General features: G+C 35.7%; 1 protein-coding gene across 7 annotated transcripts; it reads left to right on the top strand.

Moving 5' to 3' along the window:
* The first annotated feature begins 15698 nt into the window (after positions 1 to 15698).
* On the top strand, positions 15699 to 69613 carry DYNC1I2 (dynein cytoplasmic 1 intermediate chain 2). Of its 7 annotated transcripts, none has more exons than XM_024975135.2 (17): positions 15699 to 15843; positions 17290 to 17406; positions 19565 to 19682; positions 29880 to 29970; positions 35337 to 35396; positions 37804 to 37919; positions 48276 to 48371; positions 48593 to 48755; positions 48861 to 48960; positions 49454 to 49579; positions 50475 to 50621; positions 50978 to 51091; positions 51392 to 51525; positions 52430 to 52574; positions 65009 to 65149; positions 66994 to 67119; positions 68977 to 69613. In XM_024975135.2, exons 2-17 carry the CDS (start codon positions 17299 to 17301, stop codon positions 69088 to 69090), a joined length of 1899 nt encoding a protein of 632 aa, XP_024830903.1. In that variant the 5' UTR covers positions 15699 to 15843; positions 17290 to 17298; the 3' UTR covers positions 69091 to 69613.
* The last annotated feature ends 2476 nt before the right edge of the window (positions 69614 to 72089 follow it).

The raw sequence follows: 72089 nt of genomic DNA, 5'->3' as shown, positions 1-72089 counted from the left end.
GCCTGCTGTACATCTCCATCTTCTTCTCAAGGGCAAGATGGGGATGTACAGTGGCTTGTCAAGGCAAACGTTTCACAAACTAAGTCACAATTTTTCCTCTTCTCCTATATTCCCTGCTGCTGCTGCTAAGTTGCTTCAGTCATGTCTGACCCTGTGTGACCCCATAGATGGCAGCCCACTGGGCTCCCCCATCCCTGGGACTCTCCAGGCAAGAACACTGGAGTGGGTTGCCATTTCCTTCTCCAAAGCATGAAAGTGAAAAGTGAAAGTGAAGTCGCTCAGTTGTGTCTCACTCTTAGCGACCCCATGGACTATAGCCTACCAGGCTCCTCCGTCCATGGGATTTTCCAGGCAAGAGTACTGGAGTGGGGTGCCATTACCTTCTCCTCCTATATTCCCTAATAGCATCCAGTTAGCCAAGATACTACCATCTATCAGCAAAGAGATTGCTTTCTCCTCACCTTACGTTTCCTTGTCCTGAGATCTCTTCCAAAGTACCACTCCTGCCCTCTTCCCATCCCTTCCCTTATTCCTCCCTGTAAGAGGAAGAGAGAATTATCTAATTGGTGAGTTTGGGAGAAACAACATTGGGTATAATCAGTTTCCTTCTTCCTCTATTCTTTCTTGTTTCCTTTGGCATCTGTGTACTTAAAGAAAGCATACTCTCAGTTCTCTGATGTGAGCTTTATAGATGCTGTGCCCACTTCCCCAAGGAGACCAGGTGCTGTTCAGGGCTGTCAGTGACTGACTAGGTAAGGCTGCCTAGTTCAAAGGTGAACATTAGCATGTTACAGTGTCCTGTAGCTTTACCAATAATAGGGTGATGTTGTGATCTCCGTCTGCCTGAATTCATCTCTCACCCTCTCTCTCTTAAATGATTCTGCATTTAGGTGGAGAAAAAAGGAAGTTATGGATCTATCTCCATAAAATACAATGCCTTTAAAGACTTCTAGAGTCCTCCATTTCCTTTCCTCCTCTATATCCAATAAGTTCAAAATAAAGGTTGAGACATTGCCCAGCAAGATTCTATTATTATAATTAATTACAAATATGGTACCAGTTAACTCATTTCCACATTGCAGTTTCTTATATAAGTGACAAAATACACATTGTTCTCATTCCTGGAAAACATTGTCCTTGACTAGTGAAAACACACGCATGCACTCCTTGTAGGCACTGTTCTAATCTTTGTTGAGTGTTTTATGACATGTACCTACCCTGAGATGAAGTCAGTAGTTACAAATAGCTGAAATCCAAAACTTAGCATGCAAAGATGTCTACCAGAAACAAGTGTTTATTCTATTATTTGAATTAAAACAGCTTTAACAGGTCATCTGATACACTTCCTATGATACTTTACCCCTCCACCCTGCTTTATCCTTCTCCACCCCTCTTTCTGCTTCAGGAGGCTGAGCTGCCTGGATCACCTCTTGTGCTCTTCGGCTTCTGAGTGGGTTTGGCTAACAGACAGCCCCAGGAAGATTAGAGTGAGAGTGACATCCAGACACATAGTCCCCTAGTGGCTTCTCTGTAAGATACACTTAGCTGCCTGGGTTCCTGGCTAGAAGGTCACTGCTCCTCTCAAGTCAATTCACACCCTGGAACCTTCTCTCCTCTCGGAATTCCGTTGTTCTCCTTTCTCTCATCTTTCAAGCTTCAGGACTAGTGACAGCTCTGCAGCTTTGAGTTCCATGCTGGTTCCTGAGTATCACTCATCGTTCTTCCCTCAGTTCAGTTCAGTTGCTCAATCGTGTCCGACTCTTTGCTACCCCATGGACTGAAGCACGCCAGGATTTTCTGTCCATCGCCAACACCCGGAGCTTGCTCAAACTCATGTCCGTTGAGTCGGTGATGCCATCCAACCATCTCATCCTCTGTCATTTCCTTCTCCTGCCTTCAATCTTTCCCAGCATCAGGATCCTTTCTAATGAGTCAGTTCTTTGCATCAGATGGCCAAAGTATTGGAGTTTCGGCTTCAGCATCAGTCCTTCCAATGAATATTCAGGACTGATTTCAATGATTATTCAGGACTGGTTAGGTTCTTCCCTAACCCCTCATATCTGGGGAAGTTATGGTCCCTTTGGTAAATGCATTCTCCTTGAGTTATTCTAATTTGCATGTGTCATCTCTTAGTCTACTGACTATGCTTTTTGTTCAATAAAAGTAAATTAGTACACAAATTTCTACATTTGATTGCTTTTGTATTCAAATTGTGTTCATAGAATATCACTTTGCTCCTAAACTCATTAAATGAACCAGATTATAATACTGCTCAAAGTTCTCTTGTGTACTATGCCCTGGAATCTTGTTTCTAGCTTATAAATATTTCTCAACTCTATTCCCAGCTATCCCATTGTCCTCTTTCATCTCATCATTTCTCACTTAAATTACTAACTGATCTCCCTGCCTCTGTTCTTGGTTTGCCCACCTGTCCATCTTCAAACAGCTACCAAAGATACGCCTTAAAATTAGAACATGTAACCCCTCTGCTTACAAATGCATCAGTGATTCTGTTACCATCAAGATAAAACTCCCTAGCATTTGTAATGTGGGCCCTGACAGTGGGCAGCTTCCAGATGGCCACTGTGGAACCTGAAGGCAGTAGTTTCCACTTTTGTTTTTAAGCAGTAGAACCTTTTCTTCCTCCAATGAAATTTTCTAATAAAACTCAAAGCCCAATACGGAAAAAGATAAGACCAATGTTTTATCAGCATTGGAGAAGGAAATGGCAACTCACTCCAGTATTCTTGTCTCCAAAATTTTTGCCTGCTTGGACAGAGGAGCCTGGTGGGCTATAGTCCACGGGGTCGCAGAGTTGGACACAACTGAGTGACTAACACTTTATCAGCACAGATTTATTTTATGCAGTCAGCCTTATAACACTCAACATTTACTAATAAAGTTAATCAAAGAGCACACTTTGGATAAAAACATATACTTGAAACTAGGGTGAATGGCTGATAGTTGCTATCTTAGTGATGTAAACATTGAAGAAATTTGAATCAGAGACTTACAGTTTTCCTAAATATTATTACATATTGAATTCTGGGTTCTGTGGGACACAATTTGACAAACACTGTTTCAGCATCAAGTTCTTTCTGCAGGGCTGGAGTTTCTCAGCCTTAACTGTCTAAAAACTGCTAACGATGTGATGTTCTCTGATGTCACACTCCCTTTGTCCTTTGCATATAGGATGTCATGTTTTCTGAGAAAGTTTGGTTCTCCCTGAGTGGTTTTATTTATATCCCCACCCAGTCAATGAAAACTTTTCCCTCTAGGACCATCCAACTCTCCTTTACCGACTCCTCTTCTGGGCCCTGTTGTCTCGCCACACAGAGGCATTCACTCTTAACATCTTGGTGAGTTTCCCTCTAGTTTTTTCCCTGCATAATTGTTTATAAGTGATCGATACCATACTCTATTTACAAACTTATATTTTTATTTTTTCACTTGCCTTTATAACAAAGGATTTTGTGAGTCTTGAACTATTAGAATTGTAAATCTGTAAGGCCCAAAGTGATAAATACCACTATAATATCATTGTAATTCATTCAAAATTCAATGACTATTTCTTGAGCATTCGCCATGGGCTAGGCACAGTTCTCAGCACCAGGGAAGTACTGACGCCAAGCAAGACGGAGGCCTGATCTCCTGCAATTTACTGTCTTTACTTTGGTAACTTGATAGTCTGGAATACACTTGGGAACAGTGAAATCAATGGCACAAATACTGTTCCTTTGATATTGTGCAATTGTTCAGAGAAAAGCTTCTTAGGCAGTAAGTTAAAACAATGAGGGAGATGTTAGTGAGACAGTTATAAAAAACACCCAGTGACAGCTGATGTGATGACCACTGGCCCCAAAGTCCTAGAAGCCAAAAGCTGATCTAACTCCACCTGCTCCTTTATTCCCATTCCAACTTCTCTGAGATGAACTGGCTTCAAGACCAGGGAAACAAAAGGACCATGGGATCCACTGCTCTGTGGCTCTGCCTGAGGTTACCCTTAATGCTGATTCAGTTCTCACTTTGTGTCTTCTAGCAACTGACTCTTTTTTCAGACCATGTGTGACCTAGTCCCTGCCTATCATCCCAACCCTGGGAACCCCTATTTTGTGTCTCCACCCCTGGCCTCTCTCACCAATCTATTAGTTCTCTGAGCCCAGGGATGTTGAGGTTGAACCTTAGCCCTGTTGGTCACTGTGCCTGGATTCCTATTTCCTGCTGCCACATTTCCTGGGCAGTGTGAGGAGCATCTGCCTGAATCTGATGCTAGCTAGAGTCACGCTTGCTGCAGCCTGCCTGCTCAGCACCACAGATGTCTTTCTGCTGCCTCCAGAAAATATTTAGGTAATGGAATCAACAGTGATAGATGTGGGAGGTGAAAGGATGGTTTTGCAGGACTGTGGCTGGAATGACCGAAGGACTTGTGGTTTCCATTCAGTGAGATGGTGAACGAAAAGGAGCAGTCTTGCTGGGAAAGATGACTGGTCAGTTTCAGACGTGCTCAATTTGATGTACCTGTAGATCTCCAGAATACATCCAGTGGGGAGTTGGATGCATGCTTTGGGAGCTTGGGGGATAGTGAGAGATATATACATATGAAGCTCAGCACCTATCAATGACCAAGATTTCTATATTCATGTATAGCTAGAAAGATCACTGAGGAACCCAAAGTTCTTTTCCCATTATACAAATCTGTACATGTTGTTAACCAACAGTTCTGTATAATTAGAAGCTCATTTCTGTGTTAACCACCCCAAAATTTGCCTAAAGTCAGTAAGGTCAAATGTCAAAGAGGGATATTACAGGTCAATGCTTCTAACCTGAAAATTAATCAATCTGGGTCTGGTTTGGGCTTTACATAGGGTTGACGGTTGTTTAACTATATTATTGTTGTTGTTGTCATTCAGTCACTAAGCCATATCTGACTCTTTGCAACCCCATGGACTGCAGCACGCCAGGCTTCCCTGTCCTTCACCATCTCCCTGAGTTTGCTCAAACTCATATCCACTGAGTCAATGGACAATTAGTGATTGTTGTTTTCCACCCTTACATTAGAAAGACAACATATTGAATATGTAGTGATACAAGATTTGGTTCTACCACAAGAAACTGGATCAATAGAAGTTCTGGGGGAGAAAGGTTTCTCCTTACCACGTTTGGGATGGGGGTGTACACTCCTTTAAGGGGGCATTCATAATCCCGTTGCAGTTAATGGAAGTTGCAGGTGTGTATCAAGAGGCAGACAAGCCTTGCTGTCGCTATCAGAAAATGATTCCTTTTGTGTTGATCTCCTAGCTGTGTTTTCATTCTACCTTTTAAAACCATTACACCTAACAGAGTTTTGAGTGCATTATAGGTAACTTTAAGAAGCCGTCATTATCGCCTCTCTCTTAACCACATAATAGGGGGTATAAAAGTGAGAGCACAGTATATACACCACGCTGAGGAGAACAAACTTGCCTGGAATTTTTGAACCCTCAGCCTATTTTCTCTAATGCTCTACGGTGAATCAGTCTTAAGAGCTCCATCATTCACTGGGATATGTACTTCCTGCCAAAGGTTACCAGATTACAAAAGTGTCCTCAGCTCAGAAGGGACTCATAATTCACCATCACCTTATTTTGACACTAAGAGAGAAAATATGTGCATCAAGACAAGTAGAGAAAATAATGGAAAAAAAACCTATATTAAGTTAACAATGCAGCAAACATGCCAAAGGGAAAAATACACACTAGAACAATAATAAGGATAATAGAAAAGTAATGCTGTTAAATTATGAGGAGGGATTTGCTGGTCAGCTCATAAACACTTCCCTGACGGGCAGTTAGTTTCTTAAAGAGCTTCCCTTAGGCAAGAGAGGAAATGGGAAAGTTAAGATAGATCTCAAAGTTGGAAGAAAACAGTTAGTCGTGCAATGTTTCTAAAAGACAAGGTCAGATACATTTCCTGAAGGTGAAGTGGAAATATTTAGAAATATTAAAAACTCAAGTGAATTGGAAGGAATCGTTAACATGAAAAAATTGAGCAGTCTCAAAAAAAAAAAAAAAGATGAGCGGTCTCAAAGCACAAAGGCAGGATGGTGGAAACATCAGAAACACAACCAAAGTGAAATCTTATAGGATCTCTGAATAACATGAGGAAAAAAGAAGAGAGATGCAACATTTATGAGAAGATCCCAGGAAATACGTTCTTAGCCTGCTAAAAAGCTCACAGGAATGTACATATTAAATTTCAGTATATTTCATTTTAGCAGAGTTATAATCAAGCAAGTGACCTTTACAGAAAAATAATAAAAGTATGATTATCAGAAAGTTTTGTATATCACTAATGTGGCTCTTTCTTTTTTACATCATTTCATAAACTTTGTATGATGAGGGTGCATACCACAAGGTGATAAACACTATGGTCGACTACCTGGGGAAGACTGGAGTCCCCTGAATATTTAGTGATACCTGGATCACTGGGTCACACATTTTTAACACTTCCAAATTCCTTCCTCTTCTGATTTGGGTGTTACATCTTTCTGATGGTTTGTAAGTTTAAGTGCAAACGTTTAATATGCTACTCTCTATTTTGCTTCTCTATTGAATATAATCTGGCTACAGTAAATAGGACCCTACTTAAGGTAGAATTTCTTTTCACATTAAATAAATCCATAAAATTCATACAATTTTACAATGTATAATTATACAATGAATTTTTCATATATAAATTTGTGTAATCCTCCCATACCACAATATGGAACATTACCAGCACCCCACAGACCTCACCATTTCCTCTTCAAGGCAATATCCCCATACTCATAGCTGGTATTCTGATTTATATCATAAGATTAGTTTTTCTTGCTTTAAACTTTCATATAAATGAAATCCTGAAAGTATGTTCAATATGTTACTTTTCTAAAATTTTCTATATGTTGGCATACTGAGTTCAAGTGTAACTCTAGATATGAATGTGTTCAACAAATGCAATTTTTATCTATTTTACATTTTCTTATAAGGTTTTAAAATGCAAGCTTCTCAGCTCTCCCCCTAAAATAAAAAAACTCCTTCAGTACTAATGCTTGCCTGATTCCTCCTCAGTCATGCCAATTTAAGAATCAGGAATGGCATGGTGGTTTGAACTAAATAATATCTGGAGTACTGATCTTTTTCTCAGCCATTACAATCTTTTTAATCAACACTGATAATGTTTTGGTTTTTTTTTTAAGTGTTAAAAATGAAATGAAATAAAAACTTGTGTGGGGGTTTTTTGGGAGTTGTTGTCACATGTTACCTTTTTTTTTTTTTTTAATTCAAATGGGCCACAGAACAAAGTCTTCATTTTACCCTAGATATCTAACCCTCTGCTATAGACATTCATTATTACTCACTTCTTATGTGTCCTTGCAAAAATAGCACACACATGGATGTTTCTTTTTTATAAAAATGGATTAATTCTACACAAATTATTCTGTATTTTGTTGTTGTTCAGTTCCTAAGTCATGTCTGACTCTTTGCAGACCCATGGACTGCAGCAAGCCAGGCTTCCCTGTCCTCACCATTTCCCGGAGTTTGCTCAAACTCATGTCCATTGAATTAGTGATACTTTCCAACCATCTCATCCTCTGTTATCCCCTTCTCCTCCTACCCTCAATCTTTCCCAGCATCAGGGTCTTTTCCAGTGAGACAGCTTTTCGCATCAGGTGGCCAAAATATTGGAGCTTCAGCTTCAGCATCAGTCCTTCCAATGAATATTCAGGATTGATTTCCTTTAGGATTGACTGGTTTGATCTCCTTGAGGTCCAAAGGACTCTCAAGAGTCTTCTCCAACACTGCAATTCAAAAGCATCAATTCTTCAGCATTCAGCCTTCTTTATGATCCAACTCTCACATTCATACACGACCACTGGAAAAACCATAGCTTTGACTCTACAAACCTTTGCTGGCAAAGTGATCTCTCTGTTTTTTAATATGCTGTCTAGGTTGGTCGTAGCTTTTCTTCCAAGGAACAAGCATCTTTTAATTTTGTGGCTACAGTCACAGTCTCCAGTTTTTTGGAGCCCAAGAATATAAAAAAATCTGCCACTGTTTCTACTTTTTCCCCATCTATTTGTGGTGAAGTGATGAGACCAGATACTGTGATCTTAAGTTTTTTGAATTTTGAGTTTCAAGTCAGCTTTTTTACTCTCCTCTTTCACCTTCATCAAGAGGCTTTTTAGTTCCTCTTTGCTTTCTGCCACCTTATTTTTTTTTTTACTTTCTTTTTTTTTAAATTTTATTTTATTTTTAAACTTTACAATATTGTATTAATTTTGCCAAATATCGAAATGAATCCGCCACAGGTATACCCGCGTTCCCCATCCTGAACCCTCCTCCCTCCTCCCGCTTTCTGCCATCTTAGAGTGGTATCATCTGCATATCTGAGGTTGTTGATATTTCTCCTGGCAATCTGAATTCCAGCTTGCATTATGTACTCTGCATATAAGTTGAATAAGAATAAGCAGGATGACAATATATAGCCTTGACATATTCTTTTCCCAATTTTGAACCGGTTCGTTGTTCTATGTCCAGTTCTAACTGTTGCTTTCTAATGTGTAGATATGTTTCTCTAGAGACAGCTAAGGTGGTCTGATATTCCTATCTCCTTAAGAATTTTCCACAGTTTGTTGTGATCCACACAAAGAGTTTAGTATAGTCAATGAAGCAGAAGTAGATGTTTTTCTGGAATTCCCTTGCTTTTTCTATGATCCAACAGATGCTGAGAATTTGGTCTCTCATTCCTCTACGTTGTCTAAATCCAGCTTGTACTCAGCTCAAGAACGTGAAATTCTCAGTTCACGTATTGTTGAAGCCTAGCTTGAAAGATTTTGAGCATTATCTTGATAGCATGTGAAATGAGTGCAATTGTGCAGTAGTTTGAGCATTCTTTGGCATTGCCTTTCTTTGGGATTGGAATGAAAACTGACCTTTTCCAGGCTGTGGCTATTGCTGAGTTTTCCAAATTTGCTGACATATTGAATGCAGCATTTTAACGGCATCATCTTTTAGGATTTTAAATAGCTCAGCTGGAATTCTATCATCTCCACTAGTTTTGTTCATAGTAATGCTTCCTAAGGCCCACTTGACTTCACACTCCAGGATTTCTGGCTCTAGGTGAGTGAGCACATCATCATGGTTATCCAGGTTATTAAGACATTTTTTGTATAGTTCTTCTGTGTATTCTTACCACCTCTTCTTAATATCTTCTGCTTTTGTTAGTCCTTGTTATTTCTGTCCTTTATTGTGCCCCTCTTTGGATGAAATGTTCCCTTGGTATCTTTAATTTTCTTGAAGAGATCTCTAGTCTTTCCCATTCTATTGTTTTCCTTTATTTCTTTGCAATGACCACTGAGGAAGGCTTTCTTATCTCTCCTTGCTGTTCTTTGGAACTCGGCATTCAAATGGGTATATCTTTCCTTTGCCTTTGCCTTTAACCTCTCTTCTTTTCTCAGCTATTTGTAGGGGCTCCTCAGACAACCATTTTGCCTTTCTGCATCTCTTTTTCTTTGGGATGGTTTTGGTCACCACCTCCTGAACAATGTCACACACCCCTGTCCATAGTTCTTTAGGCACTCTGTCTACCAGATCTAATCCCTTGAATCCATTCATCACCTCCACTGTATAATCATCAGAGATTTGATTTAGGTCATACCTGAACGGCCTAGTGCTTTTCCCCACTTTCTTCAATGTAAGTCCAAATTTTGCAATAAGGAGCTCATGATCTGAGCCACAGTCAGCTCCAAGTCTTGCTTTTGCTGACGTATAGAGCTGCTCCATCTTCGGCTGCAAAGAATATAATCAATCTGATTTTGGTATTGACCAACTGGTGATGTCCTTGTGTAGAGACATCTCTTGTGTTGTTGGAAGAGGTTGTTGCTAGTGCATTCTCTTGGCAAAACTCTGTTAACCTTTGCCTTGCTTCATTTTGTACTCTAAGGCCAAACTTGACTGTTATTCCAGGGACCTCTTGACATCCTATTTTTGTATTCCAATCCCCTATGATGAAAAGGACATCTCTTTTTTGGTGTTAGTTCTAGAAGTTCTTGTACATCTTCATGGAACCATTCAACTTAAGCTTTTTGGGCATTAGTGTTTGGGGCATAGACTTGGATTACTCTGATGTTGAATGATTTGCCTTGGAAACGAACCAAGATCATTTTGTTATTTTTGAGATTGTACCCAAGCACTGCATTTCAGACTCTTTTGTTGACTATGAGGGCTACTCCATTTCTTCTAAGGGATTCTTGCCCACAGTAGTAGATATAATTGTCATCTGAATTAAATTCACCCTTTCTGTCCATTTTAGTTCACTGATTCCTAAAATGTCAGTGTTCACTCTTGCCCTCTCTTGCTTGGCCATGTTCAATTTACCTTGATTCATGGACTTAACATTTCAGGTTTCTATGCGATATTGTTCTTACAGTATTGGACTTTACTATCACCACCAAACATATCCACAACTGGGTGTGATTTCTGTTTTGGTTCAACCTCTTCATTCTTTTTAGAGCTATTTCTCTACTCTTCCCTAGTAACATATTGGATACCTACCAACCTAAGGGACTCATCTTCTGGTATCATATCTTTTTACCTTTTCATACAGTTCATGGGGTTCTCAAGGCAAGAATACTGAAGTGGTTTGCCTTTTCCTTCACCAATAGACCACGTTTTGTCAGAACTCTCCACCATGACCTGCACATCTTGGGTGGCCCTGCACAGCATGGCTCATAACTTCATTGAGTTACACAAGTCTGTGATCCATGTGATCATTTTGGTTAGCTTTCTGTGATTGTGGTTTTCATTCTAGATAGTCTGTACCTTACTTTATTTTTAGATTTTATTTTTTTATTTTTAAATTAATTTAGTAATTTTAATTGAAGGCTAATTACTTTACAATATTGTGGTGGCTTTTGCCATACATTGACATGAATCAGCCATGGGTTATAACTTACTTTTTTCAATTGTAAATTATAATGAAGGTCATTTGTCATTAGCATATAGAGAACTACCACACTAATCTCAAAAGTTTTATGGTACTGCATTCTAAGGCTATATATACCTTTACTTACTTAATCAGATTTTAGAATTTGAAAAACAGATATGCATCCCTGTTTGGCCAGTGATTCTTTAATCACATTGAGATAGAAATTTCAGGACACTAGGAGATAGAAACTAATTAAAGGGTTTCACACAGTCTCTCTTCCCTATTAAGTGGATGGAAATTACAAACTATATCTAGGTATTTCCCACACCTCTTTCAGCTCAGTGCCTGAAAGCTGGAGTCATCAGTTCCTCCAGCTGACATAGTTCCCTGGGTGAGTAGGGCCAAATAACAGCTGAGGGGTTTCCCATGGTCTTAAGAGAGACCAGACTCCATGAAATAATCTTGGTTACTCTTTCAATGAAAGGAGGAGATATTCTGACCTTTAAAAAAAAGAAGTAATTTCAAGGCTGTAAGTTTTTCCCCTTAGGGAATAAGGCAAGTGTGCTCTCTCTTATCACTTTACTCAACATTGTACCAGAAATTCTAGCCAATGAAATTAGGCAAGAAAAATAAATAAACTATGTGTAAATTGGAAAGAAGTAAAACTATCTCTATTCACAGGTGACATAACCTCATAGTGAACAGAAAATCCTAAAGAATCTACAAAAAAAAGTTGTTAGAGCAAATAAATGAATCCAGCAAAGTTTTAGGATGCAAGATAAACACACAAAGCTCAGCTGTATTTTATACTCTAGCAATGAACAACCCAAAAAGGAAATTACAAATTCAATATATTTACAAGAGCATGAAAAATAATTCAATACTTAAATAAAATTTAACCAAGCAGGCCAAAACTTGTATATTAAAAATCAGAACTAATGAAAGCAAAAAAAAGAAAAATTTATTGAAAGAAATTAAAGAAGGACTAAGATATTCCATGGTCACAGAAGACTTTGAAAGGTCACAGATTGGAAGATACTAAGACAGCAGTACTCTCTGGAGAGTTCTTATTATAAATGAGTGTTGAATTTTGTTAGAAGTTTTTTCTGCATCTACTGTGATGATCATATGGTTTTCATTCTTCAGTTTGTTGATGTGGTGTACATTGATTCACGGATATTGAAAAATCTTTTCATCCTTGGGATAAATTCTGCTTGATTGTGGTGTATGACCCTTTTAGTATATTGTTGGATTCTACTTGCTAGTATTTTGTTGAGAATGTTTACGTCCATGTTTGTCAGTGATATCGGCCTGTAAATTTCTTCCTTTTTGTGTGTGTGTGATATCTTTGTATGGTTTTGGTATCAGGGTGATAGTGGCTTCATAGAGTGAGTTTGGGAGTGTTCGTTCCTCTGGATTTTTTTGGAAAAGTTTCAGAAGGTTAGGCGTTAACTCTCCACTAAATGTTTGAGAGAATTAACCTATGAAGCCATCTGGTCTTCGATTTTTGTTTGTTGGAAGTTTTAAAATTATAGTTTCAATTTCAGTATTTGTGATTGGTCTGTTCATATTTTCTATTTCTTCCTGATTCATTCTTGGAAGAATGGACCTTTCTAGTAATCTGTCCATTTCTTCTAGGTTGTCCATTTTTTTGGCATACAGTTGCTTGTAACAGTCTCTTGCCATCCGTTGAATTTCTGTGGTATCCAGTTAACTTCTCCTTTTTTGTTTCTAGTTGTATTGTTTTGAGCCCCCTCCCTCTTTTTCTTAATGAGTCTGGTTAAAGGTTTTAAAAAGAAAGAATGGCAGTAGTACTCCCTAAAGCAACATACAGATTCAATACAATCGGTCCCCAAAATCCGTTCAGCCTTTTTTTTTTTCAGGAATAAAGAGAACCATCCTAAAATTCATATGGAACTTCAAGGGACTCCAAATAGCTAAAAACAATCTCAAAAAAGAACAGCATTGGAGGTCTCACACTTTCTGATTGCAAAATATACTACCAAGCCACAGTAACAGAATAGTTCCATGACTCCAGAAGTTTCCTTTTGACTCCTTGACAGTTACTCTCTCCAGCCCAACTCAGGCAACCAAACCGTGGGTTGCTTTTTGTCATTGTTTAGGATTCTGCCTTGTCTGCTGCTGCTGCTGCTAAGTCACTTCAGTCGTGACGGACTCTGTGCAATCCCATAGACAGCAGCCCACTAGGCTCCCCTGTCCCTGGGATTCTGCAGGCAAGAACACTGGAATGGGTTGCCATTTCCTTCTCCAATGCATGAAAGTGAAAAGTGAAAGTGAAGTCGCTCAGTCATGTCTGACTCTTCGTGACCCCATGGAGTGCAGCCTACCAGGCTCCTCCATCCATGGGATTTTCCAGGCAAGAGTACTGGAATGGGTTGCTATTTCCTTCTCCATCTGCCTTGTCTCAGTCAGTTCAGTCGCTAGTCATGTCCGACTCTTTGCGACTCCATGAATCGCAGCACGCCAGGCCTCCCTGTCGATCACCAACTCCTGGAGTTCACTCAGATTCACATCCATCGAGTCAGTGATGCCATCCAGCCATCTCATCCTCTGTCGTCCCCTTCTCCTCCTGCCCCCAATCCCTCCCAGCATCAGAGTCTTTTCCAATGAGTCAACTCTTCACACGAGGTGGCCAAAGTACTGAAGTTTCAGCTTTAGCATCATTCCTTCCAAAGAAATCCCAGGCTGATCTCCTTCAGAATGGACTGGTTGGATCTCCTTGCAGTCCAAGGGATTCTCAAGAGTCTTCTCCAGCACCACAGTTCAAAAGCATCAATTCTTCAGCGCTCAGCCTTCTTCACAGTCCAACTCTTGCATCCATATATGACCACAGGAAAAACCATAGCCTTGACTAGACGAACCTTTGTTGGCAAAGTAATGTCTCTGCTTTGGAATATGCTATCTAGGTTGGTCATAACTTTCCTTCCAAGGAGTAAGCGTCTTTTCATTTCATGGCTGCAGTCACCACCTGCAGTGATTTTGGAGCCCAAAAAAATAAAGTCTGACACTGTTTCCACTGTTTCCCCATCTATTTCCCATGAAGTGATGGGACCGGATGCCATGATCTTCGTTTTCTGAATGTTGAGCTTTAAGCCAACTTTTTCACTCTCCACTTTCACTTTCATCAAGAGGCTTTTGAGTTCCTCTTCACTTTCTGCCATAAGGGTGGTGTCATCTGCATATCTGAGGTTATTGATATTTCTCCCGACAGTATTGATTCCAGCTTGTGTTTCTTCCAGTCCAGCATTTTTCATGATGTACTCTGCATATAAGTTAAATAAGCCTTGACATACTCCTTTTCCTATTTGGAACCAGTCTGTTGTTCCATGTCCAGTTCTAACTGTTGCTTCCTGACCTGCATATAGGTTTCTCAAGAGGCAGGTCAGGTAGACTGGTATTCCCATCTCTTTCAGAATTTTCCACAGTTTATTGTGATCCACACAGTCAAAGGCTTTGGCATAGTCAATAAGTCTATGACTATTTGACTTATTTGACAAGTCTGCCTTGTCTAGGGTTTCACAAATATGAGCTCAGTACATAGCCATTTACGTCTGGCTTCTTTCACTCAGCATGATGTTTTCAAGTTTCATTCATGCCATTACGTATATGAGTAGTTCATTCCTCTTGGTTGATGAATAGTATTCTACAGTATGAATATATTACAATTTTATCCATTCATCAGTTAATGGAAATTTTTGTTATTTCCAGGATCGATTTTTTTTTCTTTTTTACAGTTACATTCAGCTGTATCAAATTGTGGATTTCTTTTCATTTATCCTATTTGCAACTAACCAGAATTCTTGAATCTGTGAATTGGTGATTTTCACTAGTTATGGAAAACTGTATTTTCATCTGAAATTGCCTCTACTCTACTCTCTCTCCCCTTCTCATCTAAAATTTCATGAGATGTTTGTTAGACCTACTCCTCCTATCCTCCACGTTTCTAAATCTTTCTTATTATTTTTTTGTCTCTCCATATTGCATCCTGAATAGTTCCTTCAGGAACTATTTGTGTACCTTCTAGTACACAAATTTTCTCTTTTTGACCCGTTCCTAATATTTCTAGGTCCCTGGCTGGAAAAGAGTACATCATATTCTTATTGATCCATTGATTGCAACAGTAATCATTTTATTTGCAGGCTCAAATAGACATTCCATGTGTACAGGAAGAAATTTAAGAGGAAATATAGCAATCAGAGGTTTTACTGTTAATTTTCATAACTGCAATAATCCAGCTAATCAAGTTTACAACCATGATCGCTGGTGAAAACTGAGTAAAGATTTACAAATCTTTATATAATTAAAGACAATTTCTCACATTTTTTGACAGTGAGGTTACACTACATTTTCAAAATTTAGATTTTGTATTACAGATTTTGCTTAAACCTCTATAAGGTATTTTTTAACACCGGTATAAATATTTTAGAAATGTTCACCAAATGTGCAGTGTAATACCTAAGTTCACCACTTTTTAAAATTAGGCCAATGTGGAATCAAATATCTTAAGATAGAACACATACAACATTGTGAGAACTGACCAACCAAGGAGACTACATTAAACAGAACAGCTGGAAGCTTGTCTCTGGAATCTTGAAGGCAGGCCTCAAAGAGGGAACGCTAAAGACTAGGAAACACTACACGTCCCAGCATGCTTTGCGACTACCGTTGACTACTACCCCCAGAGTGCATTGCTCGCCGAATGCCGATTTCCCTCACAGCTGGGGCTTGTAGTTCTCTTTGGAGCCAATCCGGCGAGGGTGGCGTTTTCTTAGCCAGCCCCAGGCTGTTAGGCTTAGTCTTCCAGTCTCTGCAAAGGGGAGACGCTTCGGGTCCCTGCGTGGAGTCTTTGTCTCATCTCTTGGCTACTGCTTTACCCAGGTAAGTGGTAGAGGGGCTACTCCTCCCCGCAGCTGGGGCCTTGCCTTGCTTTCTGGGAGCGCCTTGGCTGGGGCGAAGCCGTTTGTCTCTAAGCTCTCGCCGTAGCAGCCGCCGCCCATCCCTCTTTGTGTGCTGGGGGAAGCCGCGGAACTAGTGGTGGCGGCTGTTGCTGTTGCGGGCGAAGGAGAGGGACGTTACCGGGAAGTTGCTGGCAGGCGGACTCTTCCCCATCCCGCCACCGAACAGGTGGGTGGACGGCCCTTCCGTCTCCTTCTGTCTGCTGTGTCTCGGCCCTAAGGGCGGCTTGGCCTGCTGACAGTGCCGCCCAGCCCAGCCCGGCCCTGGGAAGGAGAGGCGGGGTGAGTCAGGAAGGCCGGGGCCTCGACGAACCCACTCACTTCTCTCTGGACCCTTCGGAGGGGCCCCGAGAAGCCTTGATGCTCGTTCGAGGCCACCTCCCTAAGACGCCCTAGGTGAACCGCGCCCTCTTGGTCCATACCCAGGGGAGAAGTGACTCCTTTTCGCCTTGCTCAACCGGTGTGTGTTAGAAAGTACCCAGACGCGGAGATTGTAGCACAAAATTCCTGAGACTTTATCTTTCTTGGAGTTTTAAGAAAGTGAATGTGTCAGGCTTGGAGGCTCCGGCCTCTCGCAGGATGAGCGATTCTGTCACCTGTATGCAATTATTCAATCAGACTTTGTTGTTGGGCTTTGACTCAAAGTGTGTTAGAGTCGCTCAGTCATGTCCGACTCTTTGCGACCCCAGCATACTTAAAGCGTGTGTGTGTGTGTGTGTTGTATGTTGTGTGTTGTAGAGCCCGCCAGGCTTCTCTGCCCATGGGATTCTCCAGGCAAAAATACTGGAGTGGGTTGCCATTTCCTTTTCCAAAGGGATAGAATCCTGGTCTCATGCATTGCAGGCAGATTTGTTACCGCCTGAGCCACCAGGGAAGCTCTACCTTTAAGTACAATTGATAGTTAGGTATATTTGTGTTTTGCTTCTCCATAGTATTACTATTGCATGGTAGTCTTAGAATTTATAGGAATTTTCTGTCTGGCTGCCTGTTTTATCAGATTTCTAGGAGTGAATGCAAAACCGGTAGCAGATTTGCTGTGTCTTGGCTTTTAATGGCAATCCACGTCCTCTGTTTTAAGAGCCAGAGACTTTGTGTTAAATTTGAGCGTGTGAACATTAAAGAGTTTACTGAGTGCTAATTACTATGCTCAACTGTGAATATTTCCTATATACATCTGTTTATAATGATTTTCAGGTCTCAGCAGTATATATGCTTCTTTTATTTTAAAAGTAGAGTGTACATGTTCTCGTTTGATGACCTTGAATTACATGGCCTTTCAAGACAGTTCTCTTCTTGAAAGACAGAGTTTTAAAAGTGTGCTCCTTTTACCAATTTAATGATGATTGTAAATGATTGTATGCTTCTTAAGGTTGCAAACATGTCTGACAAAAGTGAATTAAAGGCAGAATTGGAACGTAAGAAGCAGCGGTTGGCTCAAATCAGAGAGGAAAAGAAGAGGAAAGAAGAAGAAAGAAAGAAAAAGGAAGTATGTTTTTTTTTTTTTTAAGATAATATAAAATAATTGGATTTTAAGTGCTTATACCTTTAATACTTTCAGAATAGTTAAAATTCCAGCAGTTGTGACTGCACATATAGCACTCTAGGTGAAAAGCTCAATATACATATTTAGTCTTCTAGGAATATGTTTACTAAGGGGCATCTGCCTTGTAATTACTGTGAAAATATGATATGCATCATAGCTTACTTTGGACTTTGAGCTTATCTGAATATTTTACCAGTCAGAACTGCTAGTAGTCAGAATAAATAATGGCAAAGAGAAATACAGACTAGATTATTAATTGATTAAGGGGTTACTTAATTGATTGTCTCTCCTTTGTCATGAGTTGGTCATTGAAATATTTTTACCAGGTAAGTGGGTTTGATACTATCATGAAGATGGGCTAGATACTTAGATCTGACTTTTGGCATCACGATTTTATTATGTATGGCAAATATCCATTGACCCTGAGCTAGAAATATTTTACTTGCTCCTGTCTTGAAATGCACATTTGTCCCTATGAAACCTGTGTAGACAGATTTGTATATTTTTATCTTCAGTGTTTTAAATGGCCAGTGTTAAGATAGTTTGTTCCTAATGTGACATTAGTATGAAGTTTTTCTATGTGATAGCCTGAACCAGGGGCCCCCAACCTCCAGGATCTAATGTCTGGTGATCTGAGGTGGAGCTGATGTAATAATAATAGAAATAAATGAATGCAATGCGCTTGAATCATCCTGAAACCATTCTCCACCCCCTGTCCATGGAAAAATTGTCTTCCATGAAACTTGTCCCTGGTGCCAAAAAGGTTGGGGACCACTGGCCTAAATAATAGCCAAGACTTCTTGGAATCTCTTAGGGAAAAAGAAAAACCAAAGGTACAATTTATGTGCAGCATTGCTATGATGCTGTAAAGGCCTACAGTTGAAGAATTTTCTAGTTTATTCTGAACCTTTTTGTGATCCATTACTGTAAGAGTGTTGGACCTTTCGGTTAGCTATTTGATTAAAAACTAACTGACAGAAGCATGAGTAAGACTGGCAGAACCATTCCAAACCAGTACCTGTAGTCTTGAACCCTTCAGAACTGAGCAAATTTGGTATTTGTTTTCTAAACATGGCCATAAGTGGCCGTACAGAATATCTATTACATGACTTATATCTAATTTAAAGTTTATCAAACATTACAAGAGACATTAAATCAGTGCTATTAAACAGTAAGTCTAATTGTTATATATCGATACAGTGTTTACTTGATAATATATAGTTTATTTGGCTATTTTAATGAAATTTTCTGATGACTCTTTTAAGTTAAAATGGTATGATAGAATATTAGGACTAAAAAAAGTTCACTGCCGATAGTTGTATGAGTAATGGTTGTCTTAGCTGAAATAGACTTTTGAGGTGTATACATAAGACTTTTCCCTTTAAGGCTTAAATTTCCCTTAAGATGTTGAGAGTATTGATCTGAGAGTATTGAGGGTTATAACTGGAAGATTTTGCTAAAACTATAAATGGCTAAAATAAAAGTTGGTAAAAATTTCAATAACGAAAAATGTTTTGTGCTATGCAAGAGTAAATTTTAATTTTACCAAACCGTGAAAATAAGACCAATAGTTGATAAAAATAAAACCTTTCTCTAGATGAATTTTTGACAAACATCCTCTACATAAAGTTGCATAAAGACAATGAAGACTGCATATAGAAGTTTGAGGCACTTGTACTTTTTCAACAAATCAAATTGTTCATTTACTTAAAATTTGTTATGTCTTAAATGATAGTCTATTTTTTTTCATAGCATTGTGATATTTATGTATTTGTGAGATTTCCACAATTCTTGACCATGGATAGCAATTTCATATTATAAATTAAATAGAAATTGACTGTACTTTTGAACATATCTGTTCAGAATGTTTTTGTGAGAACTTCTTTTACATATAAAAATGAATCAATTTAATACATATCATTTGGAGATTTTTACTAAAACTCTGAGAATGATTTTCATTTAGTGACTATAATGTGTATTCAAAACTAAGCCCACCTCCAAATGTATACAGTGTTAGCACATTATTTAAAACCTATGTATTTTTGCAAATGGAAATGTTGCATACCATATGTAAATTTAAGTTTTAACTTAAAAAATTTAGACTGATCAGAAGAAGGAAGCAGTTGCTCCTGTGCAAGAAGAATCAGATCTTGAAAAAAAAAGAAGAGAAGCTGAAGCATTGCTTCAAAGCATGGGTCTAACTGCAGAATCCCCCATTGGTAAGGATAAGATTATATCTGTTAATAAAAGGGAGGCATAGATCTTACTCAGCTCAGATATACATGAGATGAGTGAGTTGATTTAGTGTATTTTGTATATCTTTCTTATTTGTGCCTCAAAAAAAGCATTAATCTTAAAATGTTTGGAATTGACTTTTTTCAGATGTGTTAATACATAGTTATTTTGTTTGTTCAGAAGAGCTGTGAGACTATATTTATTAACATAAGCCAATTGACTTTTCTTGTTAAATCAGTAACTTATTTCAACAGACATTTGAACTAGTTTTCTGTGCCATACTGTGTTAAGCTCAAAGATGATTGTGATTCTGATCTTCTTAACTCTATAATCCTTTCTATAAGTTAAAGAGAGGTATGGTGAATCAAAGTTCTAAAAGTGTACTGATGTTCAAAGGTATAGGAGTGGAAGGAGAAGCCTATAACCTTCTGCTGTCGGTGCCAATAAGGGAAATCCTATTGGTAGCTGATTTTGGCAGCAGTTTGACTTAATCTTGTTCTTTTTCTGGACTCTTCATTTTTATAACAGTACTAGACCAAAAAGCTGAAATAGTAAAAGTACTGAGGACAGTCTTGTTACATATAGACATTAAATGCTTACTTAAAATAATTCTGAACTGGGTGCTGTTACATAGTATTTTAGTTTGATGTGGCTTTTGTCATTCAGGGACCTAAAATTTCAGGGTTAGTTTGTGGGCTAATTCCATCTAGTCCAGAGGACAAATAACAGAAGTAGTACCTGCTGTATGCCTATTGTTGTGAACGGTAGCATAACAGTCTTTAAGTATTATACCTGTCTTATTAGAGTCACTATTTCTAAAAAGTTTTAAAGTGAAAAAAGCTGGTTACTTTCATGGTTTGGGTTCATTGTTATTTCTTTCAGCTTATTGTGCTGTGCTTAGTTACTCAGTTATATCCAACTCTTTGCGACCTCATAGACTGTAACCCATCAGGCTCCTCTGTCCATGGAGATTCTCCAGGCAAGAATCCTGGAGTGGGTTGCCGTGCCTTCCTCCAGGGAAATCTTCCTAACCCAGGGATCAAACCCAGGGCTCTCACATTGCAGGCCGATTCTTTGTCATCTGAGCCACCAGGGAAGCCCATGAATATTGGAGTGGGTAGCCTATCCCTTCTCCAAGGGATCTTCCTGACCTAGGAATCAAACTGGAGTCTCCTGTATTGCAGGCGGTTTCTTTACCAGCTGAGCTACCAGGGAAGCCCTTTCAGCTTATTTGTCTTTTTCTTATTGATAAAATTTGAAGGTAGAAATACTTTAATTTTTATGTCTTTTATTTAATAAACTTATGTTGCATATTGCAATTTTAAAAGTAAATGAATCGAAACACTTTTATCTTATTTAAGAAAAAAATACCTTAGAACCTAAACCAAGTTGCTTGTTTGCTGTATAAGCTTTAAGTGATCATTTTTTTCTGAGCCTTTGGCTTTGGTTTTCTCCCGTAGGATTTTTTTTTTCTTTTCTATTCTCTTTAGGACTTCAGTTTCACTAAATTCACTTGCTCATATTTCTCAGTTTATGGCCCACCTCCATCATCTATTCTTGAATGTTCTTTAGTTGTGTGTGTGTTTCTCCTTCATTACCCATCTCCAATTCCATTCTCCTTCACAGTCTTGCATTAAGTACTGATTCTTGGGTTTTTAATATACATCCTTTTGATCAGTCTGGCGCGTGTTGACATTTTTCAAGTTTTTATATATCTACGTGTGGATATGTTTTATGTGCATTAGTGGTATTGTGCTCTGTGTTTCACTTTGTTTTTTTTTTTTTCCCTTTTTTTCAAAGCAGGTTTGTATTTGAGATTTACCCATGTTGTTAATATATACATCTAGTTATTTATTTCTGACTGATACATAATATTCTATCATATACTCTATTTTACTTATCTGTTCCCTAGTGATTTCTTCTCTCTTTGCTTTGCTTTCACAAGCAACACTGCAAAGAATATATTCTTTTCCCTTGAAAGGACTGTGGAAGAGTTTCTCTGGAATGTATGCTGAAGAATTGGCTTGGTATGTTATTGTAGACTTACATTTTTCAGGTCCTACCTACCACTCTGAAGAATAACTAAGTTTATCCTTCTGCTACCAGTGTGTGAGAAAGTAACTGTTTCATTGTATCCACATCACTTGATATTATCTGACTTTCTAATTTTTATCTACTTGATGGGTATAAAATAGTATGTCAAAATGTTTTAATATACATTTATCTGTTTACAGTGAGAATGACCATTTTTTCTTTTATCTACTTTTCACATTTTCCTTTCTACAAATTGCATATTCATGTTCTTCGTCCATTTACTACTAGGGTTTTTTATCTTGCTGTAAGAGTTCCTTGTATACTTAAGAGAGGACTTCTTTGTTTTAGTCCTTTAAAAAATACCTTTTCCTAGTTTATTATCTACAGTATTTAAACAAAAATTTTTATTGAATTATAGTTGACTTAAAATGTTGTGTTAGTATCAGATGTACAGCAAAGTGAATCAGTTATGCCTGTACATATGTCACTCTCTTAGATTCTTTTCACATATAGTTCGAGTATTGGGAAGAGTTCCCTGTGCTATACAGTACTATTATGTATATGTCAGTCCAAATCTCCCAATTTATCCCTTCTTCTTTCTTCCCCCTGGTAACCATAAGTTTGTTTCTTACATCTGTGACTCTATTTCTGTTTTGTAAATAAGTTCATTTGTACCATTTTTTTTTAGATTCCATATATAAGTGATATCATATGATATGTTTTTCTCTGTCTGACTTCATTCAGTATGACAGCTTTAGGTCCATACATTTTGCTGCAGATGTCATTATTTTGTTTTTTGTGGCTGAGTAATATTCCATTGTATATATGTAACGCATCTTCTTTATCCATTCCTCTGTCAGTGGACATTTAGATTGCTTCCATCATAGTATCTTTTATTGAAACAGAATCCTTCATTTAAAAGAATTATTCATTTGATTGCACTGGGTCTTAGTTGCGGCACCTGGGATCTTCTTTGCATTATGAGGGGTCTTCCTTGCAGCGCATGGACTCTCTAGTTTGGTGCTTGGGCTCGGTGGTTGTGGCACACAGCCTCTCTAGTTGTGGCACACGGGCTCCAGAACATATGGGCTCAGTAGTTGCAGCACGGGGCTAGTTGTTCTGGAACATGTGGGATCTTAGATCCCTGAACAAGGATCGAACATTTTGATATGTTTAAATCTTTTATTTTAATAGTGGTCAGATCTATTATAGACAACCCCCCCCCCTTTTTTGGTCGTCTTTTAAAAGATATCCTTTCCTATTTTGAGAATACAAATATATTCTACATTTTCTTTATTATTTTAGCCTTCAAACCTTTAGATATTTATGTTACATTTTTTTAATACAGTAGAAGGTAGAGATCCAACCTAATTTTTCTCCGTTTAGTTATGTTATTTAGGGTTTTTCTATGTAGGCTTATAAATGAAATTTGCCTGTAATTTTCTTATGCTGTTCATGTTCTGTGGCCACCGTGGTTATGGTTTTAAAATAAATTGGATAGCTTTCTCTTTTGCTGTTTTGTGGAGCAGTTGTAAAAGATAGATATTGTCTCTTCATTAAACACTTGGTAGAACTCAACTGTAAAACTATCTCAGATTATGCTTTTTGTCCCCAGAGGATAGTGGAGAGCAGGAGTTACTTATCATTTCAGTTTTTCTAATGGTTATAGTCTATTCAAGTTTTTTGTTCTTGTATCAGTTTGATGTAAAAAAAATAATAATAAAGGTTTATTATCACTCATAGTTTCTGCCAGTCAAGAATTTGGTAGTGGCTTAGCTTGGTGGTTCTGGCTCAGGGTCTCTCATGAGGTTGAAGTCAAGATCAGTCTGAGCTGCAGTCATCTGAAGCCTTGATTGGGGCCTGAGGATTTGCTTTACCAGCCATATGATTTGCTCAGTCATCTGGCCAGCAGGTTGGCTTCTGTTGTTAGTGGGTGGCTTGCGTTCGTATCTCTGTGGGCCATTCCATAAAACTACCTGCTTGAGTATCCTTGCAGCATGTCACCTGGCTGCATGTGTCAGCAGTCCAGAGAGAAAGAGAGCTGGGAAGAAGCTGTCCGTTTTATGACTTACCCTTGGAAGTCAGAGAACATGGCTTCTGCCATTGTCTGTCTGTTGGAAGAGTCACTAAGTCCCAGCCCACATTCACAAAGAATTTTGACATTCTTTAAAATCACCAAACTATGTATGACAAACTCATGGATCTCCTCATATTTTGAGATGATTATATGCTTTTTATTGTCTTTTAAAATGTTAATATAGTTTATATTGTTAGATTTTCAAATGTATAAGCATGCTTACATTTTGGAATAAATCCATCTTAGTTATGAGAGAATATTTTTCTTACATAACACTAATATTTAGGGATTCATCTATAACTCAGAGTCAGGCCTATAGTTTTTTTCCTTTTACTATATTTTGTCTGGTTTTATTATAATGATTATAGTAATCTCATTAAGTGAGTTGTGTAGTTTTCCACCTTCTGTTCTCTCACAAGTATCTAAAGATCTTTCTAGTATTTATTTGAAATTAGGCCTGGAGAATAAAGGATACAGGCAAAAGCATTGGCTATCAAACTTTCTTGCTAGTAACAATAAAAATAGTTTCTGTATCATAACATGGATGGATACTTGTTTTTATTTTCACTAGAAATGTATTTATTAAATATTTTTAAATCGTAGAAGTATGAAAACACCACAAGAATATTCAAAAGGATTTATTAAAAACATCAGTCTGGTTTTAGCTAAAATGGACTTTTTCCCTTTTTTGAAAAAATTCTAGTGAAAAGTACTAGTTTTTTTAAAGAGATACAGCTAATAAGACTGCTCTTAGCTTCTCTTTGCTGATAGATTCTTATTTATTTGATCATTTGATTGTTTTTTTGTCAGAGGTCCTTGGGAGCAGTGATAGCATGTTACATTTTTTATCCCTGGTGTCCATTGCAGACTGGACGCTTAAATGATTGTTCAATTATTATTAGGTCATATGTCTTTCCACCTAGTAAGACCAATAAAAGCCATCTGCTTTAAAAACAATAACAACAAAATCTTGTTTAAATTTAAGCAAAGTGCATAGTGGAAATTGAAATTTGAATATTTCACAAAAGAAATATGGCTTGATTATTTTTTTAATGACATTTAAGTGGCCAGTCTTAAGAAAGTTAATTTTAGGCACAACTTTCAAGACATATTTTATCAAATGTGGAGTTAATAAACACTGATCTCCCGCACTTCCCCAAAAAGTGAATCTTTCTGAATGTGTGACTGCTGTTTTAACCATCTTACAAAGAGATGAAAACAGATTTTGTCAATTGTTCTGTAGCCTGAATCGGTATCAGTAGGGCATAGTATATTGATTTTGTATACTGTGATAATCAGTTTTTTATTCAGAATAAATGAAGTTTGGTAGTCAAAATAAGTATAGCTTCATTTATCTCCCTCTCTTGTAACTTCCAATATTTTAAATCGGATTTTTCCAGTTTTATTGAGAAATAATTGACAGATTCACTGTATAAGTTTAAGGTGTACATCATGATGGTTTGATTTATGTGTATATGTAATATGCATGTGTGTGTATGTGTATATATATATACACACACAGACACACACATAGTGAAAGGATTACTACAGTAGGTTTGGTTAACATCTATCATCTCATATAGATAAAAAGAAAAAAATTTCTCCTAATGATGAGTTTTAGGATTTACTTTCTTAAAGTTTCCTATGTATCATACAGCAGTGTTATGTATGTGTTAACTCTAATCATCATGTACAACATTCCCTAGCACTTATTTATCTAATAACTAGTAATTCTGATTTTTAGATAGAATAATATCTATGTTATCAAGTCATTTTTTTCAGGTTTAGCTTAATTTTAATGATTCCTTATAGTATTTTAACTATAAAATTTTATTAATTTCTTTTAGAAAATTTACATGTGCTCTGAAACATTAAAGAGAATAAAGGAAACATTTAGGGGAGGTTAGAGGAGGGATTCGGAGAAGGCAATGGCACCCCACTCCAGTACTCTTGCCTGGAAAATCGCATGGACGGGGGAGCCTGGTGGGCTGCAGTCCATGGGGTCGCTAAGAGTCGCACACGGCTGAGTGACTTCACTTTCACTTTTCACTTTCATGCATTGGAGAAGGAAATGGCAACCCACTCCAGTGTTCTTGCCTGGAGAGTCCCAGGGATGGGGGAGCCTAGTGGGCTGCCGTCTATGGGGTCGCACAGAGTCAGACACGACTGAAGCGACTTAGCAGCAGAGGAGGGATTTAATGCTATCAGAAGAAGGGGTCATAGGAAAGGAAGAAATTGATATTTCAGAAAATTAAAGTTTAAAGCATCATCTTTCAAGACAAAAAAGATAAAGTATGAAAACTTAAACAGTTACTTAAATGTTAATATTCCAGTCTAGAAACACTTATAGCCACAAGAGGGCATTACTATGTAACTCAGCCTTTGAGTGCCAAGTGTCATAGATGAGCTATGTTTGGTTATCACAGAATCTCATTCCTCCCATTTGTGCTCTGCCAACACTCCCGACATTTACTTTCTTTGGCTTTCCACCTTTTCTGGGTTCTTCTTCCTGGCAAGAGCCCCTTCTTGCTAGAGACTTCCTTTGAAGATAATTGGGCTGTGCACCATCCTTGTTCATGTCTGTGTAGTTCTCAGTGGTTGACTCAAAGTTGACTCTCGTTTCTAAATCTAGGTGCATACCCAGGTCCTTTGTAGTTTTAAAATTTCTAGTTGTTTTCTTCATAGACCAGTTGGCAGCAGTGTTAATTTTATATCCTAGGAAGGAAGGCCAAGCTCTAGGCTAGTAGGAAAGGCCTTCTTAGTTCTTGGTTAGCTTTTTGTCGTAAAGAATCAGTGTCACAGCCTTTCAGTATTACTTGCATGATTGGTGCAGTTAATGGGGGTAGATTTGTCTTTCAGTTTACTTCACATTTCTTCCTTGGTTTTTGAAGAAAGGATTAGATATTTCTGCTCTAAACTTCTAAGAAACTTAAATTCATTCACATGATTCACTCATATGTTAATATTAAATCTTTTATTTGGTGCTATTTTTAAAGCCTTATTTTAGACTATATACAGAACTCTATGGTGAAGGTAATCTGATTGAATCACTGTTCTAATCATACAAATCATATTTCAGGTATTTGGCAAAGGCTAATTAATAAAGCTTATGTTATTTCTAAAGCTGATTGTACTCTTAAACCATTTTTAAAAATGAATTCTAGATTCAAGTCTTTGCTGAAATTTGAGTGGCTATGAGCTATTTAGTTGTGTTTTTTTTTTTAAGCCTTCCTGAGTGCACGCATTTATTCATTTTTGGGTGTTGTTTATTGGAGGCTGGGAGTATAGTGACATTGCCTTATTGTGCAGTTACTATATTCTTTGACTTTTCTAGACTAATTAGGTTAAAATAAGGTAGTCACCAAATAATGCTTCCTTTCCCTTTTTTCCTGTTTACATTCTTCCTTTTTCAAAGATAGTCATCTTCTTTTTCTAGATTTGTCCCTTCTGTGGTATAGACTGATGTAAGAAGAGTTTGGTGGGCCAGATAAAACTTTGAGTCCTTAATGAGTGTCTTTATCAGCTGGTGTGAAAACTGTCTACTGGTTGAAGGAATAGTTCTGAGAAAGAGATTTTTGTCTAGTTACAAACTTGAAGTTGTGATTTATTTTGCTTTTGGCTGAAGATCTGTGATAATTTGATTGCATCACCCCTGTGTTTATTTTTTATTTCAACACAGTCTTAACTAGTTAAAATACTGGCGAGGAACTTATTGATTAAAGTCACCAGAAAGGGGAAAAAAACATTAACTGGAAAAGAATTTTATTATCAAAATTAGATTGATAGTAATATCACTATTTTCCTCAAGTCTTTCATTTATGTATACTTAGAAAAATTATTTTCCTAAGCCTAAAGTTAAGTATGTAATTTAAAAAGCTAAAAATTTCTTCTTTGGAAATCTTTAATATGAAAACATTGTAGTACCTCACTATAACTCAATACACATATTTGTGCTTACGCTTACAGCACAGTAGACAAACCATTCTTAGATATTACTTTTATTACTATATCAGTTGGGACTTAAGGGGAAGCCTCACACTGACAGTTGGACAAAAAGATGAGGAAAAACTTAACCTAAGAGAAGTTCAGTTCAGTCTCTCAGTTGTGTCCGACTCTTTGCGACCCCATGGACTGCAGCACACCAGGCTTTCCTGTCCATCACAAACTCCCTGAGTTTGCTCAAACTCATGTCCATTGAGTTGATGCCATCCAACCATCTCATCCTTTGTTGACCCTTCTCTTCCTGCCTTCAATCTTGCCCAGCATCAGGGTCTTTTCCAATGAGTCAGTTCTTCATGTCAGGTGGCCAAAGTATTGGAGCTTCAGCTTCAGCGTCAGTCCTTCCAATGAATATTCAGGATTGATTTCCTTTAGGATGGACTGGTTTGATCTTCTTGTAGTCCAGGGGACTCTCAAGAGTCTTCTCCAACACCACAGTTCAAAAGCAGCAGTTCTTCGACGCTCAGCTTTACGGTCCAACACGCACATCCATACATGACTACTGGAAAAATCATAGGTTTGACTAGATGGACCTTTGTTGGCAAAGTAAGAGAAGTTAGGGGACATTGAAGTTCTTGACTTCAGATACAAGTCATGTTTGGCTACTCTGAGTTATACGTGCAGTCCCTGGTGCAGTACTATCCACATGTGAATTATATACAGGCAGTCTGGTTTCAGCATTGTTTCTGAGAGATTTTAATTGCAAAATTACAAACCTTTTATTATGTTTTTATGGTCTTTTGAAATTTGAGCAAGAATCTCAGGAAATCAACATACTAGCTATGTTTTTTTCCTTCTAATCTTCCTATTGGTTTCCAGTAGAATTTGGCATTGAAAAATAAGGTTGATCTGTTCTGTACCTATGTTTAAGATATAAGTCATCATACTATAGTTGTGCATTTTGTTAGATTTGCAGACCCACTGTTTTTACTGAAGCATCTGTAAACATTTAAACATAATTTTAAGGATTCAGTGAATGTGACTATTCCAAAAACACAGACTTTTAATTAAGTACATATTTCTTTAGATTGGTTCCTATATAACTAGAAACTTAACCTTCTTTTCAGTAAACTTTTAAAAGAAGGGCTTGTAGTTCAACATAAAATGTATGAGTCACTTGATATTGTACATTGAAAAATTATTTTAAAAAGATACTTGGGGTTGGGGGCATTTATGGTAAAATTCAACCAGAAGATGGCAGTGATGATCCTCTTATACTCCCTGAAATGGTAATCAAAAAGTTTACAAGTGTAATAGCATGAAATACTCATGTTCAACTTTTGGTATCTAATGTTAAAAGTAACAAGTTAGGGGAGAGCATTTGCTGTTTGTTTTATATACTGTGAAAAATGTGTATTTTTCTATAAGAAGGGATTAAGAATATTTTGGGTGTCTGTATCTTTGTCTGTACACTTCAGTTTTTTCTGAATACTGGGGTAAGGAAGTTACCATTAAGCCTTGCCTTGTTTAAGTTGCATGCATCACTTTATGTTATGCATCATGTCTAGAAGGCATGTTGTTTTATGGCCTGTTTGCATTTTTCACCCAAATTGCTGGAAACTAATGAACTTTTAAAGGAGTCATTCCTTTACTGGTAGTCATTTTTCTAAATTGGCTCTTTTTATTTATTTTTTTGGAGGGGAAAATTATATCATTTAAGACATTAATTTTTTTTTGAAAGAAAAGATTGACAAAAAATAAATGATCTGGTGATCTTAAAAGCAAAAAGTTAGAAAGGGGAGAAGGAATGCTTTCCTTTGAAAATTAGTACCCACATTTGGTGTTGGCCGAGATGAAAATGCATCCTTTCATAATCTTGCCTTTTTTTTTTTAATATAAAGCCCAAATGCATTTTGCCAGAGAAATTGCATGAATCGTCAGCATGCATTGTTAACTTTGTCTTTCTCCTCTTCTTTTACTGTTCATTTTCATTCATGTACTTTCGTTTTTTGGTTTGCCATTATTTTTTCTTTTTTGTTAATTACTTCATATTAAATTACTTTTGAAACGTCATAAGCTGAGCAACCTCTGCGTGTAGTAACAGCGGATACCTGTCTATTTCACTATTTAGTCCCTCCTCCTATGTCTCCATCCTCCAAATCTGTGAGCACACCAAGCGAAGCTGGGAGCCAGGACTCTGGAGATGGCGCCGTGGGATCTAGGTACAGTAATTTTCTTTTAATATTTTAATGATAGAATGCATTTACTACGCAGTTACTGTCAGTGGTATAGAGCAGCTCTAAATAGTTATGTTGAGGTAGTTGTAACATTTTGAAATCTAAATGACACAGAAATTGTTTGTTGTAAATTGGGGGGAAATTTTTTAAAAACATTATTTTACTGTTACACTTGATTAATTTAGCTACTGACTAGTTAACTGATTTATGCTGATTTTCTTATACTAAAGATAGAAGTGTTAATTCATTAAATTATTTTTTCTATTTAAGCAGCATTGTATTAGTTATTATGTGAGCGTTTTGGGTATAAATAGTGTAAAATCTCTCTTATGCTTAATTTCCATTTGGTAATTGAAATAATAGAATAGAATTAGGCTGTTTAACTGAATTGTTTATTTCAAATAAACAGCCTAATTCTATTCTATTAAGTTATTCTAATTAGGTAGAAAATAATAATGCATAAAATATCAAGAATAAGGAATAATTGCTAAGGAAACATTGAGTGTTTACTGGTGCTTCAATAAAAATTTTAAAAAGTATTTACTGGCTTGAGGGCATTATGCTAAGTGAAAGAAATCAAAGGGAAAACAAATACTGTATGATCTCACTTATAAGTGAAATTTAAAAAACGAAACTAGCTCATAGATACAGAGAAGAGATTGATTCATTTTTATTTTCATTTAAAAAATTTTTGATGTTTGCTAGAGGTGGGGGAGGTAAGGGGTAGGCGGTGAAGGGGGTCAAAGGGTACAAAGTTGCAGTTATAAAATAAGTCATGGCGGTATCAATGTACAGCATGGAGACTGTAGTCAGCAGTTTATGTATATATAAACACACCTTATGGTGCTTTAGTTGCTAAATCATGTCTGACTCTTGTGACCCCATGGGCTGTAGGCTGCCAGGCTTCTCTGTCTATAGGATTTTCCAGGCAAGAATACTGAGTTGGGTAGCCATTTCCTTCTCCAGTAGTTAACAATAGTATGTTGTATATTTGAAAGTTGCTGAGAGATTGGGTCTTAAAGAGAAAGAGAAAATCATAAGAAAAAATTTTGTAACTATGTAAAATGGATGTTAACTATACTTATTGTGATCATTTCACCATATATACAAATATTAAATCATTATGTTACATACTTGAAACTGATATTATATGCCAGTTATACCTCAATTTAAAAAAAAAAAGTTCGTTGCCAAGTTTTCCTGAACTTGCATCTTCCTTGTAAAACAGTATCTCACATTTGTTTTATCATCCTGCATACATGTTGGGACTTGATTTTCAAACATTCAGTAAGATTTCAACCTCTTTCCAAATACCATACTGAGAAAAGTATTACTTCTCTTCGTCACACTGCCAATAATACCAAATCTTTATTTAACAAATCTTACATTTTTATTTCTTATTGCAACTGAAATGAAACTAAACACAGCCAGTTAAAAATCTTTGTTCAGAATCCTTATTTTGGGCTAGGAAGTTAAATGTCTTCCTCAGGAAAACTTAAACACCTTTTAATGAGAAGTAAGCTAAGAAGTTTTATCTTCTTTGTGCCCAGGCACCTCGATTGAAGTTGAAAACAAGTAATGAGTATCTAAAGGACAAGACAAAAAAAGAAGAAAAGGGGCTAACTAATCCATAAACTCAGTCCTTTAATCAGTTCTGAATAATCAAGTTGTCATTAACAATTAGAAGACACAAAAGGCTCACCAATCTGAATTTGAGATGTGCTTTCCAAACCTGTTCTGTTTACAGAACTGAAACTGCAGATTTAAACAATACTCTTTTTGGACGTTAAGTGACATGATAAAAGAATATATTGTAGATTAAAGGCTGAATTTATTTAGTCTAAATGCATTTTTAAAGGCTAAATTTGTTTCATGCTTTTGTACTTCTGTATTTTTATACAAATATGTTAGTATTCCTTTCCTAGTAAAACAAGTGGCATTTTCAGAAGGGTTTTATTTTCCCCTTATAATACATTATCAAAGTAAAAATATTTCCCAAGGTAAAAAACACAAAAAATTTATTAAATTTCCTTACTTGATATTATATATTATTTTAATGCATATACTGTATTGTGTTAATTCATTGTTCTTGATTTTGAATAAGAATAGAAAGATTATAATGCAGCATCAGCTAGTTTGCTTTCAAAAATACTGTGTAGCATATGCAAATTAAAATATGATCACCTGAGTTTCATTGAAAAACCTAAAGACTATTAGAGAGACCCAATTGGAATATTGTAAATTGGTATAGGAAATAAATAACTTAAGAAATATGTTTATTTTGTTAGAATACATATTAATTGAATTGCCAATTTAATGTTAAGTGCTATAGGCTAGCAAAGAAAATAATGTTCCTGGTCTTTGCCTTCATGGAACTTGGATTCTAATGCTCATTAATTTATATAACTTAAATATAGTATTCACTGTATTGAAAAATCCTAAGAATAATGTACTAACTTGTGTTTAAAGTGTAGATTTGTAGATGTAAAACAAGAAAACGAGTAGTTAAGTATCTTTAGGAATATGTGTTTTTATTTTTTAAGTTATGAAAATACGATAACATTTACAGGAGACTTGGAAAATGCAGAACAAAGTTACATATAGTTCCACTATATTGCAGTTTTTTAAAATAAGTATTTTTAGTTGGAGTTTCAATGTCAAACTCTCAAAAATTAGTAGAATGAACAGACAGAAAAGTAGAAGGATATAGTAGACCTGAAAAGCACTATGAACCGATTCAACATAATTAAAATTTATACAATTTTCACACAACAGCAGGATACAAATTCTATTCAGTTCCTATAGACTATAGACCTAGAGACACTGGAACATATCCAGGGACATAAAACAAGATGCAAAAATTTCATGGTCTAAAGATATTGAAATCATACCTGTGCTCTCAAGTCTGTTATCACTGTGAAATTATGTTAGAAATCATGATCAAAGATATTTTATAACAATGCACATATTTTCAAATGCAATGTGACAATTACCAAGAGAGATCTTTGACTTAGTTATTGAAAGCCTCAGTAAAGTTAAAAGACTGAAAAATCACACAGGGTGGTTGCAGAGAAAACATTTGAGAAAGTAATATCAAAATGAGAAATTAATATCAAAGATACTTTTTAAAAAGGGTATTTGTTTTTTTATTAGAGAATGAGTACAAGATTAATGGGAGAGAAAATAAATTCTTTTTAAATGAGATGACTTGATATCTTTTTAGTCTTAATATATATGTCATCTCCTTTGAGAATCCAAACTGATTTTTAATTGTTAATTTTCAAGAGGACTAAATATGTTCACTTTTTAATATATATGTACACACAGCGAGAAAACTATGAATTCCTTTAAATCATCTCCAGATTCCATAATAGAAAAATAATTAATATTGTTGATTAATTGATGATATTGGCAGTAAAGTTGCATTTTAAAATATGTGACTTTTTAAAAGAATGCTAGAGTCTGAGAAAGAAAAAGAATGGATATAAATTGAGCTGCCATGATGATAATGAAAAAATAAACAACGAAATGCATGAAGACATGTGAGACGTATAAACCTATACACTCAACTCCTTCAGCTGGCCAAGACGGTCGACGATTACTGCACTTGGGGAGTAGGAAAAAAACATATTAGACATTACCAAGTATGATATCAAAACATCTGAATCACAATTTCTCAATGCCAAAAGTTTCTATTTGGCCTGGTGGTAATTTATGAATAAAGACAAAGGAGGCCATGAAAAATGATATTTCTGTAACTTTGCTGATTGGCAAGTTGCATATCATTAAGATTCTAGTTCACTTTCTTAATCACTTCTGTTAACTCTGAGATTTAGATAACAGTTAGTCAATGAGTAATCCATGCTCCTTATTCCTTTTTTACATTCTTGATCAGTTTATCTTTTGGGCTTTTGATTATATGTGTCAGGATTATATTAAAATTTTAATTTATATGTCTGGAGATGCCTTTAATATAATCCCATACTTTGTGCAATATGTTTTCAGTACTGGCTCTGTTCTGAGGTAGAGTTTTACTCTATTTTAGACCAAAATGACATCCTTAACAAGGAGCTCTATGTCATTGGTAACAGCTCGAACTCTTAGAGAATGTAAAGGGTATGTACAGAACATTCCTTGGAGAGCATCTCATAGAACCTCTTCTGGTTTAACAAAGCCTGAGTTTGTTGCTATTCATTGCTTAGTATAAAGTAAATCTTCACTGTGGCCCCTTCTTTCTTTGTGTATACACTTACCATTTAAATCCCAAAATCTTTCTTTATATTTTTAAAATGAAGCATTTCTCTATTTCATTTGATTGCTTTTACTGTTAAGTTGTATAGGCAAGTAAAGATTTCATTTCTTATATTTAAATATTATAGTAGTTTTAGTTGTACATTATAATTTGTTGCATAAACGAGAAACAAATATATTTGACAAAGATGGTAGCACTGAATGTATTGTGCTTAACTTTTTAATAGGGTTTCTAGCATTATATGGTACTGTACATAATTATCTTACATATTGCTAATCTACAGGAGTACGAGTGTGGGAAGGATCTTTTATTCTAGTAATGACTAAATTTTCCTTAAATCTTTTGGAAAAGATCCCGTGGAAGTTGTTTACCCAAAAGGCAAGGCTAAACACAACCAAATATTTATTTAGGATTGATATTCTCCAAAAGCTTAGTTAGTTTAGATAAATTCTTGGAACATAAAATATTTTTCCTGGCAAAAAAAAAGTCTGCTTTTTCCTAGAGACAGAAATCTTTAGTTGCTTTCTAAAGCAGATGACATGTAAGCCCAAGGCAGTGCTTAACCCATAAATTACATAAGGGTCACATTTTGGAAACTTAAGCTATTTTGTATCCCAGTGGAATAGTCTTTGGTTTTCTTACCAAAAGGCTTATGTGTTGACTCATTTCCTTTACCAATATGACAATTTCCTGCACACATTTAATGCTTTGGGCAAGATTATGATATGTTAACTAAGATGTTTTTACTAAAGCTTTTTTCATTAGGAAATTTCAAATTTCAACTATATGTATAGCCTAGCTTGTTACCATCCAAAAATAATGTGTTATTTGGGATGTTGGATGTTTTGTCTGTTCTTATCCATTATTTTGCAAGATTAGTTTCTTAAAATCTGAAAATACTGTCTTTTTAACTATTCTAGGTTGTATGTTTGCATTGCATGAACTAGAGCATTTGAGTGATATCTCATGTTTTTTTGTACTAACCGGAACATGTGGTTTTTAATTGTGAACAGTGCTTTAGCTATTCATAGAATGTATTTGCTTGACTAACTTATGGCCTTTTTTGCTAATGCTTCATGGTTGTCCTACAACCATTTAGGACGCTGCATTGGGATACAGATCCATCAGTTCTTCAGCTTCACTCAGATTCCGATTTGGGGTATTGAATAGATTTTTTACCTTCCCTCTTTTGTAATTAATTTGATTCTTTGTGAAATTGTCCTAATTTTATTTTTCTTAAATTTCTAATGTGCAGATAATACAAAGAGTGATATTTCACTGTGACACCTCATTTATCCTCTATCATTAGTGAAAGAAATATTTTATGTATCTGATTTTATAGGTACCCTAAATCTATGAATTTAAATGTCTAAATTACTTTTATTATTGCTATATTTTTTATGTAAGTTTTTATACAGTGTATTACAAACTTCCTAAACTTTTATTTTTTTAATTTTTTTTTTAAACTTTTAAAAATACATACTCTACATGCAATCTTTTCTAGGTTACTCAACATGAAAATTTATTTTCCTGTATTAAAATTTCCTGATGATATTTAAGGTTTTGAGAGGAACAGAGCTGTCGGTTTCTACACTGTGGCTCCAGATTGCTGTTGGCTTATTCATTTACTAATTTATTCTAGTCTCCGATGCAAACTGTAAATGTTTACTTCTGCCACTGTGCCTGACTCACATAGCTCTTTTCCCTTGATAGTTTGCAGCTTCTGAAGCATGTGTCCCTATACCTTTAGAAATTATGTCTAAAGTAAGAGTAAATAAGCCTTATGTGCATGCTAAATTGCTTCAGTCGTGTCCAATTCTTTGGGACTTTTTGTGCGTAGCCTGCAAGGATCCCCTATCTATGGGATTCTCTAGGCAGTACTGGAATGGGTTGCCATGCCCTCCTCCAAGGGGATCTTCCTGACCCCAGGGATTGAACCCACATCTCTTATTTCTGAGGGCTCAAACTCACATCTCTTATGTATCTTGCATTGGCAGTTGGGTTCTTTACCACTAGTGCTACCTGGGAAGCACTTAAATAAACCTTGAATTAGGCCATGTAAGAAAAGTATATGGGCTTCTTGTACATTAGCTGGAAGTCCTCTCTGTTGGCTGACCCTGAGGCTCCTCCACCCTCAACTGCTTGCTTGTTCTCAGTAAAAGTGGCTTTGGATAAGTAAGGTATTATCTCCCCAAATCTATCCCTAAATCTTATTCTGTTTGTTTGTGTATTGTGGTTTTTAATCTGTTAAACCCTATATGTACTCAGCTTAGTAACTTGTTCTTAATGTTGACTCAGGCACTTTTTTCCAGATATGATAAATATCTGAAATTATATTTCAGATATGAGTAATTTATTTTTCATATGGTTTACATCTTGAAAATTAGAATATAAAATTTATTTCAGATTTTGTTCTTAGAATGCTAAGTCACTTCAAATCTTACTAAATTTTTCTAATTAATTCTTTGACTATGCTTTTTTTTCTCTAAGATATTTCCAAGGTAGAAAACACATGAAAAATTTCTTGTGGCCCACATTTGGGACCTTAGAGAAGATTAACTCTTTAAATGTACTAATTTTATTAAACTTTTTTGTACAGGATTTTGAAAAGGATGTTTATATAAGAAAAAAATATTACCAAATATATATATATATTTCAAATATCCAGCTTTATATTCTTGTAAGACAGATTCATTATTGAGAATTTTGAGAGTTTGAAAGCATGCTATATTTGGTTTAGAATTTAGACATCTTCTATAATAGGAAAAAATTCCCCGAGATATAGAATAAAATATAGTTTTCTTTTGGTACATTTTCATTATCTACAACACTCTTCTGTTTGTCAAAAAATAGTGTATTTCACTTATTTAAGATAGGAGTGACTTGAGTAATTTCATGATATTCAGAAGATATATAGCTTTAGTTTAGATCTAAAATAATCTGCACAATAGTTTGTCCATGTGTGAATCAAGGACAGTATTGATCACACAGAGATTAGAGACTTAAAGTTTAAATATTTTATTTTATAATCTAAATTGACTGTATGCTTCTCAATTTCTGCAAAATATAAGTAGAAAAAGTTGTTTTCAACAGAAAGTTATTTCTCACTCTTAAAGCTGATGTCTTCTAATGTTGAAGGGAGACTAAATGTGGTATGAATGAGATCCATATATTTAACTCTTAACAAAAAATTCCAGAATCCTATCCCTGCTAAAAACAGTTCTCATAACCAACCATATTCAGCAGTCTACTTTGAAATTCCCATCCTCTTCCTCTGTTATTACCCACACATTTGTTCTAAGAAACTAAATTATTTGCTTTTTTAAAGTGAAAAATAAACACCTTGAATGATTCAGAAATCTATTTTGTTCTTGCTACCTTCTAATTCTTTTGTTAAAATAAAGCCAATTAATTGTTCATTTAAATTTTCTTGAATAAAACAGGGGTTTAAATTACACTGTTGGATATACGATATTTAATTCTTACTTTTCCCAAAAAACATGGTTTGATGTAGTTAAAGTGTATCATTTGTAGTGTTTGAAAGTATTTGTGTTCACTTTATTTAGACGAGGACCTATTAAACTTGGAATGGCTAAAATTACACAAGTTGACTTTCCTCCTCGTGAAATTGTCACATACACAAAGGAAACTCAGACTCCAGTTATGGCTCAACCCAAAGAAGGTGAGTATCTGCCTTTAAATATGATTGTCATTAATCCCCATGTTAAATAAGGGGATTCTTTTTTTTTTTTTTCCTTGGTTGTTTGGCATATTTTCTTAGAGGAACATTATAAAAATAATACTTTGGGTTTCTGTATTTATGTATTTGCTCTTTAGAGTTTGAAAACTTTTTCTTGTAGAATTTAATAGAAGTATAAGCTATATGTATGTTTTTAATTTTGTTGGCATAAATACAAATACTTCCATTCTCATTTTGTTGTTACTATGTGCTGCTTTAGAAGCAAAAAATAAACTTAAGAATGTTGTATTTCTGTGTCATGAACGTAATTCTTCCCAAAAAGGGAGTATATCCAATAGGAAATGAAATAACGTAAATTATGGTCTTTGGTGCATACTATATTCTGATATAGTGCCAGTTATCTGTATTAATGAACAAATCTAGACCTAATTCATAAACTTCCTATTTTATGATCTAAGGGCTCTACTATGTTGATTATATAGCAGCCTGTAATCTCTGTGAAACAGAAGGAGTATACATAGACATTATATTGAATGTGGAGTCCTTTGTGTCTTAAATCAAAAGGAGCTGACCATTTTTACAGTGGGGACTAATTTTAAATATCTCATTGAATAGCTAATGATTTAAGCATAAACTTAATATGATAGTTCTTGTTTTTCCAAGGGAAGCTAATTATGTTTGATATAAAAGTTTACTTAAGATCCCTAATACAATTCACAATTTCTTATCTGAAACCTATGGAGGTGTATATATATATAGGGATTCAGAATTTTTTACATTTCAAAGAAGTTAAGTACTATATGTAAGTACTATATGTAAACACTCCAGCAGCATCTTGGGCATAAATATTCAACAGCAAAAGATATGAATATTCAAACTGAGTGAGATAAATAATGATTATAGATACCTTTACTTCTGGTCATGTTAGAGTTTACCACCAAAAGAATTACGGATTTTAGAGTTGGTGATATTTTGGAATTGTGGGCCTATTGTAATCCTTTTAGCAGTCTGTACATAAAGAACACTTTTTTTTCTCCTCAGCCAGAAAAATTTATTATTGTTTAATTATAGAATATTAAGCATAAGCACTTTATCAAATGTTTAAGTTAATTTATCTCTAAAATTTCAATTAAATTACCACATTTCTCCATTAAGGAGAAGCAAAAGTAATATTCATTGCAGAAAACCCTGAGATACAAGTAAGCAAGAGTGGGGGGTGGGGGGAATCCTTGAAATTCCTAGCTTATTACCAATGAAAATCTTTAAATTTTCATACTTATATATACTTCAAAAGAAAATGAGCCATTATAACTCTTTATAGACTTTTTAAACTTAATAGTAGATCATCACATGTATTTTTAACAACTCTCCTTTCCTGTCCATCCCCCTAAGGATGGACATAAAATAAATATCATTAACTTTTCCTTTGATTTTCTTCTTGGTCCCAAAAGGACTTGACATTATCGTGTGTACAATTAAACTCAAAAATTTTGAGGAAATAGGAATAAGTTTTTGTCCAATAGTTTTTTTTAGAACTTGACCATGTGACTATTCATTTCTATGGATACATTTTTTTTCATTCCTGCTGCTCTATCGATTGGTAAAATAGCTTTCACATGTGCAAAATCCCTTATCTTACCAGAAAAAAAGTCCTTGATGATAGATTTGTTTGAGACATAAGCCACTTTAAAAAAAGAAAAGAGGAAAGATAAAGTGCTGAACTACCAGTATGGAGAAAGCTAATACTATAGGATTCTATAATTTCCAGAAAATATTATTTTACTAATGTGTTCAAAGTACTGAAATGTCTGTCTTTTGGGAGCTATATAATTAGATATGTTAAATGAGAAATGTTAGATCTGTTAGATAGAAAGTAAGCAAAATAGCCAAAATGAGGGTACAGTATCTCATTTAAAACATAAATTAGGCTTTTTTCCTTATAATAATAATATGAAGATTTAGTTTTATTTATGAAATGCATTTTAGATTGTTTTAGAATATAAAGCAATTCTGAAGCAATTTTAGGTAATGCCTATTGTAACACACCTATAATTATATGTATTGTTTAAAAGAAAACTTCCAGTTTTTAAAATAATTTTTTCTAATTACTGTAATATATCATAGAGAATTTAGAGAAGACAGAAAGGACAGGAAATATGCCTATGATACCACTGTGTAGTACCCATTGTTAATATTTTGTTTCCAGTCTGTTTTCTACGATACATTTTTTTCAAAAATTATATACGTATACATATACAAGCACACATATGGTTGTATATCCCACCTGAAATTTTTTGTTTATAGTTCCTTATTCTTGACATGCATATAAATTTTAAAGTGAACATGTAATAACGTCTTTGAGCTAATTTGAATGTATAGCTACTAGTATATGACTGGCAGTTTTGTAAAAAATGCTTTTTTTCCATTTTTATTTTGAAATTAATGGGAAAATTTAAAAGATTGTGATTTGTAAAGTAGGCCAATAACCCAGAAGTTCAAGATAAACTGTATTTTTTCACTTGAAAATTAGTTACATGAGTGCTAAGTCGCTTTGGTTGTGTCCAACTCTTTGCAACTCCATGGACTGTAGCCCACCAGGCTCTTCTGTCTGTGGAATTCTCCAGGCAAGCATACTAGAGTGGGTTGCCATGCCTTCCTCCAGGGGATCTTCCTGACCCAGGGATTGAACCTGTGTTTCTTATGCCTCCTGCATTGCAGGCAGGTTCTTCTATTTAGGGCAAGGCTTTTACCATCCATCGTACTTCAGCTTTTTTGCCAAATTTTCCAGAACACAATAGGGACTGTTTCTTCTTCATTGCTATAATGCCTGGTCTAGAGAATGCATGATGTGTAGTGAGTACAAACTCAGTAAATAATGCCTTTTCTTGGGAAGTAACTGCTGGGAAAGTATTATTTTCCAGTGTTAATACTACAGTAACAATATTGATGAAATTGGGTGAGAAAGTATAGTCTCGGTTCTTGATTTTAATATGACTATATCATGTTGTAATCATTATTTGCTCTTAGATCCATAAATGAAACATACATCCTCCCTTATAGCCTTCTCTAATTCCATGATGACCTAGATACAAACATATGCTGTTACTCTGTGTTCTGTGTATCCCTGTGAATGCTGTGAGCAAATTGGACCTATTAGCATCTCTCACATATATTATCTTAGCTACTTGTTTGTTACAGTTCTTCAAACCTCATGTTTAAATTGGTGACTGAAAATTGTAACAGCAGAGTGCTTACTACATATCAGGTATAGTGTAAGGCACTTTACGTTATCTCTAATCCTCTTATCAAAACCTTGAGAGTTAAATACCAATTCTGTTTACATATGAGGAAGCTGAAGCTGAAAGAGAGCTTATGAAGGGTAAGATTCTAAACCAAGTTTGGCTGATTCCAACGTATGCTTTCCTTCTTACGCTGTCACTGAAGCAGCAGTTTCATTCTTTTATGATAGTTACCTGTGGTAAGAAATTCAATTCATATTAATTACAGTCTAGTACAAATGTAGATACAGATGTGTACAGATATCCTTCGAATTTCAAAAGTTCACTTATGCCACTTAGGGAGTGTGACAAACCCAAGCTCCTTCCCTGGAAACTACACTCAGCATCTCAGCAGAAAGCTGCCGTAGCTTTAAACTGTCTCTGAGCATCTGCAGTATTTACTCTGTGCACATGGTAACAAGATGTGTCCTAAAGTAATCGCTTCTTCAGTTTACACCATTTCAGCTTAAGAAAGTTTTCAAGGACTGCTCTACTTTTGGATAGCGGGGGCAGGGCGGGGGTGGGGGGGGCGGGGAGGGCGGAGTCTTGTAACTGATACAAAAGTTTTTTGAAATAATACCTTCTCTGCTCTTACTGTATTTCATTTTTTTCATTGTTGGCCATGACTAAATTGTTGGCTTTGACCTGTAGTTTGAAGAACATTTTATTAAAAAATAGCATGGCTTATTTATTCATAAATTTGCACTTATTTATTGGTAAATTTCCATCAGATAATATCTTATAGTGATTGGCTCAGAGTAATGAATAAACAGCTTTGATCTTTCATGTTGTTAAATAGAATTTTTCTTATCTTCACTAATAGAGGGTGAAAGTGGCAAGATACATAAACTGAGCCCATTTTCTAATGGGTACACCTATGTACCACTCTCTTTAAAATTTTCCTCTGTAGACTAGACTCAGATATTAGTTTTATAAAGATCCATGTTTATTCATTTGCAACCTAACAAGAATTCAGTGATTCTACTAGTGTATTGAGTGTATGCTGTCTACTTGATTATTTTTTTAGTTTAAGGTTGAGGTATGTAGGCCTCCTGTAGCTCAGATGAAAAAGAATCTGCCTGCCAAGCAGGAGACCCAGATTTGGTCCCTGGGTTGGGAAGATTCTCTGGAAAAGAAAATGGCAACCCACTCTGGTATTCTTGCCTGGAGAATCCCATAGGCAGAAGAGCCAGGCAGGCTACTGTCGGTGGGGTCGCAAAGGGTTGGACGTCATTAAGCGACTAACACTGCACGACTACTGAGGCATATAAGTGAAGGAGACTGAGAGACATACTGTAAGACCATGGGGCTGTCCTTAGCCTTTAAAACTGTTTATAAAAATGAGATTTCCTGTCTGTATCATTACCATTATTTTCATGTCCAGGGCTCTTACATTGTTTCATTTCCCAATTTATGGGAGTTTAAGAAAGAGGGGTAAAAAACCCCTACACTTAAAGTTTTATAATGAGGACACTTTGTGCTTAACTCTACCTCTGCTTTTCCATTGGTTTAATACAGAGCTTCTCAAACTTAGCCTCCTTGTCTCACATTTAAGAATATGTAATAAATTCCCAAACTCACCATGATAAAAAATTGCGAAATTTACAGTTTGAGTGTAAAAGACAGTAAATTGAACTTGGGTAGGCAGTGTAATTAGTACAGAAGTAATGTTAGTTATCAAATTGAAGATAAAAATTGGTCTTAGACTTAGCTCTCTTTTTCATTTTTTAGAAAATGGCTGAATCTGTTCTTTTGAAAAGCACATGTTCTTGCTTTCAAGTTTACTCTGTAAGTTGATAGTACCATTTCTGAACTGAGGTGCTTTGCTGTCTTAAAGCACCTACTGTGAATGAAATTGACTAGGAACATGTGACCTTAGTCAATTTCGCTCCCGGCAGGTAAAAAAAACTCATGGCAGGAGTGTAATACCCACAGATACAGGCCTGGAAAAGTTACTTTCTTCTCTTATCTTTTAGAAGTTTTTAACTCTCTTGAAAATGGCATTGTCTTTTTTTATTCACCAGAAATCATCAGCATGGATTTTTCGTTGTTGTTGCAATTTTTAGACACAGATTTTTAAAGAGGAAATTCCACAGTTTAATCAGCTTGTTTACACCTGAGGAAACTTGAGACCCAAGAATGTTCATTGATGACCCTATGGTCACAATATAAAAGAATATCTGGCTACAGTCAGAACCTTGATTTCCATTGGAGTGCTGTGTTTCTCATATCATTCTACTTTCTTATCTGTGTGGAGTTTTGTAATGGTTTTTGGTATTGATTTAGTAATCATATTTTTCCTCAGGTACATGTTGATTAGAATATATAATGTGTAGAAAAATGTTATATGTAAATAGCTCTTAATTTTTTATTACATGATCTTAACATCTGGAATCCACACTTCCCAAGTAGACTAAATTGTTAAGGCCTTCTGGTTAATATTATTCTTGTCTAAAATGGATTTTAAAAAAACTTTTTGGAATAAATAACATATGTAATAAGTTAGTTTTAACTCTCAAAGAATCTGTGAGAATATAAAAATAATTGAAAATTGAATCATTTGTTCTTAACCATGATTGAAAGACTTTAATCAGCATATTTAAAATTGTGGCCTCAGAAAAATGTAATATTTATGAGATCACAGATAACAGGATCTGTGTTAATGATGCCAGTACTGCCTAAATAAAAATTTGAATTTTACATAAAATGAGACAATATAGAGAGAAAATTCTGTGTTAAAATAAATGGTATAATTAAAGTATTACCCTCTTTTTATTTATCTCCCAAATTAGCATTAGACCTATATTCAAAATATTTCCTGATTAAAATTTTCCCTTGTTAAATATCTAAATTGTGAAGAAACAAGTGACCTTGCGTTTGATTCTAGGTGTTTAAAAAAATAAAAGGAATGAATTCCACTGATACATTCCTAAAATTTTGTCCTAATATTTTCTTAATATTGATTTTTAAAGAGTAAAGAATATGAAATTTTGGACAAATGGATCAAAATGAAGTGATTCAAAAGGATATTGAACCAGAAAAAGGTTTATTTTGAAAATATTAAAGGAAAATCATTTGTATCTAACATGTAATTTTAAACTTATGATTAAAGTATTTCCCTCTAATAGTCTCATTTTGTTTGTGAAGTTACTTACAAGTAGAATTTTTATAAATTAAATTATGACTTTATGTGCAACATATTTTTCCTGATTTTTGGAATTCATTGGCAGTTTCCTTTGTAGTGAGTAATTATGCTACTTTGTAAATTAGGAATTCTTCATTAGGATATTAAACTATCTTAAAATAGAATACATCAGTTTGATGAAACTAGTTAATAAACTTATAGACAACTGTTTCCTAAATAGCATTAATGCACAAATGATATAGATTTTGACCTCATGCTAAGAGTTAATTGTGATAAGTGATAGGTTAGAGTATCAGTTTTTAGTGAGTATTTTCTAGGATCTTGCATATTCCTTGTTACGTGTTACAATATTTTTAAATAATTCAAAGTGTGCTTTGTGGCTTATTCTTAGATATCTCTTTAACGCAGTGTGACATACAGATGAGAAAACTTGTTCTGAAGACTCCTTCCTTCAGCTTAACAAAAGCCACCCATTTCACAGATGATTTAACTTTGATTAACCTACTCCATTGTAACAGATTATTCCAACAACTGGAATTTCATTCTTTCATGTTATTTCTAGGTGCAGCTTAATTTATAGACCGCTTTTCTTTCCATCTCACCAAAATACATCACAATTTTGATGTTAACTCAGTAAAAATTCAATGGTTCATTAAACCTAATCTTAGCATTCATTGACAAGAGGTTTGTCATTTTAAAAGTAACTGCTACTTTTATGCATTCTTTATTGCTCAGTTTATAATCTTAGATTCCCTGTCAGAGAAAGCATGGAGTTAACTACTTAGCATACTGCAATGAATATTCATCAATAAATTGATGTGACATGGCAGTCACATTTTTCAGTCTTCCTGCTCTGTTGTAGTGTTTTTCAGTTTTAAATATATTATGGCTTATCATATAATAGGGACTAGCTTAGAGAATCTTTAGAATTGTAATATTATGTTTTTGGTCATGTTAATAACTTTTTTGGTAGCTAGTTGTATTCATTTTTAATAAGAGTATTTGTTTCAGAGGAACAGTCTTTAATGGTACTCTCTAATGGTCAGATTGTTTTTCCTTTCCATATTAGGCATTTTTTGGCCAAATATTTGGTATGTGTAGATAATCAGCCTAATAATAAAAATATTTTAAAAGCAGATCATTTTTGTAATGTTCTTGGAATTTTTCTTAGTGTTAGCCATTTAATGAAGCTTGATTCTTAAGTATCTGAGTTTTTGAATCAGTTTTTAATAGAAAAAGTTAGTACATTCATTCTAAAATAAAATCCTGAAAACAAGTATTTAAATATTGTAGTCATCATTCAGCTACAACTAAACTATATGGGCAAATAAGCATGACAAATGCCATGAAGTAGGCAGAGTTAGATCACTGTCTACCATACTTAATCTACATTTTAAATTTTAAAAGGAAAAGAGTGTCTGTAAGCATGATCTTTTCTGTTAAATGTGTAGATTATGAGGTCACTTAGCACTAAAGTACTGACCATATGCATTATGACAGGAATTTGACACCTGTCATTGGAAATGGTACTTAGAAGCCGTATAATGCAACAAAGTTGAGGGAGGAAGATATGATGTGGATAGGAGGCTGTAATTTATAATTCACAACGCTTCAGGATGACCTGTCCAGGGTGACTCAGATTCCCTGTCTTTGGTTTTAGGATTTACATACAGTGAACTTACTAGTCAACAAAATTGATAACTGATAGTATTAGAAGAAAATGGAAAAATACATATTTTCAGACTTAGTTTTTAATTGAAGTAAATATCTTGTTATTCTAAAAGTCAGCTTAAGTGTAATTAAATTATTTTCATTACGTTATACTGATAGGTGACTTGATGGTAGAATTTCATCATAATGTTTGAGCAGTACAGTATAGAATTGTTACCAGATACACTGTTCTCAGATTAATAATCCATTGTATATGAGAATTCATCTAAAAGGGAGTACTGTCTTTCTGTTTCTCTGTGTGATTATTTTGCCCCCAAAAAAGCTTTCATTTTTTTAAGTAGCACAAAAGCTGTAATTGGCATGCTTTGTAAGGAAGTGTCAATGTGCAAGAGAGTGGCGATCACTAAGAATTCTTTTGCGTGTTCTTTCCCCTTTGCACCACCGCCTCCTCAGCGGGGTCACTGAGATCACTAGCTTTTCTTGAAATGGCCATTTTCACTGGCAGGTGCATTATACCCTGTATTTTCAGATTGTTTTTCCATTCTGAATGTTTGGCAGGTTGATTGCTCTGGCTGCATTGACGGAGAAAGGGCTGACAAATGCGGTTGGGCTGGCTGAAAAGACAGTGATTACTGTTTTCCTTTGTGGCTGATTGAGGCCCTTGAAAGGAAAAATTTTAACCTTCACCATTTGGTTCAAAAGTATGAGCATATATTGAAATCATTCGTGCCATTTATCCTAGTTCTGTAAACTTGTCAGAACGTAAAAATCGCTCAATTTCAAGTAATGTAGGATTGGCATACGTCATTATCATTTTGATTAAGTTGGAGGTTGTATCATTGTGTGCATTATACAGTGTCATTTAAAGCTTTCTTTCCTAAAGGTACAGTTATATTTTTATTGCTTATACTATAGAGTTAGAAAGATTTTCATAGCTTTCCAAACCTAACACTATGTGTGTGGTTTGGCAGCTGGTGTGGCCTACAAGCTGCATTTTGTTTGCAGGGTAAAGGCTTATCTGTAGGCCTCCTGGAGTGTGGGTAATTGCACAGGCTCGCCATTGGGGAGAGACAGGATTGGAAGCAGTCAAGCGGAAGAATGTTATGCCATCCCATTGCCACCTTGTAGCAGAAAGACACAATCCCAGCAGTGCCATCTGGTTGTTGCTATCTAGTCAGCTGGCCTGGCTGCTGGGACCATGACTTGGCAGCTGGTTCCCATACTTGACCATTCTTTTGTGTATGTCGTATGTTAGTGTGTTTTAGATAATTTTGAACATGGGTCGGGGAAATGACTATAACAAGTAAAGTCCCCTTATTGAATAGGCTCTCATTACTTGAGATGGACTCTGCTACAGATGCCTGCTGCCATTCCCTCATAGACAAATGACGCATCTGTTTAGGCAATAAAAATAAGCATTTTCTTCATAAAAATCCATCTCCGTATGTAGCGAAAGAGAAGGTAGGCAGAGTTGTATGTTCTGTAACATTTTAAAATAAGTAAAGTTATTTTCCTGGTTTGGTTGTGTAAGAGGAGAGTTAGTCATTTTTACAAGTCTTATAAACATTGTCTATTGTCTCAATGTGTATTTTTATTCAAGTTAAGAAAACATTATTTTAAGTGCTTATTGCCACATCATATAACAGTAGATAATGAGACTTGCATTTAAAATGACAGAATAGAAAATGTGGTCTCGTAGCTATTATCTTTAAAATCTGCCTCTCAAATAGCAACCTGAGAGTTAATGTAAGCCGTCTTTATGCCATATGAAGATCCATTAGACACTGATGGTTTCAGATCACAAGTAAGCAGCCAACTCTGTAGGCTATTTTAGACATTTGATTTTTTTCATTTTACAGCATTAATATGTCAGCATGCTACATAAAACTATGTAGGAGTTGCATGTTGTTCTGTCTGGAATGATAAATGCTTGCAAGCTTTTAGAGATTTACATGAGGAACTCATCCTAGTTGCTTATATATCTTATTTCAGTTTATGTAGCTACAGAATTTGATATGGCTGTTGCTGACTTACCATGTTAGGTATGGATAAAGAAGGTCCACTTAATTCTTTTTTAAAAACTGTATTGATAAAATTTTCATTATTTCTCCTCATTCTATCTTATGAGTGGTTCACTTGTGCTTCTACCTAAAAAGTTGTGATACTTTCTGAAATAATTACCTCAAGAGCTTTCAGTTATTGTCATAAAAATAATTTTTGTGTTACTGCTTTGTTTTTATTCAGATGAAGAAGAAGAAGATGACGTGGTGACTCCTAAGCCACCTATTGAACCTGAGGAAGAGAAAACTTTAAAGAAAGATGAAGAAAGTGATAGTAAAGGTACCTTAAAGAATTTAACTTAAAAGAATTTAAACAATTTTATTGATTCCTGTTAAGATTGTTTTTTTATTATTTATGCACTAAAGTAGAATAAAATGCTCTAAATCAAAGAGGTGAATCTGCTTAAAAAATGAGTCGCTTTCATTGATCCAAATTGTGATAGTGAAGTGACATGATTTGAGTGGCATATATCAGACTTTAGAAAAACATTTGTTTTACAGCTCCTCCTCATGAGCTGACTGAAGAAGAAAAGCAGCAAATCTTGCACTCTGAGGAATTTTTAAGTTTCTTTGACCATTCCACAAGAATTGTAGAAAGAGCTCTTTCAGAGCAGATTAACATCTTCTTTGACTACAGTGGAAGAGATTTGGAAGACAAAGAAGGGTAAGTATAGTTGCTAAAATTATGGTGTCCGCAATGTTTAATTACTTTAAGAGTGGGAAGTTATAACACAGTTGTTGGTTTTTTGTTTTTGTTTTTTTTCTGTAGAGAGATTCAAGCAGGTGCTAAACTGTCATTAAATCGACAGTTTTTTGACGAACGTTGGTCAAAGCATCGAGTCGTTAGTTGTTTGGATTGGTCATCTCAGGTAAATTACAATAACAAAATTGGTTTCTGTTTACCCATTTTTGAATTACAATAAGCAGGTAGTTGTATTTTAATTATGGAAACTTTGTATAATTAAATCAATGTATATTATAACAATGGATGATGGCTCTAATGTTATGGTTGCCTTATGTACTTAGGAAGAAAGGATTGGGAACACTATTTAAAACTCAAGGTTTTATTTATGCCACAACTTAGTTTTACTTATTTTAATTGCTTACCTATTTTAATTCTATCCTTTGGATAGAATTGCAACACATTTTAATAAAATATTTTAACATTAAAACCTTTAAAATAACCTTACTAATTCAAAGTTTTACTGATGTTGCAAAGAGCATAACTCTAGAGATGTATTTCTTGATGAAGTGTTAGGAATTTGCATTTTCAGAATAATTTAATTAAAAAAGTTGAGTAACTAGGAATGTAAAACAGTTATTATGCATAGCATTTTTTCCCCACTTGATTCTTGCGAGCAGTATCCAGAATTACTGGTGGCTTCCTATAACAACAATGAAGATGCTCCTCATGAGCCTGACGGTGTGGCCCTTGTATGGAATATGAAATACAAAAAAACTACTCCAGAGTATGTGTTTCACTGCCAGGTAAGATAGTCTTTTAGCAGTCTTCTCCCAGTGTAAGAATTCACTAATGAATTTAGACAGTGCCTTTTTTCTTTTCTTGTCAACATAATGATTTCATTGGATTGGCATTTACTAAACCACCCCATATTTGCAAACAGATGTTAACAAAAAACTGAAGACTTCTCTATTCAACATGATCTGTGTTTTCTAGCTTTTCTGATGTCTCTTATGTTTAATCACACCTAAAGTCCTTTGCTGTTGTGATTTTCTGTTATTGTGATTGATTGTATAAAAGGAATCTTTTATAAAATGTCTTTTCTGCAGGGAGTTTCTCAGGAACTTACTTGCTGAATATACAATTAGATGGTTGGCCCACTGAATTACTTATACATGGCCTGAGGAGTTGGAACTAGATAGTTTTAAGTAGAAACATATGTTTGAAGTAGGAAACAGATGCAGATTTTTAAAGTGGATTTAGTGGGAGGTTAGAATTTGCAAGCCTTTCTGGTTGCATAAGTTATAATCTTTTAATAATATAATAATTTTGCAAAACACTTAACTGAATCAAAACTAGTATTATACTCTGTTAACAGTCAGATTTCTGTCAAAGGCTAAAGTAGAGCCACTTATCTTTTGATTTAATGCTGTATTCAAATAGTTTTTGCTTTGTTGGATAAATTGCTTAAATATTTCTGTAAACAGTCATTACATTCGACTTTTAAGCAAAACTATTCTAGAGATGTATCTTTATGTTCTTAAACAAAATGACATTTTTAAGTGTGTGTATTTACTGGTGGTTTTAATCTCTGATAGCTTACAATAAAAGGGAAAATGTTTTTGATTATGGATTTATTCTTATAACTTGTCACATTTCTTTCGTTTGACCCTTGAATATAAAAATCTTACTTATTTACAGTCAGCCGTTATGTCTGCGACATTTGCAAAATTTCATCCAAATCTGGTTGTGGGTGGTACATATTCAGGCCAAATTGTGCTGTGGGATAACCGTAGCAATAAAAGAACTCCAGTGCAAAGAACTCCACTGTCAGCTGCAGCACACACAGTAAGTAAAGAGGTTATTTCCATTAGATTTCCTTCATCATTAAATACTTAGTTGTGTCTGTCAAAATAGTCTCAAAATATGTTTCCTTTGATGTATGAATTCCTCATCATTTAGCAACTAAGAATGAGGACTTTTTTTTTATTTTTGGAAATCTATTTTATTAGAAACTTATCTCTCTTCTAAGATAATCTATTGTTAATCCACAGAATAAGATCAAACTTCACATTAAAAATGCCCTTATGATGTGAGACTGTTTTGGATATGAAACAGAATACCTGTGATGATACAGTAAAAATTATTTCATCTTTTTGGTGAAAATAATTCCAGAAAACTTTCTTTAATATTTCTTTCTTTAGCATCCTGTATATTGTGTAAATGTTGTTGGAACACAGAATGCTCACAATCTGATTAGTATCTCTACTGATGGAAAAATTTGTTCGTGGAGTCTGGACATGCTTTCCCATCCACAGGTAGGTTAAACTAGGAAAACTCTGAAGTTTTGAGGCAAATATTGGTATTTTTTTAAGTCTATATAAACCCGTATATTTTTCATAAATGTTTTATAATAGTATTATAGTAACAGTTTATAAATCTAAGCATGTATTAAATATAATCTGTGATATATATACTTCATTTTCAAACCTGCTTTTAATCAATTAAATTTATGTAAGCAGTATAGTAAAAGAAGGTTTACAAACTAAGACTAGAAAATGTTCTTAAAAATTTTTAAATTGTAAGTTTACAAAATAATCTCAATTTTTTCTGTGTAGGATAGCATGGAATTGGTTCATAAACAGTCAAAGGCAGTCGCTGTGACATCTATGTCCTTCCCTGTTGGAGATGTCAACAACTTCGTTGTTGGAAGTGAGGAAGGTTCTGTGTACACAGCATGTCGCCATGGCAGGTAAATCTAAACTGGAATTTGCAATTATTTAAAACTCTCCCTTGAATAATCTCATGAAAACAATTTGCCTCTTAATTCAAGTAGGAATCTCTCCTAGAGCCACTTATTTGTGACAAGTTATTTAAGTTCAGGTATGTAAAGTTAAATACTTTTTAAAAATAAAAGGTCATTTTAGATCATAATGTGTTCTAGTAATAGATTTTGAGGGGTGTGGTGTGTTGTGATTTTCGTATATGTGGACGTGCTCACAAAAGTTAGTGGTAGGAAGTAACATTCTGCAGTTACAAATACAAAAATTCATATACTACATACTGACCTTTAAAGTTGTAAATAAGATTTTCAACTGTTTTTCTGTTTCGATTTATTTGGACATTGAGCCTTCTTGGCTCAAAGTTCACTTCTCCTGATAATTGTACAGTAATGTCACGTACACATTTTAAATTGACTAGTATTTCTCCTGCTGTTCAATCTGTTTTGAAATTGTCTAGCTGTACCTTATCAATTGCTTCCTCTAAAAAAAAAAATTGAGTGTTCAGATTTCATTGCAAATACAGATCACCTTCACTTGAAAGCTTTTGTTTTAAAAGTAACCTAGGTTCTCTCTCTTACATGTAGCATCCCTTTGTCTCTATTCCACCACCTCAGAACCTTGGATATTGGACTTTTGAGTTCTGTCATCAATAGCATCATGATTATGGTTCCAAAATGTACTTACTACTGCTTTAGTGGTGTTATCAAATATGGATAGAGTAACACTCAACATAATTATTTTGATGTGTTATGAGCACAGAGTTAAGTTTATTGAAATTGTGTCAAAGTAGAATAATAGATAAATCTATGATAACATATATTTGTAAGTGGTCTACTTACAAGAGATTTCCCTGTTTTCTCTCTTATGAAACAGCAAGGCTGGAATCAGTGAGATGTTCGAGGGACATCAAGGACCAATTACTGGCATTCATTGTCATTCAGCTGTTGGAGCAGTGGACTTCTCACATCTTTTTGTCACTTCATCATTTGACTGGACAGTAAAACTTTGGACAACTAAGGTATCTAAAAACAGATGTCTGTGTCAGGTGCTCAGGTTTCTGACACAAGGTGGTGCTCTAATACTACATGGAAAAGACGAAAAGCCTCCTAATAGCTTGGAATGATGTACTGATAAAGCTAGTCACAGAACATGAGTGTAAACTAGATGTTGAAGTTTTTAAAAAATATGCTTACAGGTATGATAACTCCACTCATAACCAAGACCGGTTGTCCCACCACTTCTGGCATTTCAAGCATAGAAATTGTTATTCTGAACTGAGCTGGGAGAAAAGCCTCTGAAGATCTCACATGACTCTCATATAGCTCCCCTATAGCCTGGCACAAAAGCTGTGCATTTGCTCTTTGAAGAGCTTTTAGAAGATGTTCAGAACTGCAGTGATTCACAGAACTGATGGAAACTGGAGAAAAGATAGATAAAAACTGTTATACAACAAGACTGTGTCATAAACTTGAGTCATTAGGAAAGTATTGTGTAAATACTTGTAAATTATTATAGTATAAGTAAATTTATTTATATTTCATATTTAAATTATTTTATATTAAATAAGTAAATTTATTATAAATACTTATACATAAGTAAATCCTTATACTTATGGATGCATATTTATTTTTGTTGACCACAATACATAATACAAGTTGTTTGTGTTTAAATAACCCTTGGAAAACCTTTTATGTTATGAAGTGCTTCCTGATCCTCCAGCAATTCCAGAAACATGTGACTTGCCCTGAATTATTAAAAGTCTCAAGGCAAATCCAAAGTGCCTTTACTTTGCTGTCTATCTTTTCTGTAGTATTACATTGTTGCTGACAAAGTCCCTTTCTTAGAATATCATATTCTGTTTAAATTAAGTTAAATTTTAAGCTGTGTTTTTTCATGTTTTCATCTGCCTTAACTTTCATTCTTCAATTTCTTTGAGAAAACCTGGTGCTTTTAAGAGATTTTCTTCACTATTACAGTGGAATCATTTATTTATCAAGTGTTGATCTTGTAAATCAGGGATGAACTCACTATTCACTCTTGTCGATGCTTTCTTTCAGTGTAGTAGGAAGTGAGGTAGCAAATTGTCTCTTAAAATTCAACATTTTCATGTTTGGGATTGCTTTCCTGGTAAAGAATCTGCCTGCAATGTAGGAGACCTTGGTTTGATTCCTGGGTGGGAAAGTTCCCCTGGAGAAAGGGATGGGCTCCCCACCTCCAGTTTTCTTGGACTTCTGTGGTGGCTCAGATGGTAAAGAATCTGCCTGCAATGCGGGAGACCTGGGTTCTATCCCTAGTTTGGGAAGATCCCCTGGAGGAGGGCATGGCAACACTCCAGTATTCTTGCCTGAAGAATCCCTCTAGACAGAGGAGCCTGACAGGCTACAGTCCATGGGGTCGCAAGGAGTCGGACATGACTGAGCAACTAAGCACGTTTGGGATTAATTCAGTTCAGTTCAGTCGCTCAGTCGTGTCTGACTCTTTGTGACCCCATGAATTGCAGCATGCCAGGCCTCCCTGTCCATCACCAACTCCTGGAGTTTACGCAGACTCACGTCCATCGAGTCTGTGATGCCATCCAGCCATCTCATCCTCTGTTGTCCCCCTCTCCTCCTGCCCCCAATCCCTCCCAGCATCAGAGTCTTTTCCAATGAGTCAACTCTTTGCATGAGGTGGCCAAAATATTGGAGTTTCAGCTTCAGCATCAGTCCTTCCAAAGAACACTCAGGACTGATCTCCTTTAGAATGGACTGGTTGGATCTTGCAATCCAAAGAGTTCTCAAGAGTCTTCTCCAACACCACAGTTCAAAAGCATCAATTCTTTGGCACTCAGCTTTCTTCACAGTCCAACTCTCACATCCATACATGACCACTGGAAAAACCATAGCCTTGTCTAGACGGATCTTTGTTGGCAAAGTAATGTCTCTGGGATTAATTAGCAGGCATTAAAAACAGCATTTAAGTCTAATGAAGGAAAATGGATTAAAAACTGTTTAACACAGTGTCTATCTAGCATGATAGAGACTTCACAGTGTTCATTCAGTTCCTCCTCTTCTCCTCCATGGAGATCAGGCAGAGTGTTAATACATTTTGTTTATCATCTGTTTTCCTTCCTGGATTGCTCTTGAATTTTTGCTTTTGAATGAGATTTATACAGTGGAGAAAGGTAGAGGTAGAAGATTCTCATGTCTGTAAGCAAAGAAATGCATAATCCAGCTAGCAAAACCAAAGCAAGATGCAAAATTGGAGAGATGAAGCCAATTGTTTCTCTCTAGCTGTAGGTGGCCAGCTAAGTGGCTAGATTTCTGGATATCTGGATACCTTACATCTTAGATTGTTGGTCAGTACCCTTTTTCAGTATTTGAAAAGAATCTTTTATCTATTTGTAGATTTGTTATTTTTAATATCTCAGGGCTTCAGTTTGCCATCCTTTTATCTTTAAATCTGAGGTTTCCATTCTTAAATATACCACTAAATAGGACTAGAAAATGAAGACTTCATCTTGCCTAAATAAGAACAGTACCTACATCTGTGATAGTGGACTGACTGGTGCTTGCTTTTTTGTACTACACAGCTGGTTGCATGGTGGTTGATATTTTTTGTTTTTGTATTTTCCTGTATTTCAACATAAAACTGCCTACTGAATAAGAATGACAGCCAGCCATATCTCTTTCTTTGCTAATTGAGCTAGGCATTGCTTCCTTCTTATGCTTCATATAGAAGACTCATTTATTCATTCAACTGTAATACATGGCTCCCTTCCCCCCACCACCCTATTCTTTGGTCACTCCAATGTTAGTGAAGATTTTATAGAAGATAAATCACATACCCTCAATACTGCTGACTGCTACTGCTAAGTCACTTCAGTCATGTCCAACTCTGTGTGACCCCAGAGACGGCAGCCCACCAGGCTCCCCCATCCCTGGGATTCTCCAGGAAAGAACACTGGAGTGGGTTGCCATTTCCTTCTCCAGTGCATGAAAGTGAAAAGTGAAAGTGAAGTCGCTCAGTTGTGTCCGACTCCTAGTGACCCCATGGACTGCAGCCCACCAGGCTCCTCTGTCCATGGGATTTGCCAGGTAAGAGTACTGGAGTGAGGTGCCATTGCCTTCTCCCACCCTCAACACTGTATCAGAAGAATTACCTTTTTAATCTGACTTTTCATCACACAAATAGTTCTAGTCTATGAAGGAAGAAAGAGCAACAATCTGCTAAGTATTTTTTTGTTTGGCCATATTATGACTCCCAAAGTCATTATTGCTTTGATCTTGGATTTATACTTCATGGTTAATTGTGTTACTGGTCTTCATTTCTTCTCTAAAAACTTGGTAGAGCCTGTCTGCTCTCCAATACAATGATAATGAATAATAGGCAAAATTTTAAGATAATCTCTTCTTAAAAACATTGTTCCAGCTTAAAAAGCTTTAAGCTTTTTAAACCGGTATCTTCAAATTCATAAATTTAACAGACTTTAAATGTTTTTTTCTTTGCCTCTACTTTTTAAGTGTTTTCTGACTCTAGGAATTGGGTCCCCATAAACTGGAGGAATGAATCATTAAATATTGCTGTATCTTTGTATCCTTTAAGAGGTGACTCTGCCCCAGTAGCAAAACAAGATTCTTTCTTTTTCTCCCTTTCTATAAATCCTCTATCACTTGAAATCTCAATTGGTATTGCCTCAAATTTCATTTAAGTAATCTATCTTCTGTCATCTTCTAGTTTTTGCAGAGTCAGGGATTTTAATGCAGTGACAGGGTTCTGGATCATCAAATTGTTTTCTTTACTTTTTTGAACTCAGTTATTTTTAATAAAGAAGATAAAGATAGATAGTTCTCCACATTTTGGTGAAGTTTAAACCAACCAAGATATTGCTTCTAAATTAAGGACACTGTTAACTTTTTAAAATACCAAATTTGAAGATTCACAACAGAAGTACTTTGGCAGTCCTGAAGAATGGTAGGAGGAATAGAATGGTTATCTTGAAGATAACTTGAGGATTCCATGAGTACTTGATTAGGGGTAGACCTAATAAATGAGCTTAATATTCCAACCACATTTAACTGTACTTACTACATACTCTTAAAATATAAGAATTATTTATTTGGAGGACAAAATATTAATATATGCACAATATATTCTAATCTCAGAACTGATGCCTTTCAGGAGCATATTTACCATAAAGTGACAAAGTTAACATCATTAATGTATTTCTCAGAATAGGTAGTTCTTGAACTTTTATAGTCCATATACACCTTAAAATTATTTCACAGTTTCTGATGTCTTAAATTCCCTCCTTATTTGAAAAGCTTAAACCTATTTAACTCTTGGAAAATATCTGCTTTAAAACAGGGTTAAAGAGATTTTACTAATGCTTCTAATAGCAACTATGCACCTATTAGACAAATTAAAATGAAGAAATGCTCTGAAGTTGGGATGTTTCTTGGAAAATGCTGCCTGACCATCAGGACCCAGTCCTCCAGGGCAACATTTACTGTAATAACTTGTTGTTGGCCAGTGTCCAGCCTGTTCTTTGCATATTCAGAAACTCAGTTTTATCAGTCTACTAGAGTTGATTAGCTAGGGAGTGCTAATTAGAACTCACAGGTGTCTACGACACTGATACGTGGGAGAAGGTCAATTTATTAATTTACACTGAGAAACAACTGCCAGAAGGCCCAGATACTCATACTTGCCTGACCAGTTCATTGTTTCCCTGTATTGGACAACCCACATGGGAAGCCAAATTATAATCAGAAGGTTGCTTGGTAAGCAAGGAATTGGAGCAAAAGACGTTTTCTAATTTGAATGTTTAATGGCATCAAGCAAAGATAGCCTGATTCGTTCATCTTCACATAGAGATAACCCTGCCATAGATGGTAATCCTCAGAATCCGTTGACAGAGACACTGTCTCCAGGACAGTGCTTGAATTAGGCGTTTCTTCAGTTTTCTTATAAGATTGCTTCTTTATATTTCCATTTCTTTTTAGGATACATACATTCCTTCTCAAAAAGTTAGTATCTTCTTTCAGGTTATATAGAAAGGTATTTCTGCCCTTGGAATTGTTTCTTTTTCATGAGAATCTGTTTATTTCTATCTTGATTCAAGTGAGGACGTACTTATTTCCCATTTCTCTGGAGAGTACCTTACCGTTATGTTCATGGATTTACTATAGGGACTCTTTGGTTATTAATCTAGAACTCCCCAGATGCCCCCAGAAAAATATAGAATTACTGTATACATTTCCTAGGGCTGCCATATCAGATTGTCACAAACTGGGTAACTTAAAACAACAGAAATTTATTCTCTCACAGGAGGCTAGAAGTCTGAAATCAAGGTGTTGGCAAGGTTGGTTACTTTTGGAGGCTCTGAGGGAGAATCTATCCCTCTTCCCCTGTCTCTTTTCTAGTTTTCAGGGTTGCTAACAATCTTGTGCCTTTTGGCTTCCAGGTGCATCACTCCAGTTTCTGCCTCTGTTGTCACATGGCACTCTCCCTACATGTCTGTCCAGATTTTTCTCTTCTTTTAAGACAACAGTCATGCTAGATTCAGGGCCTACTCTAAGCAGTATAACCCCAGTTAAGTCTGCAAAAGACCCTTTTTCCAATAATGTCACATTTACAAGTTCCAAACAGACTTGAATTTGGCAGGGAGTTGTGGGGCTGGGGTGGGCAGGACACTATTTAACCCAATACATAACTGTAAAGAACTAAAAAATATATATATATGGTTTGTCTCTTGACCATTCAGTGTTTATTTTCACCATGTACTACAGCGAGTTGCCTTTGATTATTCAAATGCTATCTGTTGTTCAAGAAACAATACATTCTTTTGATTAATTCTTTTTGGCAAATGTATTTGCAAACCTTTTGTTTGTAAGAATTTTAGAGCGGCAGTGACCTTTAGACATCATCTAGTTCAGTAGCTCTCAGTTTTGGTCATATTAGAATCACCTTGGCAATTTTTAAAACTTTTAGTGCTCACCTGGCACCTGAGACTGATTAAATCATAGTATCTAAGGAGACTTGGCAACAGCATAATTTTGAAAATCTCTCCAGGATTAGGGGGATTACAATGTATAGTCAAAGTTCAGAACCACTGATACAGAACTTTTGTTCTGCAAATAAGGAAGCAGGGGCCTGCAGTGATGAGATGACTTCTCCAAAGCCTTAAAGCCCTGAAATAAGAGTCTAGGTCCTGTGTCCCTCTTCAGCTCTTTCCTGCTGCCTCTCTTCCATTTAGGCAGAAGTTCTCATCAAATTAAGAAAAGATATTACTATTAAAAAGTATTTCAAGTGATCCATTTGGGATTTTAATTTGCAGTGTCATATATAAGATTATATATTAATGAACAATTTTGGTATTGTGTGTGTTCTTTCTTTCTCTTTGAGGGGCAAAATTGTTAATCCTTGGATGACTGTTAAACTTGAAAAAATTACCAAAGGTTTCTAATTACATTTTATAAATTTGGAAATGTTGCCTTTATTGTATTTTTATTTTTAATATCTTTTACCCAGTTTTAATGCATCCTGCTCTTTTTCTCTGGCTGCATCATAGTCCACTTAATTAGATGAAGAATTTTATTAATAATTTCCTGAGACATTCCACAATATTCTTTTTCACTTTATATATAATTTTATGTGTTTTATTCAAATTAGTATATTAAATTTTTCATATTTTATAAAAAATGGAATCATGATATGTACTTATTTGTGTTTGGCTTTTTTGTTCATTATATTTGTAAGGGTCATTCCATTTTGTTGAATGTAGTTGTAGATTATTAGATGTTCATTGTCTCACATATATAGTATTCCCTTATGTAAATATACTATAATTTATCCATTCTGCTGCTGATGGTATGTGGGTTAATTGTAGTTTGGGGTTGGGTTATGGATAATGTTGCTATGAGCATAGTTGTAGGTGTCTTTTGGTGAACATAAACACTTGTTTCTGTTGGGCATATACTTAGGGAAATACTTGGCCATAAGATATGCACACTTTCAGTTGATACTGCTGAGCAATTTTCCAAAATAGTTTTACCAGTATTTTAAATTTAAAAAAATCTTGTAGACCAATATATATTCTTACAGAGTTGAACATGTATGTGCACATGACTGTGAACAACTGTGTTAAGTCTTTGATGAGAGACCATAAAATTGCCTAAAAATGGGATTTTCTTGAAGTATACAATCACCTCAGGATTTATAGACCTTGTTGTTCAGTCGCTCAGTCGTGTCCAGCTCTTTACAACCCCATGGACTGCCGCATGCCAGGCTTCCCTGTCCTTTACTGTCTCCCGGAGTTTGCTGAAACTCATGTCAATTAAGTTGGTGATGCCATCCAATCTTCTCATCCTCTGTCGCCCCCTTCTCTTGCCTTCAATCTTTCCCAGCATCAGGGTCTTTTCCAATGAGTTCACATCAGGTGGCCCAAGTATTGGAGCTTCAGCTTCATCAGTCTTTCCAGTGAATATTCAGAGTTGATTTCCTTTCGGATGGACTGGTTTGATCTCCTTGCTGTCCAAGGGACTCTCAAGAGTCTTCTCCAGCATCACAATTCGAAAGCATCAAATTGTTTGGTACTCAGCCTTCTGCATGTTCCAACTCTCACGTCCGTACATGACTATTGGAAAAACCATAGCTTTGAGTATATGGACCTTTGTTGGCAAAGTGATGTCTCTGCTTCGCAAAACACTGTCTAGGTTTGTTGTAGCTTTTCTTCCAAGGAGCAAGCGTCTTTTAATTTCGTTGCTGCAGTCACTGCAGTGATTTTGGAGCCCAGGAAAATATTCACTGTTTTCCATGTTTTCCCCACTCTTAGTTTTTGAATGTTGAGTTTTAAGCCAGCTTTTTCACTCTCCTTTTTCACCCTCATTAAGAGGCTCTTTAATTCCTCTTCACTTTCTGCCATCATCTGCATGTCTGATTCCAGCTTGTGATTCATCCAGCCCGGCATTTCACATGATGTATTCTGCATATAAGTTAAATAAGCTTTGACATACTCCTTTCCCAATTTTGAACCAGTCCACTGTTCCATGTCCAGTTCTAACTGGTGCCTCCTGACCTGTATACAGGTTTCTCAGGAGGCAGTAAGGTGGTCTGGTATTTCCATCTCTTAAGAATTTTCAGTTTGTTGTCATCCACATAGTCAGTGGCTTTAGTGTAGAAAATGAAGCAAAAGTAGATGTTTTTTTCTAGAATTCCCTTGCTTTTTCTATGATCCGTCAGATGTTGGCAATTTCATCTCTGGTTCTTCTGCCTTTCCTACATCCAACTTATACATCTGGAAGTTCTCAGTGCAAGTACTATTGAAGCCTAGCTTGAAAGATTTTGAGCATTACCTTGCTAGCATGTGAAATGAGCACAGTTGTAGTTTGAGCATTCTTTGGCATTGTCTTGCTTTGGGATTGGAATGAAAACTGACCTTTTCCAGTCCTATGGCCACTGCTGAGTTTTCCAAATCTGCTGGCATACTGAGTGCAGCATTTTAACAGCATCATCTTTTAGGATTTTAAATAGCTCAACTGGAATTCCATCACCTCCACTAGCTTTGTTCATAGTAATGCTTTTTAAGACCCACTTGATTTCACACTCCAGGATGTCTGGCTCCAGGTGAATGACCACACCATTGTGGTTCTCCGGGTCATTAAGACATTATTGTGTAGTTCTTCTCTGTATTCTTGCCACTCTTCTTAATCTCTTCTGCTTCTGTTAGGTTCTTGCCACTTCTGTCCTTTATTGTGCCCATCTTTTCTTGTAATGTTCCCTTGGTATCTCCAGTTTTGTTGAAGAGATCTCTAGTCTTTACCATTCTATTGTTGTGCTCTATTTCTTTGCATTGTTCACTTAAGAAAGCTTTTTTATCTTTCCTTGCTATTTCTGAGCAGGGTGTTTGTTAATCACTGATGTGCATCAGAACCTTTAGTGGAGCAACACCAGAGAGACTCAGGATGCACAGGGAAGGTGGGGCCCTGCGTCTGAATTTCTTAAAAGCTCTGCAAATGATCGTGATACTCATTGTTGCCTTGGCATTGTTGCCAAGGGGAGTTATAGGAAAATAATGATCTTAAGGAAAAAAACTCTTACTTTCTGTTTTTAGCTTACTTTTAAGTTTGTTTAAAATTTTTATTTTCTTAATTACAAACAGATTTTTTTTGGCTTTTAAGATAATCATGCAGTTGACATTTACTTTGATAACCTGGAAAATTTTAGATTTATAATTTTAAACTTTTTGTTATAGAAAATTCCAAATAGATACAAAAGCAGAAAGAGGAGTATAATTAAACTGTAGTGCTCATTACCTAGCTCCTAAAATTATCAACACGTGACCAACCTTGTTTGATCTATTCCTACGTACATTCCCTCCCTACCACTGGATTATTTTAAACAAAGACATAGTATGCAGTATTATATCTACAAAACAAAAAAAACCTGTAATACTACCATATCATTGTTGCACTCTCCCCCTAAATGAATAATAGTGATTCCTTAATTTCATAAAATAGGCGATTGGTACTCAATTAAAAAAAATTTTTTTGTTTTTTACCTTTTATTTGTTTGAAGCCGAATCCAGATGAGGTTCATTTATTTGTGATTAACCCATCCTTTGAGTCCTTCTCTTAAAAGTAGGGTTTCCTTCTCTGTCTTGCTGCTACTGCTGTTGAAGAAACCAGTTTGGTGGTCCTGTTAGTTTCTCACAGTCTGGATTTTGCATTCTGTGGTATCGTTCATACTGTTGTGTATAGTTGCAGATTGTTTATAATTCTGTAAGGAGAAGCTTAGTGTCCCCCAGTCCTTATGTTGACATCTCTTCATTCTTTTTGGTCATCTGGAGCTGCTTCTGCAGTAGATTCCTCAGGAGGTGCTCATGGGTGCGTTATTCCTGTATTCACAAGAGTCTGTCTATGAAGGTCAGTTTGTGCTATCTGCTAAGTCGCTTCAGTCATGTCCAATTCTTGTGACTCCATGCACTGTAGCCCGCCAGGCTCCTCTGTCCATGGGATTCTTCAGGCAAAAATATTGTAGTGGGTTGCCATGGCCTCCTCCAGGGGATCTTCCGGACCCAGGGATCAAACCCATGTATCCTGTTTCTCCTGGATTGCAGGTGATTCTTTACCACTGAGCCACCGGGGAAACCAGTTTGGCTGTATATAAAATCTACAGTTTACATTTTTTGATTACCTTAAATATATTACTGTTGTTTTCTGGCAAAAGCATTGTCAAAAAGTCTGATGACAATCCTATTTTTTTTCATTACCTCATAACTTGGTCTTTAAAAATCTGGATGATCAAATTTTTTTTTCTTTTTTTTTAAGGGTTGATTGTGTAGATACACAAGATACTCTAATATGAATTTCAGGCTGTCTTTTATTTTAGGAGAGTTCTCTAAAATTATTATTTTTGTATTCTATAGTATTGCTTTGATTTTCTTTTTTAGGGCCTACCATTACAGGTATATCTTTGTTAATCTCATTTGTCTATCACTTTCAAAAAAATTCAGTTTATCTCTTTTTTTTAAAAATAATGGTGTTATTGAGATATAATTCATATACCATAAGATTCATCATTTAATAGTGTACAATTCAGTGGTTTGGGGATTTTATTTAAGCCATCCTGGTGGTATGAAATGATATTCCATTGTGGTTTTGATTTGCATTCCCATGATGGATAATGATATTGGACATCTTTTCAAGTGCTTATTTGTATTTGTAGATCTTCTCTGGAGAAATGCCTATTAAAACTTTGCCCAAGTTTTAATTGGGTTGTTTGCCTTTTTATTCAAGTATTGTTAAGATTTGTAGATACGAGTTACTTACAGATATATTATTTCCAAATATTTTCGCCCATTGTATAGGCTCTCTTCACTTTCTTGAGGGCATTATTTGAAGCACAAGGGTTTTAAATTTTGATTTACCCCAATATATATACTTTTTTTTTTGTCATTTGTGCTTTTATCTCATCTAAGAAATCATTGACAAGTCCAAAGTCACAATGACTTACTCCTGTGCTTTCTCCTAAGTTTTACTGTTTTTACCTCTTGTATTTAGAAGTTGTATTATTTTACCTCTTATATTCGGATCTAAGATATTTTTGAGTTAATTTCTGGGTTTGATGTGGGGAAGGAGGGGTCCAACTTCATTCTTCTGCATGTGTATATACAGTTGTCCCAGCATCACTTGTTGAAAAGACTGTTCTTTTCACATATAATTGTCATGACATCCTTACACTTGTTAAAGATCTGTCACAATAACTTTGTGTGAGATTTGACTGAGATCCTTTTTTTTGTTCCTTATTATCTAGTAGTGAAATGAGTTTTTCTATGTGTTTAAGGAGGGAACGGGCATAGATAACTTTTCTAGTTTCATGTTGTTGTTGTTTAGTGGCTCAGTTGTGTCCTACTCTTTGCGATCCCATGGACTATAACCCGCCAGACTCTTCTGCCCATGGGATTTTCCAGGCAAGAATACTGGAGTGGGTTGCCATTTCCTTCTCCAGGGGATCTTCCTGAATCAGGGATAGAACCTGTGTCTCCTGCTTTGGCAGGTGGATTCTTTACCACTGAGCTACCTGGGAAGTCCTTTCTAGTTTTGTAGTCTAGGTTAAAGCTCTCCTAGGTTTTTTGCAAAGTGGATATATATCTCTCTGTGTCTTGTACTTCTGAAATGTATCTTTTCCGTTCCTCTCCACCACCTTTATCTGAACCTTCTCTTTCCCTTGTCCCTATTGTGCTGTGTTCCGCAACTTGGATTCCATTCCCTTCAGTTTCTTTTTGGTGAGACTTTGTCTTGGAAAGGGAGCTTTGATTTGTTAATTTTGTGAGTTTTTCGGGGCTCAGACTGCATCATTAGACCTTACTTCTATCACAACGGAGTCTGCCTTCGGTGTGTAAATGGAATTGTGTTGACTCCCTCCCAGTCTCTACTGCTGTTCTCAGACTGACCCCCATGCTGTCCAGTGATAACCCTCTGTGTACTGAAAGGCTTTTCTGTTCTATTCTCCAGCTGTGAGCAGCCCTCGTGCCTTCCTATACTTCTTCTCACACAGATGTGCCATGCAGATCTCATAGTTGGCCAAGGTTTCCACCTGTTTACATTTGAAGTTTTGTCTCCTGATTTTGTTGTAGATGTTGTTTATGAATCTTTGGTTTTTGCTATCCTTGGTGCTTTGTCTGGGTTTATGGGGAGATTTAGAGGAGATTCAAAAAGTATAGTGCCATTGCTCTCATCTTTCCAGAATCTTCAGCACATCCTATTCCTTTTTAAAAACAGTATGGTGTCTACAAGGTAAATAGAGAATGCAGTCCAGTTGTTGATTCGTACTTCATAACTTCAGGTAATTCTGTAGTGAAACAGATTATAGGAACTTTTTCTAGGCTGAGTTAAGTATCATAAAATGTTATCATACTTATTGAATGTATGTCATATTTTGCTGTGCTAAAAATCAACTTTTCCCTTTCAGAATAACAAGCCTTTGTACTCATTTGAAGATAATTCAGACTATGTTTATGATGTTATGTGGTCACCCACTCACCCAGCCCTGTTTGCCTGTGTGGATGGCATGGGTAGGCTGGATTTGTGGAATCTCAATAATGATACAGAGGTGAGCAGGAAAATAACAAAAATTGCACTGAAAAATGGAAAATTGGAGATTTATTGAATAATTTGTGAAATTCCTTTTATCCCAAGGAATGTGAAAGGACTCTGTGATTGTAGCTTCATCACAAAGAAAGCAAATAAGCTTTGTACCCTAAATAATAAACAGCCTGCTGTGCAGAACTGAAGGGAGAAATATTATTGCCAGGACCACTGGGGCATTCCTTTTACTTCTAAAAAGCATTGTCACATCTCTTCATGTCCTGGCAAAGTCTCATTCATAAGGCAACTGGGATACTTTTCATTCATAGGCTAGAAAGCAGATAGTTTCAGGCTGTTGACATACGTTAACCTTAATTTTGAATTTCTGAATCATCTCTTAGCCTTGGTAGAATTGTATATTATCCATAAATACTAGTCTTAGGCTGACTTGAGTGACACAAAATGTATTTTCATGACTTGCTCTGTGAAAGATTAAAAACAGTGTTACTGTTACTATAACATTAATATAGAAATAATCAAATTTCATAATTATTATACTAAAATGACTTATTTGGAATGAAATTTAACTGCAGCTATTATTTATTCTTAACTATGTTTGTTTTTAACAATGTAGGCAGAGGCTTAGAGTGTTCTTAGAGTTCTGTATTGCAACGTGGTGGTTAAGAAGTACATTAGCAGTTCTATCAATAAAAGTTATTGAGAAAGTCTCTTGGTGCCTTCTCCCACAGCCACTGTTTCTCACATCTCTTCTTATTTCTAGTGGCTAAATATATGTTATCATAATCCTTTAAGTAAATTAGTTGATTATACAGGACAAGGAATTTATATATTGGAAATACAAGTATTTTAACATCATGCTAACTTCTGCTCTAGTAGTTTGAAGAGCAACATTCAGATACTGCTAGGGAAAGATATTGAGTCCTGGATACATGACTGGACTTAATTATACATTTCTGGTTATCTAGAGTGGTACCAATTTTCTTAATTTGGATTTTCATGTTAGGCATTTGTGGTTACAATTCAATTTTGATCTGTTCTATAATTTAACTCACAATAAAGCTAAGTTATAATTTTTCTCTTACAACTATTTTGGCATTCTACAAGGTTAAATTACTCATTTGGGGATGACTTATGTCAAATAGAAGGATTATTTTTAATCAGGTTTCAGAAATTTAAAAATATTGTGATTCTGTTCTGAGTCAAACATTGAAGGTTTGCTCTGTGAGTGGCAGATAATTTCTTTTCCCTCAGCATAGCAGAGGGTACGGTCATAATCCGAGGGATGGTGCCGTTGTGTTGGTGCTGTCATCTTGCCTTGCTCCAGATAGTTCATGGGAACAAGGGCTTTGGAATGACCCATACTGCATCTTTGGTATGAACTGTAGAATCTGTGGATCAAATCACAGGTTTTAGCTAACAGAGACACAAGCTACAAAAGTAACTCCTGTCCTCTAAAATTGAACCATAATCTGTTTATGCGGGCTTCTGAGATGTTTCTTTAAAAGAGGTTTTGGCCATCTGTTTTCAAACGGCTTGACTTCTTAAAAAAGTCAAAACAACAAAGAATCCTTTATTAAAGAGAAGATTTCTCAAAATGATGTGTCCAGTCATGTGAAGATTTCTTATGAAAGGACTTAAGTTATTTTCCCAAACCATTTTCAAGGATTGACTGTAATGTCATTCAAAATATATCACTGAACAGGAAGAAAGTTGGGAAAATTCTTTATCTATTTTCATCTTTGTTTTCAAAAACCTAGCCAGATTGGAGGAAAAGGAATTACTATTTTACATGTTTATAGAAATCCTGATGAAACTTTTAACACTGAACTGTATTTTAAATGACTTTAGGTGCCAACTGCAAGCATTTCTGTGGAAGGTAATCCTGCTCTTAATCGTGTAAGATGGACCCATTCTGGAAGAGAGATTGCCGTGGGTGATTCTGAAGGACAGATTGTTATATATGATGTGGGAGAGGTATGGGGCTCACTGCCTATAATTTTGACACATCTATTTAGCTTTCATGGAACTATAGTGACAGTATCTTTGTGGTTAAATCTAGTCTTTGAGGTTCATGAATTGAATAACCCATGTGTTTGTAAAGATAAAACTTACTTTTCATTACAGAAGCAACTCTTGAGATTAGTTTCCTTTCTAAACTGAATGTCCTGTGTCCCTATGCAACAAATTTTGAGGGTAGTATCATATGTCGAAAGTACTTTCCAGCATGCATTGCTGGAAATTAGAAATTCTTCAAGCAGAAGAAATTTAGTTATAGTTGGACTTGGGGGCTTTACAGAATTGACATTGAGATAAGATTTTATTTTCTATATTCGTAGATTTGTTTGGACCAGGTAGCTCAAATTAAAAGTAGTATCTTTTAAGAGCTACCTAATGACTATGTGAAATGTCATTCTTGACTCCTTGAGCCTTATTGCAAAGCCATTATGAATGAACCCAACAGGATGAGTTGCAGCCCTCTCATCTTTACTGTTTGGGTTGACTGTGCACAGTGCTCGGGAGTGGTATCCTCATGTTTTAGCCCTGGCTAGTGCCTTAGTCACTCTTTTCTTTTGCTGTGCCTTATGATTCTCCATCCTGTCTGGAAATCCCACAGCCTCTAGCAACTGCATCTGGAGAGAGGTAAATTGGATCATGTAGAGCAGCCAGTTGAATTCTCTGCATAGATGGAATTACTCTGTATCTGCACCATCCAACATGGTAGCCATTAGCCAGATTTGGCTACTGAACACTTAAAATGTGGCCAGAACAGCTGAATAACTGAATTTTCAGTTTTATTTCATTTTAAGTAATTTAAATGTAAATAGCCACATTTGTCTGGGAGCTACAATACTGGGTATCACTGTCCCATCTAGTCTAAAGTCGTACAGTAGATTTAGAAGCAGGCACATCCATTTGCCACACTGAATGCTCTGTGCCCTAATATGGCATACTGCTGCTGCTGCTGCTAAGTCTCTTCAGTCGTGTCCGACTCTCTGCGACCCCATAAACGGCAGCCCACCAGGCTCCCCCGTCCCTGGGATTCTCCAGGCAAGAACACTGGAGTGGGTTGCCATTTCTTTCTCCAATGCATGAAAGTGAAAAGTGAAAGTGAAGTCACTCAGTCATGTCCGACTCTTCGTGATCCCATGGACTGCAGCCTACCAGGCTTCTCCATCCATGGGATTTTCCAGGCAAGAGTACTGGAGTGGGGTGCCATTGCCTTCTCCGAATATGGCATGCTAGATTCCTCCAATATTATAATGACAGCTGTCAAAAATTTTTGGTTATTGAACTGCTTCAGTGAGGGAAATATATCCCAAGTGTCCTTTCCCCTTTTACTATTGATGTGTCACTGAATTGGTAAGTAGCAGCATACCTTTTGACGAAAGGTTTAAGATACATCAAGAAAGGTTATCTTATACTCCAAACAAAAATACTTAAACAAGAAATCAGCCTCTTATGAACCATGTTTCAAAAATTATTTCATACTCATGTGCAAGAAGTAAAAATTCTTCAGAAATTCCTTCCTGCTCACCAGAAAATCCATGAGATAGTGCATAGGAGTTATATTTAAAGAGCATCATGTCATTCTCTCTTGCACAGATGCTGATAATAGCAAAATCATTTCTGAGGCTGTCACAACACACTTCTCAAACACTATCTTTTGTTTTGAAATGTTATAAATTATTGGTATAGTAGCTGTAATTATGGAAGGGACATTCAAGTCAATTATTACTTTTTAATGGAAAAATTATTTGAAAACACTGAAAAATAGTGGGTAAGATGATCTTTTATTTCAGTGTACATAAAGCATTGTATTTCTTTTAACAGCAGATTGCTGTCCCCCGAAATGATGAATGGGCACGGTTTGGCCGAACACTTGCAGAAATTAACGCAAACCGAGCGGATGCAGAGGAGGAAGCAGCTACCCGAATACCTGCTTAGCTCCTGAAGAGAGAATATGTAGCCTTAGTGGATTTGGGGAAGACTCGAAGTAGATCCTAGAACTATTTTGCATGCTTCTGTCTAAATGATAATTAAAAGGAAATTTCGTGGATTAAACTATGGATTTAATGCAGCAAGCAAGTCTTACAAAGTCCTTTTTTATATAACATGCATTTTGTTTTGAATTTGTGTCATTTTTAATACAGTTGATTGACTTTACAGAATGCAACCTTTTCTGAATTCTTATACACAGGTGTATATTTGGTATTCTTTTGACGTCTTTTCAGCTTATAACACTATATACAGTTCTTTCTAAAGCACAGATTATGGTCCACATATTTTTAAATAACCATGATTCACTGTTATACTGATAATGTGCTCACTAACCATAATATGTAGGAACATTGTTTATTCTTAGCTATAGCATGAAAACTATCCAGTTCCATTCTGATACTCTCTTTTTCTTTACAATTCTTGTGATAACTGTCTATAAATAAAAACAAATATGCTTTAACTTTTCAAATTTTCATTTTGATTTACTCCTTGCAATTAAAATGTTATTAAATTCTGTCTCTCTCATAAGGTATCCTGTCTTCATCTTGCTTTAAGCTCCTGCTGTAAGCAGCTACCTCAAGTCCTGGAAAGCTTTGTTCCTTAAATTACCATACAGTATACTGTAGATCTCCCAGTTCATTATGAGCTGATGTCTAGGTAATCTAAGTGAAAAAATTTCTTCTAGATTAATTTTTGTTTTACTCCCTTTTTCTTCCCATCTAAGATATGGTGTAAAGAATAAACGGAAAGCTGCCTGTTGTTTTTGCTAATTGAGATTATATGTGAACCCTCTGAGACTGAAACCTCCTTTGAGAGAAATTGATTTTGTGGTTGTAGTAGCTATGAAAGAAAGTGCTCAAATTAAGTTTTTGTCATTGGATCAACTCCACATCTTGAGATCTATTACAACTTTGTCTATAAGCCTGAAAGTTAAGTGGCAAATATTCTAAGAATTTGTGTTGAAATCAACCTGTTTCAGGACTAGAGAAAAAGATTATGCTCAGATGTTGAATTTATTCACTTTAAGTTGTCTAGTTCCTTGACCTTTTGTCCTTCTAAAGTTTAACTGTCATTTATTCAGCAACATGAAGAATAGATAGCAGATTTTGAACATTTTTGTTTGGATTTTCTTAATCTAACAAAGGTCTGTTTGGAAATACATTTCCAAGTAATTTATTCCTAACTATGAGTATTGTATACTGTGAGGAATAATTGACCTGGAATATCAACCCCAAATTCTAGCTCTGGCACTCATGAGAAGTATGGTTTTTGCCAACTAAGTCTTTATATCTGACTTTTTATCTAGGAGTTAAGATTAGATGATTTCTAAATTTCCTTCCAGCTCTAAAATTATTGATTCTAATTACTTCAGGCAATTCTCTATTTTTATATATTCAGTTTTCATAGGTTTACACCCCATAATTGCCTGTTATATATCAGCAGCAAATAAGTTACCTCATGGTAGTAATGTCTGTGAGCCAAAAATTCAATCTTAGTGGGGTCACACTGTCTTAGTATAGAACTCATGTAATCACCTAGTTACTGTATTCTTGCCCTCCATTTGTATAAATGAGTACAAAAAAAGAAGACACAATTATGATTAAGGTTGGAAATCACAAGATGAGGCAAACCCAGATGCTCACTGGACTCAAGTTGATGCATCCAACTGTGAAAGAATAAAATTGGTAAGTGTTAGTAAAAAATACTTCTCACCAAAGAGTTCTTGCTTTTGGGAAATAACTTTCTTTCTCCCCCCAAAATACAGTGTAGGCCTTTATCTTTACCCATTTAACTTTAGCCTACATTTTTAGTAACACACGAATTTAATGGGAGGAATTGCCTTTTAAAGTTAACTGTGAAAATAAATAAATAAAATAAATAAATAACTGTATAAAAGCAAAATACAAAGTACTGAGGGTGTAAATATTGATATGAAATCTTCTGACAGATTAAGCTGCTTAGAAAAGTGTCTCAACTCTTCTGTTTTAGAAATGGAAACCTTACAAGTTTAAAAAATATCCACTTACAGAAATTGTACCTTATTTGTTACCAGTTATACTTTTTTCCTGAGTGGGAAACAAGCCATAGCTTTCTGGCTAATTTCTTATTTTGTGTTTGTTGTTTGGCTATTTTCTTTTCTAATGAGAAGTTGGTTACCTTTGAATAGAGGAAGAATACTCAGTTTTGCAGAAGACAGCTTATAAACCTCAGAAATAATCGTGTGGTTTTTTTCGTATTAATAACCAAAAAAAAAAAATCTTCCAGTTGATAGATCTAGTTCCCTACAAAGTTTAGAAAATATCTAGATATAAAACATTGTTTCCATAATGCTGAGATATTGCATATTGAAAGAATGGATGACCTAAAATTTAGGAGTAAGAAGTAAAGCTAAGTAGTTTTAGGAATGATCCTAGTCTTTCAATATTGTAAGAATGTTGATTCATTCTGTTTTGTACTAGTAGTAATAAATTGTAACCTCTACCACTTGAACCACGTGGAAAAGGTGTTTGAATGAGTGAATAAAAATTTGGAGTGAAGAATATAATTTTTCATCTTTCCGTTCTGTCAGGCATTCGCTTTCATTTTTTTAGAGTTTTAAAAACATTTATTTTTGGCTGCACTAGGTCTTTATCACGAGCTGTCTCTAGTTGTGGTAACAGGGGCTACTCTAGTGTAGCGTGTGGGCTTCTCGTGCAGTCGCTCCTCGTTGCAGAGCATGGGCTCTAACACGTGTGGGCTTAGTAGTTGTGGTGCACAGGCTTAGCTGCCCCACAGCGTGTGGAGTCTGCCCAGAGCAGGGATCAAACCTATGTCCGCTGCATTGGCAGGCAGATTCCTAACCACAGACCCACCAGGGAAGTCCTCAGGCAATGCTTTTTAAATGTCTTTCCCACAATCCTGGTATTTCAGCATTGGCATTGTGATATTTCATAATTAGAAAAACT

Source organism: Bos taurus, chromosome 2 (assembly GCF_002263795.3).
Source record: "Bos taurus isolate L1 Dominette 01449 registration number 42190680 breed Hereford chromosome 2, ARS-UCD2.0, whole genome shotgun sequence".
Lineage (NCBI taxonomy): Eukaryota > Metazoa > Chordata > Mammalia > Artiodactyla > Bovidae > Bos > Bos taurus.
The sequence above is the reverse complement of the archived record's forward strand: the minus strand, read 5'-3'. Positions and strand labels throughout refer to the sequence as shown.

Bases quoted from the DNA above. Each gene is read 5' to 3' on its own strand.
- DYNC1I2 (XM_024975135.2), top strand. From the start codon at position 17,299: ATGTCTGACAAAAGTGAATTAAAGGCAGAATTGGAACGTAAGAAGCAG. The intron at 35,397-37,803 runs GTATTGAATAGA...CACTTTATTTAG, and splicing joins CACTCAGATTCCGATTTGGG to ACGAGGACCTATTAAACTTG. The intron at 49,580-50,474 runs GTAAGATAGTCT...ACTTATTTACAG, and splicing joins AGTATGTGTTTCACTGCCAG to TCAGCCGTTATGTCTGCGAC.